The sequence below is a fragment of the Lemur catta genome, chromosome 3, assembly GCF_020740605.2.
Source record: "Lemur catta isolate mLemCat1 chromosome 3, mLemCat1.pri, whole genome shotgun sequence".
NCBI classification, from domain to species: Eukaryota; Metazoa; Chordata; class Mammalia; order Primates; family Lemuridae; genus Lemur; species Lemur catta.
The window spans coordinates 22,339,416-22,406,749 of record NC_059130.1 but is presented as its reverse complement, the minus strand read 5'-3'; the positions used below and the strand labels follow the sequence as shown (position 1 = coordinate 22,406,749).

At 45.5% G+C, this 67,334-nt stretch overlaps 2 protein-coding genes across 4 annotated transcripts; one reads left to right on the top strand and one right to left on the bottom strand.

Annotated features, from left to right (window-relative positions):
- The first annotated feature begins 29,622 nt into the window (after positions 1–29,622).
- Positions 29,623–35,250, top strand: ZNF697 (zinc finger protein 697). Its single transcript, XM_045546939.1, is given in 3 exon segments — positions 29,623–31,927; positions 33,668–34,493; positions 34,495–35,250. Coding segments are annotated over 3 exon segments (1,830 nt in total). The 5' UTR covers positions 29,623–31,524; the 3' UTR covers positions 35,096–35,250.
- A 14,588-nt stretch (positions 35,251–49,838) lies between these two features.
- HSD3B2 (hydroxy-delta-5-steroid dehydrogenase, 3 beta- and steroid delta-isomerase 2) lies at positions 49,839–57,904 on the bottom strand. 3 transcript variants are annotated; one of them, XM_045546936.1, is made up of 4 exons: positions 57,794–57,904; positions 57,438–57,668; positions 53,265–53,429; positions 49,839–51,059 (listed from the first exon to the last, which is right to left on the bottom strand). In XM_045546936.1, the coding sequence occupies exons 2-4, from the start codon at positions 57,580–57,582 to the stop codon at positions 50,248–50,250; spliced, it is 1,122 nt and encodes a 373-aa protein (XP_045402892.1). In that variant the 5' UTR covers positions 57,583–57,668; positions 57,794–57,904; the 3' UTR covers positions 49,839–50,247. The 3 variants fall into 3 exon arrangements, with proteins under 3 accessions (XP_045402892.1, XP_045402893.1, XP_045402894.1); XM_045546937.1 differs by having other exon boundaries at positions 57,438–57,658; positions 57,794–57,885; XM_045546938.1 differs by having other exon boundaries at positions 57,438–57,607; positions 57,794–57,882.
- Between the last annotated feature and the right edge of the window lie 9,430 nt (positions 57,905–67,334).

Genomic DNA, 67,334 nt, shown 5'->3' with positions numbered 1-67,334 from the left:
ATTAAAGTTTGTGTTTTAAAAAAAATCTCTTGTTCTCTGTGCTCTGCATTGTTCAGTTTCAGAATTGCAGCTCCCAGCTTCTGATCTTGGGATTGAGACAGGACTCTAATTATACCAAGAAATGTGCATGTATATATCACAGAAAATCTGAACAGAGATGCATCTGCAGCCTTTGGAGTGTTTCTACATTTCTATCCAAAGACACTTCCTTCTTGAGTGGGAGTAGAACCAATTTACATTCATCACTTGTGTTGGGAGTGTTGGGAGAAACCTGAGTTAAATGGCATAGAATCTCTGATTAATTCCAGTTATGTTTTAGTGCCTCTATGAATTGAGGTCTGGGGCAGGTTAGCCAGTCCCTCGTCCGGTCCTTACTTTGTAACCATGAGCTAGTATCACGGAAACTCTCTGCAACTCAGTTTCCTCATCTGTGAAATGGGGATATTGATATCTACAGAGTCTACCTCATAGGGCCACCTGAAGCTCCAATGGGATAATGAATGTGAAAACATTTTTGCACACTGGACAATGTAGGCCATGTGTAGGCTGTTATTTCATAACAGAGGGAGAATATTAGATTATTAAAGAAGTATTCCAGTGAGAATCCTGAGTTACAACACTCCTTGACTTCTTGTCAAACACTTCTTTTGAACATGGCCATGGTTAATAGTTGATGAGGAAGTAGGATGTTCCTGGAAAGATCGATGGGCTACGAGTGTGTGACACCAGAAGACCCCCGCACTGTACTAAATTGAGATGCATGAACTCGGGTGAATCACTTAATGTCTTTAGTTTTTTTATCTGTAAAATTAGATGTTTGGACAAAACCCCTTATATACTCCACAAGCATGAATGCCATGGTTTTCAGACTCAGAAACCCAAGACTTGCTGAAACATGCTCACTGCGAGGTCCAGAACCTGTCTTCTTCCCTGATGTGTCCTCTGGTGTCACACACCAGGCCTGACATACAATAGTGCTCCATGAAAATATATGTTGAACATAAGAATGACAGTTCATCATAGCATTAAGTCATTTATGGGGTAATTTCATATTTCTTTTAATGTAATTTTACTTCTTTCAACAAAGATGAATGACTCACTATCTAACCCCACATAATTAATAAGAAATATTTTTCTAAGACTTGTGATCTAAATAAATCCACAAGTTCAAAATATGATTCTGATTTTGGTTTGGAAAACGGTCATCATGCCTTGAAATGATATAATATCTAAATTCAGGATTTTCTGGAATTTAGTTCTATTGCCTTGTCCTTGCGATTTCTTTTTTTTTTTTTCTTTTTTCTTTTTTTAACACAGCTATCATTGTACACATGATTTCTTCTAGCACTAAAATGTTAGGCTCTAAAATAGCCAACTTTAGTTTTACCCCTTCCTACCCTCACGCCCTCATCCTGGCCTCACTTTGGCCTTGCAAGGTGCTCTGCAGTTCTTCTGAGTGATGACCTGTTTCTAGGCTCCCGGTCTTTGCACATAAGATTCCTTTGACCCAGAACCATCTCCTTCCCTTCCTCTGTCCCTGGCTAACTCATCTTCCTTCTTCCAGGCTCAGCTTGAAACTTTCTCAGAAAATGTTTCCTGACCATTAATACTAGTGTTAGGGTGGAAAGGCTTAGTAGGTGCTCACCAGAGATTAAGTTATAAAAGTGAAAAAAGTTTATTTCATCCTTTAGAAGGACAGAGAGAATGAGAGAGAGAGAGAGAGAGAGAGAGAGAGAGAGAGAGAGAAGGGGGGGAAGGGAGCAGGGAGATGGCGTGGCATCCCAAAGAAAGAGAAGGGGGTGCCAGCAGCTAGGCCAAGTGGCTCACTGATTTTAAGGGAGACAAAGAGAAGAAAAAATAGTGACAGCTGTCAGTTGATAACAAAAGCAGTAGCAAGTGGATAACAAAAACCGCAAGGATGTCAAAGTCCAAGGCTTGGTCTCCTGCCTTTTCTTGGAGAAGGGATTCTCACAGGAGATGTGACTCTGTCCTCAAGGTATGGTTGAGGCTGTAGCTCGGTCTTCAGCTGTTTGCACAGGAACTCTGTAAAAGCAGATTATCAAAAAGGCAATTTTGAAAGAGAGAGGTTTATATCTCTTTTCCGTCCATTCAGCTTTCTTCAGAAGTTGTGCAAAACAGAACTCCTGCAGGGCACCTGTTAGTGAGAGAACTCATAGGATCGATCTTTAACTGTTACTGGGGAAATTGTAGGATTAGGTATTTTCCTGTTATTTTTACAAGGCCGCCCCTTTCACTAGGGTAGGTGCCAGGAGCCCCCTGGACATTTTTCTAATGCAATGTGTTGGTGTCAGGTCATTCATTACATTAGATTATCATTAGGCCATTTGGGTGAAAGTGGTCTGAGCCCAGACACTGGAGCTACACTGCTGGGGTTCCCAGCTGACTAGCAGGTGACTTGGGTGAGGATGTTAACAGTGGTACATGGCTAGTAAGGTAGTCGAGGGTACTAAATAACTGAAGGATTCATACACAGAGCACATAAAACAAGGCTTGGCACATAGGATCACACTATATTTACTGATTCTGGTATTAAACATTATTACTGTCACCTCTTTTGTCAACTCAAGCCTACAAGCTCAGGAAGAGTAGGAACCATGTTTTATTCACTGTTGTATTCCTAGCACTGTAAATGCTCCATAAGTATTTATTGAATACATGGATTTATCTTTTCTGCTTCACGGAAGCTGCATCGTTTTACTTGAACAGAGAAAATAACCCTGGTGATGAAGCCAAAATGCTCCCAGTGAAAAGATGGTGGGGATAGGGTGGTACTAGTCAAGTCAGCTAGATGCTAAAGCAATTTTATTCAGAATAGGACAAAGTTTTGATAACACCATTTAAAAAGCTGTGAGTAGTGGTAAACGACAGGGAAATTAGCATCCCAATGGAAGGGATAATTGACATCACTGAGTATAGGGACAGCAAAAGAAAACAAGGCAGTTTACTACTCATTCAGCCTGCAGGGACCAAGGCGTTTACTTTTCAGGCTGTCTACTGGACAGATGTCTGTGTCTCATATCCCCTGTGCTGGGTCTACTGTTCACACTCCTTAGCTTGGCTCACGATGTCATTCCGGGTCCATACCTTCTTCTCCAATCTCAAACATTGTCATTCTGTACAACCATACTGTCCCAGCCTCTCCCCTAAAGCACTGCAGATCTTTGCCTTTATCTGATCCACACAGGCACCCAGCTCCTCCTTCAGATAACCCGCCCAGCTTAGGTGTCCCCACTGGAGGAGCTATCTCTGATACTTCCAATTTTTTCCATGCTCCCATGGCCTGCTATGCAAGCTCAGTGATGGGCACTGTCTCCTCATGCAGTTATCAGTCTTCTGCCAGATTGCTCTCAGGGCCTGCGTCTTCATGTTGGTGTCCCTAGCACCAAGCACTGTGCAGGGAAGAGAGCAGGCTACACTAACACAGTAAGTGGTCAACTACTGGCTGAATGGATGGATGGATAAAGGGATGGATGGATGGGGCTTCCTGGCTTTCCCCTTCGCACTCTCACTCTGAATGTTCCTGTTTTTTCTTCTTTTCTCACGGACTTAAATTCACCCTCTGGTGCCTACTACTGAACAATCTTGGGTAAATGTAGCCTCTCAGAGCCTCATTTTCTTTATTTGTGAAATAAATATTATTTGTGGATATTAAATAAATGAGATGGTTCTTGTTTTACAATAAGTTTCACGTCGATGTTCATATTATCTACAAATAGCAGTTTTGTTTCTTCATTTCTAAACTATATACCTTTGATTGTCTTCTCTTGTTGGGTTGGCATGGATTTCCAGTACCAAGGTGGAGAATAGCACTGATATTGGGCATCCTTTTCCTGCATCTAACCTTAGCGAGAGGGCATCTAACATTTCTCCATTATATCAGATACAGATTTGTTTTAAAAACTTAGTGAACTAAATATCGTTCTAGTCTTTGGAGTGCGGAGGTGAGTGAATTCCTAACCTATATTACCTATTTTTCCTGTGACTCACAACTGATTTTCCTCCTCTCCCCATCCTTGAGGGTTTAGAGGCTTCAGGCATATGAAGCCCAGCAAGGAAACAAAGTCTTGGGCTTCTGCTAGGGGAAACATCTGTAGGAGGCAGGCTATTTTAGAGCCAGCCAGCCCTCAACCCAGTTAATCCTAGTGCTAACATCCCTTCCTCCTCCCTCCACTTCCTTTGATCAGATGGGAAATACTTTCACTTTCCTCTTCCCCAAATTCTCCTCTGGGGAATAAGACACATGTCAAAATCTGAACATATTAATGAAATATTCATTTTTATACATTACACTTTAATAAAAAGTTTACTTTGAAAAAGCATACCTAAGAGAAGTTGCCCACAAAGGAACATTGCTGTCCCTCATAGCTGCTTCAAAAATATTCATTAAGTGTCTTCGACAAATATTCTTGTGAGTTCCTACTATAAAAGCTGAGCACAGTGTGGGACTCTTGGGAGAAAGCTACGAATAAGACAGACATCATCCCTACTCTCATGGAGTTTCCCTACTAGCTGCAGGAGAGAAACAAAAAGCTGGTAAACAAAGGTTTTAAGCATTTATAATATGAAGAAAACGAAGGACTAGCAGAAAATAAGGGGAGTCTACTTCAGACAGAGTGCTCAGAGAAGATCTCTACAAGGAGGGGACATTTAGGCTCAGGATGAAAAGGAGCTACCCACAGAAAGGGACATGAAGCGGTGACTACGCAGAGGAGGGCCAAAGGCCAAAGGCCCTGACGGGAGTGGGAATACAAGTCTTAGGACGTAAGGAGCAGCAGCTAAATGCCATCAGTAGACAAAGCAAAACATAAGACCATAAAACCAAACTATATGTTACCTCTTAATAAACCAACCAGACTGAACAATAAGGGTTGAAAATCTTTTTTTAAAGCAAAAGAACCAATGCAAGGATGAAAACGTGGCTGAGTTCTCCCAACAGTCAGGCATGGACTGATCAATGCGTCCCTCATCATTTACATCCTAGAAGGTGGTTAGTTTAGCACACGCGGTGGTAACCCTCCTGCCTGAGTTATGGAGTCGAGAGCTGACCCTGGAAACCATAGCGCGTCTACTGAGAAAAAGAACATTTCATAGATAGCTAGTGTTCATGTAAGGTCTCCTCTACGCCCCGTTCTCCCCTTCTTTCCTGAGTAATTTACCATGAAAAACACTGAAAAACATTCAAATTCGCACAGTGTACTCACAACTATTTCTGTTGAAATAGGCAAAACTCCAATTCAAATTAGATGAATAAACAAAATGGTGGGGGAGGGGAATTAAACTAAAAAGTACAAGGATAGATTAGGAATGGCTGAATGGGACAGCTCCAACAAATTTCTTTCTCTTCCTCTGTCTCTTCCTCGCTCTGCTCTTCCTTTCTTTGTATTGACTCCACATTCAGGCTACACCTTCCAGCACGTTCAGATTGATGTTATCTCTTTGATTAGCAGTTCCAACAGAAAGAGGGCTCTTTGACTTTAGCTTCTGGGTCATCTGCCCCTCCTTACCCAATTACTGGTCTGTGGGGTATGGGAAGCGCTGATTGGCCAGGCCTGGGTGACAGCCCCAGCCCCAGAACTGGCGATGAAGAGGTAGAGGTGGGGATGATAGCACCCTCTTCCAGATAACACCGAAGTTGAAGGAGGGGTGGTTCCTCAGAAGGAAAATTAGGGCGTTGTTACAAGGAAGAGTAGGAAGTGGATGCTGAGCCATTAAAAAACAGTAGCTGCACGCTGTATGTAGTCCATCTCTTGCCTTCCCTTCTTCCATACATAGGGTTTTAAAAATGTCCCCACTTAATAGCATGTAATTATTGTGCACATGCATGAAAATGCATTTACCCACACTCTGATGCATTTTCTTATGTCTAATTCATCTCACTGGGTCTTGTTTTTTTTCTTCTCATCCAGCTTCTAGTCCATGACCTTTAAGCAATTCTTATTCTCTCTTGCTGACAGCCTGTGGCTAAACTACAAATCTAATCACTTCCCACACAGTCAGCATAAAATGGTGGACGGAAAAATAGGGGAACTCTTATATCAAAGCAAAGGAAAGGGTAAATAATAAGTAGGGAGACTGTCCCGTAGGATGTATTAAATTCTGCTAATTAGAAAGAGCAAGAATTACTTGCCCTACAGGGAATTGAATTTTTTTGGTGGAGGAGATTGAATTTTTTTGCCAATTTAGCTACCTTTGGTTTTATTCTCAGGAAGGATTCTTATTGACTATTTTCCTCCATGACCATAACTGTGATGGGAGTTGGGGAGGGTTCCCTTTCTTGGGACTGAATTGCTTCAGCTGCCTGCTGATCTTACATTTCAGAGTATGGAGTCCTTCTACACTCAAGACCCTCATCTGAGGGTTTCTGTCTTTTAAGGAAAGGGCTTAGGGCTGATTCATTTTAACAGTCTTCAGTTTAACAGCTGCCATCTTGGCCTCTGCCCAGAGGCGATTTGAAATAACTATCTGAAGGTAAGGAGGGCTAATGGATTGGCCTTTTGAGGCAAGGTCGTGTCCTAGTGGATAGCTCTTTTAATTAGGGTGACCTGCTTTAGAGCTGTCATCTAGGTATAATTAGTAATAGCACCCATACTCACACTCAGAATTGTCCCATTTTGGATAAGAAATTATATGGTCACCCTACTTAAAATGGGGTTAATTCTTCTCTTCTTCAGGCAGAGACAGCACAGCAGGAGGAGTCTGATGCAGATCCAGGAGACAGTCTTTCCATTATCAGTTTTTACCTTGATGCTTTCGCTGTCACTGTGCAAAGGGCAAAAAAATGTCAGTTTTTCAACCTGCCATCGCTCAGTCTATCTGACTTGACCATTTGGGTTTTCTGGCTATAGGCAGAAAAACATCTTTTAGTCAGGCTGTAACTTTTTTCTCTCTGCTACTACATTCGTTAGTTTCAACATTAGCATGTCTTTTTCTTTAGAATACTTATAAAAACTGTAAATAGCCCAAATCCCCTAAAACTCTGACTTTCGTCAATCCACCCTTGAAACGCTGGGGTCTGAGACCTTTCATTCAGTTTTTTGGCTAGCATATCACAAGGATTTCCAATTCCTTAAGCCCAGGGGGATCTTTCCTATTCTCACTGCTCCTCAACTCAGCCAATTGCACATTTAAAGATTGGTGTGCAACATCCCACTTCCAGCTGCATAGAACTCTTTTGGCTGCAAGAGATAGAACTTAACTCAAAATAGCCTAAGCCCAAAAGGGAATGTTTTGGCTCATGTAACTAAAAAGTCTAGGGGTATCTTGGCTTCAGGCATGATCAAAGAATATCACAAAAATTTGCTTATGTATACTCTCTCTCTCTCTCTCTCTCTCTCTCTCTCTCTCTCCCACACACACACACACACATCTTTTCTCAGCTCTGCTTCCTTGAATAGCTTATCCCTCCTACAGCCCTGAATTGGCTCATTGGTAGGTCTTGTTCATGTACCCTCCATGTGGCAGTGAAGATATGCTGTGCTGCTCTCTAAACCACAAGGATTGAGGGTAGAAAGGGGTTATTTCCCAAAGGTTCTGTTACCAAAAAAAAAAAAAAAAAAAGAGAGAGAGAGAGAGATGAATGCTTGCTAGGTTAAGGAAAACAACAGATGTCCATCTTATACTTGAATGCTTAAAAAATGCAAGCAAATCTGTCCAGGCTCAAGTCTCCTTTTGAAAGGTGAGAATGAGAATAGTTATTTACTCTACCTCAAAGTGGTAAAGAAGAAAAAAAGAAGGCAAGGGTAAAATGTTTGTTTAATTTAAAAATCAAATCAAACCAAATAAAAATCCATAGGTTTGAAAATTCAGACTTTTCTGAACTTGCTGTATGCCTTTGGAACCTATTGTCGAGCTAGAAAAACACTCTGTCCTCCAACAGAGGAGGAAGCCTGGATTCCCTCCTTTCACTCACTGTCCATTACCTTCCCCCAGGACATGAAGGGTGGGGAGGGCGCATGACGAGGGAGAAAGGAATGTCATTTCTGTCTGGTCTCAGACTCTGCATATCTCAGCTGGGAATGTGCAGTTTATTCATTTCAATCTCAACTTCTTCAACAATGATACATTGCAGGAATTAGTTAATTCAGCAAGTATTTGTTGAATGTTAATCCCTTATCCTTTCTCTCTCCTCTGTCTTTCCCCTCTGCCTCTCTCCCAGCCCTTTCCCATCAGCATTGAAACATCCCCAAGGAACTCCCATCTTTAAAACCAAACAAATAAAAAGCCCCACAAACAGAAAATCTTCCTTTGATCCCACTTCCTTCCCAGCGACCACTCCTTTCCAACCAAATTTCACACACCAAGTGTCCCTCTTTATTGTCTGCACTTCCTCCCTTCCAATCCCTCCTCCAGCTCCTGTGCACTCCTGCCCCTTATGGGAACAGAAGGTTTATAAGAGCACCACTTTCTGAGAACACACCCCTGGTATAAGCCTGTTACAGCGCTTAAATACTGTGCAGTAATGGTCTGTGCTGCGTCTGTCTTTTCAACTGGAGTGTGGGCTCCTTGAAGGTAAGACATAGCTTGTAGTTACTCAGCAAATATCTTTCTGTTGAATGTTAGATATCTACTGCCTGCATGGGTGCTGGCATGAATGAGTGTTAAATAAATCTCTGTTAAAGTAATGAATTAACTGGGATTGCAATCAAAAGAGAAGGGATGGGTTTGGAATGGGGTGGGGATAATGAGTGAAATTTTAAGTATCCTGAGCTGAAGTTAGAAATGTAGGGGAAGAGTGTATATTGTATTAGAAGGCAGAAAATATAATAGCTTCAATGGGGCCATGGTAGACAATGTTAAATGCTACAGGCAACTGAATCGTCTTTTTAAATTGAACACTATTAGAGGCTACTTGATTTGCCAAACAACAATCATCAATTCTTTTGAGGCGAGGAGGACGCAATTTCACTGGAATATTACCGGGCTGCAAATATGAAGCCTTACACCAGCAATTTGTAGAGTCCAGAAAATGCAAGGATCAAGCACAATTAACTTAGGGGGACAGTCAACAGAGTGACATGCAACAGGAACTTTTGGGAGGTGGACAATCCCATCTGCATGCTTATCATCAATTCTACTCTTTAAATTTACCCAGCCCATCTTATCCCTGTGGTTAAGGATCTCTAGAGAAAGAGAACTACAGCAATTCTATGAGTGGATAAACCTTTCTGAAATGTAAGCTAACCCCTCACCCAAATGTTCTAATTCATATGGATTCAAAATATGAGATGACAAGTGGAGCAGACAGGTAATTATGATTTTCTATCTAATTGCTTTTCAAACACATTCGCATCCTAGAATTTGTCCTTTCCTAGCTGGTTTATTACAGTCTGCTCAGCTCCTTAAGATAACAGTTTTCATTCTCTTAGTCTCTATGTAGCCCTTCCTTGATTTTCCCACAAGAGTCCAGAGAATGTAGTCTCAGAAACAGACAAAAACTTGTGGAGGACATTATAGTCTCTTGCTAGGCTGGAAGTGGAGTTCCTCTCTTGCAGCCAACGTTCTCTTCCCTGCACATCCCCACTTCCCAAAACACACTATACAGTGGCCACGACGTCTGTACTACAGGACCAAGGACGCTGAATCCTAAAGGTGACTGAGGGAAAGATACGTAGAAAGTCCAGCACGTTCCTAATTCAGCAGCACACGGGTTTTTACATGTCTAATATTTAATATATGTAATTTATTTTCAATCTCTTAATTGCGATTCTTGAAAAGATGCCTGGGACGAGGCCAACATTGGAGAAAGGAATGTCACCGGGTCAGGATCTGGAAACAATCAGCTCTGTATGGTTTTAAGGATGAAACGCCAAGATCTTAAGGAACCTGAATTCCTGGTGAGCAGTCAAGTTCTTTAATCCGCCCCCAGCAGGATTCCGACGGCTTAAAAATCTATTAAAAAAACAAGTCAACTCCAAGCGAACCCACCACAAACTTCCTTCTTTCGAAAGAAAAGGCCGCTCCCGCGGCAGAGCCCTCCCGCACACTGCGACCGCTCAGCCGCAGTGTCCTATCCTGCAACCGCAACCGGAGCCCGCAGCGCTGAGCGCGGCGCGGGGACCGCCCGTCCTCCCGGGCGGCGGGCGGGGCGGGGCGGGGCCGGGGCACGACCCGCCGGTCTCTCTCTTCCCCCAGGCGCTTAGAGAAGGAGCGGGCGCCTCTCCCGGAGTCCTAGCCTGGCCGGAGCTACCTCCCGGGTGCCCGCTGCTGCGGTGGCAGGAAGTCCCCGGGAACTACAAATCGAGGCATGCTGGGAACATTCCCCTGCTCCTCCCAGGAAATGTCCTTTGTCCAGCCCTACAGGAAGCCCCAGTGAGGAGTCAGCCGGGCGGCCAGCCAGTCGGCCAGCGAGCCAGCCAGCCAAGCCAGTCAACGAGCCAGCCAGCCAGCCAGCCAGCCAGCGGCCGCTGCAGCCGCCGCCGCAGCACAGGGGCAGACGCGCCGCGGTGCGGGGCTCGGGCCGGGGCGCTCGGTGCCCTCGCTCCTAGCCGCGCCCGCCGCCGCGCAGGTAGGAGCGTGGCTGGGGCTGGGCTCACCCGCAGCCTGGGGACCGGGGCTGATCGGGACCCTACCGGACCGCTGCGGGGATGAGGAACGAGTGCGGTGGCGGATCGGCTGGGCGAAGTTGTGCCTCGTATACTGGACCGTTGTCCGCTCCTCCGGGACGCAGGGGCCCCGGGCGCATGGGGTGTTCTCGCGCCCCCAAAGCCGGGGCTCAGCTCTCGCCGGGGTCTGTGGCGAGGGGCGGGGAGGAAGAGGCGCTGCAGGAGGGAGTCGGACCGTCCCGCCGACCACCGAAGGGGGCATCAGAGACCCTCAGAAAAACGAAGCCCAGGGAGGAGCTTGGAAGGCTAGGAGAAGGTGAAGGGCTTTGTGTGCCACTGTGGACTGGGAAGGACTGCGCTCCCTTTGCCTTGTCTATCCGCGTCCTCACACCCACCGGGGGCTAACAGCGTGAGGGTGGGGGGGCTCCGAGGAGGCGGAGGAGAGAGGCAGCAGGTCATCTTGGGTCCTGGCTAAATTTGTTCTTCCCTTTTCCTCTCCCCTCCATTCTAGCCGACTCAGATTAGCGGCTGGGGCTGCCATCAGACTGGGCGAATGGCACAATAGACGGTGGGTGGAGGGGTGGGCAGCAGCTCGCCGTCCAGGAGGGGTCACCGTCTAGCCCGCGTAGACTTCCCAACCCCAAATGTCCTTGTCGGCCGGTGGGCGGTGGGGGTGCAGAGCTGGAACCTGCACCCGGAGAGCATGCCGGGGCTCGGGATTGTGAGTGGAGGCTCAGGTAAGGCGCGTGTTGGGAGGACAGGGCGAGTAAGCAGCGACACAGGGTGCCGAATGTACCTTCTGGCCAGCGTACGTTGTGGCCAAGCCAATCGATTACCGCTTCCTCGGGGACTTTCCACGATTTTCCTTTTTCGTAACCGCCCCGCTACCCCCAGAAGTGAATCACCCACCCCTCCCTACATGGGCGCTAGGCTGAATTCAATTTGATGTTGTATCCCTGCCCTGGTAGCGGCCCGTTTATCCTTAACCTATAGGGTGACACGAATATTCCGCATCCCCCACGGAGTATCCACCTCCTGCAAGACCGAGTGGTGGCAAACGCGAGTGGATAATGGCTAGCAAGCTGGTGGTCTTTGAGGAGCTGTGGTAGATGAGTGGGTAGCTTTGACACAGCCTGAGTGTGACTGTTGTGACTGAACTCACCTCGCCCAAGGAGCTTGTCTCTCCTCTTCCACGTTTTTTTTTTTTTATGTTGTTGCTGTCTCCAACTGTCTACCTCCTTCTCTTAACAAGCCAACATACAGATATTATTTAATGCGGAATACTTTTTTTTTTGAGACAGGATCTCACTCTGTCACCCAGGCTCCAGTGCCATGGCACCATCATAGCTCACTGCAGCCTTGAACTCTTGGGCTCCAGCCATCCTTCTGCCTCAGCCTCCTGAGTAGCTGGTACTACAGGCGTCACCACACCCGGCTAATTTTTAAATTTTTTGTAGAGACGGTTGTCTAGCCATGTTGCCCAGGCTGGTCTTGAACTCCTGGGCTTAAGCAATTCTCCTGCCTTGACTCTTCAAAGTGCTGGGATTACAGACCTTAATGTGCATACATTTTAAGAGCCAAATGAGCCTTTAGAAATGCCACTTGGGTGGCAAGGCTTATGGTAAGAAGAATGCCACAGGGCACAGAGAGAGCCCGTGCCCTATATAAATGGCATGTAGAGGGAAACAAAACATTTTTCACTGACGTCTTTGGGAGAGATGAGGCCTTTGAACTGAGATAAGAATGGAATGGAGAAAAAACCCAGTTGTCCAGGATGTGGGCATGTCAAAGTGAAGGGAGAAGGCTCTGTGAATTCAGATTTCCACTTAGAATGTCTTGGCTGAGTGTGGGTGTTGGAGGTGTGAGGGAGGGGGGTTGTTGGGGGAAAGTTAATGTCAGAATTCAAGAGAGAATAAGATGGCACCAGATTGAACCAAGATAATAAATGGGGAGTCAGGCTGCCCATTACATTACACAAAGGAAAACATAGATGGTCTTCAAAAATGACTGGGATTGAGGGGTAAATAGATGCAAATGAGACAGAAAGGCCAGCTGATGCAGCTGGATTGAAGTGGTAACCAGTGATCTCACCGAAGGCGGCATGACTAAGTCTGGTGGGGTTGCATCACATTTCCTCTTCCTCCCCCCAAAAGCTCTTTGGATTTCCTCAGAATCTACATGTTTGCCTAATTATTAGTGTCCAGGGAAGGGAAGGAGAAAGGGTAAAGGTTGGTTACAAAGATGATAAACTAAGGCAAGAGCGAGCTTAACTGCTCATGTAGAAAGAAAAAAAAAATGGCTGCAACACCATTAAGAAATCTGGAGCCTGAACCTCCTTGTAGATCAGTGCCACTTGGGCTTTTCTTTGTATCTAAGATCCTTATTCTCTTGCCCCCTTCCCAACCTTTAGCAGGTTTCTTAGCACCACACGTTATGCAGTGTTAATGTAATCAACAAAGGTAACTCTTTACATTGGCATTTAAAATTTTTCCCTTACCTACCTACTTTTGTCCTCCATTCCACCTGGGCTACCCTAATTTACCTACCCAACCTTGCAGCAAACAGCTCCCCATTCACAGAAGAGGCAGCAGACATTGTTTTACCTCCATGACTCTATCAGGTTAAACCCCGTGCCTGTTGGACATCCCTGCACTGCCCCTAATTATTTTTGTCCAAATCCTAGCCCAACTGATTTGCTCCCTTATAAATGTCTTCCCAGACTTCCTAGTCAGAATTAATTTTACCCCATGGTGCTTTGTATTATGTGGATGACAACTATTTCGGTCTGTTTTGTGATATTCATTTCTTTTTCTCCTTCATACTGTAAACCCCTTGAGGTCAGTGCTCTGCCCAGCACTTTATACCTAATAGGTGCACAAAGGATGTTTGATTTGAAAAACATGAATAAATGAAGGAATGAGTGACAGAATGCATGCATCTTAATTCTCTTATGTAAAAAAGGGAATAGAGCCTGTGAGGATTCATTGCAATTGTGAAAGTGAAGTGTCTAGTACACGGTAGACCAAAGCTTTCACTTTTGCTCCTGGATTAAGAGACCTAAAAGGACTAAGAACAGTGTCTAATACAAAGACATTCACGAGAAGCACGTTGAATAGGTTCTTAGCCAGCCTAAATTTCAAACTCTATAGGCAGTGTATGGAGTGGATTAATCCCAAGTGAATAATCAACAATTTTTGTCATTCTCCTAAAGAATGTAACTGTTTCCTTTCAATTGTGAAGGTGTGATGTGCTCATTAGAAAGCAGCACCACAAAGACTGTCCTACTATTTGCAGCTAAGCCAGACATTTACCATGTTGCTTTTACTTTTATAGCCCAGGCAATCTACCAGGATTAAAATGTAGCATTTTAAAGACACATCAGACTTTCATCTTTCCCCAAAGACGTTGCAATTTAGTAGTCCCTCACTGATCTCTAACTGGGCAATTTTTCATGCTTCCTTTATATATGATTATAACAACAATCACCATTTATCGAACATCTATATATCAGCTCTTAAACTAGATAATTTATGTGTATTCCTTTTAATCTGATGAGTTACATATTATTATCTTCATCCTAAAAATGAGGAAGCCAGAGCTCAGAGCAAATTTAAGAAACTTGTCTAGAGTCCCAGATTCTGAACTAGAGATAGATTGGAATTTAGGTCTGTTGATTGCCAAGCCTGTTCAGAATTTGCTTTCCATGGGAAAAAAACTGCCAGATCTCTATTCCTTCTTCCTCTGAAGTCCTCTACTTTCCAGATTTCCTACCAGGATCACTGTTGGGCTTCTAAAATCATCCTAATGGATCTTATTCTGAGAAGCACTGTTTTTTTTTTGTGTGTGTGTAAATTTGTTATTTTTATGTCTTTAAACTCCTATCGCCATCAGTTAGAAAGACCAGGTTCAGAATCCCTAATAAGAGCTTTGAGTACAGAAAAGTCTTATTTGTGTGTTTGGAATTCTTTTCTTTTTTCTCCCAGTTTATCTGAATTCTTCCTATTCCTCTTCCTAGGCCAAGTCTCACCTCTCTGGGTGGCTTTCCCTGACTATACCAGGCCACTCTCAGCCTCTCCTCTAATCTCTTGCATTGTTAGAAATACCTGGGGTTCAATATCTCCTTAATGAAAGTAGACTTGAGTGTGGCCTTACACATGACAGGGACTATATCTCTAGAACACAAGCTGGCATAGGGTGGACTTTCAGAAATTGTGAGTTAATGATGAATTGGTAGTGACTAAAATGCAGAAATGTAGGCATGAAATATTATTTGTATGTTGACAGTTTGGTCCTGTTGTAGAAGAGGGATCAGCAGAGAAGATAATGATCTTCTTAGTTAATTTTCACCCTTTGCACGTGACTGCCAAAAGAGGTAAGCACCCTTTGGGAATATAGCAGAGCAGATCTGTGTAATACTAAGTTTTGAGCTCAATTAGCACCATCTCTGAATAATTGTAGAGTTTTAATAATTTTAGGAAGCATGGGTGGGTCTGTTTAGGACCTTCCCTCTTGCTGTCATGCCCACCTTCCACCAAATCTTCTAGGAAAGGCGTTTTTGCTGCACATCTGAGAAAATCGGAGAGGGTTTTCCTGACTTTGCAAGTCATGGGGGAAAAAAGTCTTTAAGTGAGGAGGGAAGATAATTCATTTTGTTTTTACCAGAGTAGCAAGATTTGCGTGGGATATAGGTTTGGGCTTTATTGCATCATGTATTGATGGGGGATGGTAAAAGACAGCCTCTCCTCTTTGGGTTGAAGAGGGCTTGGCCTATCACAAAATTGAATCCATCTCCTGAGGCTGATTAAACCTTCTTTTTCTTTGACTCAAGGCTGCACAGAACTTTGAAAGCCTTGGTATAAACACAGTGTGCTATGGGTTGTTATAAGCACATGAATCATTTTAAAGGAGAGTAGGACAGTTCTTGGGATCCCTATACCTATTCAGCAAGTCATGTTCTGTGCATCCATAGGCTAGCAATAGTGTCCCAACTAGGTGTGCAGGAGGGCCACATGCAATACTTCAGGTTTCTCCTTCCTGCACCAGAGTGGTACATTTGTTACAACTGATGAGCCTATATCAGTAAGTCATTATCACCCAAAGTCCATAGTTCACATTTAGGGTTCACTATTGGTGTTGTATGTTCTGTGGGTTTTGACAAATGTATAATGATACGTATCTACCAGTATAGGACGGAGTGGAATAGTTTCACTGACCTAAACGTCCTCCCAGCTTCATTTATTCGTGCCTTCCTCCCCTAACTCCTGGCAACCACTGATGCTTTCAATGTCTTCATAGTTTTCCCTTTTACAAAGTGTCACTTAGTCGGAATCATATAGTATGTAGCCTTTTTATATTGGCTTCTTTCACTTACTTATATATGTTTTAAGGTTCCTCTATTTTTTTTTTTTATGGCTTGATAGGTCATTTGGTGTTGTCAGTGTTTTGGATTTGGGCCATTCTAATAGATGGTATCTCGTTGTTTTAATTTGCATCTCCCTGATGATATAATGATGTTGGATATCTTTTCATGTTGCCAATTTGCATCTGTATATCTTCTTTGGTGAGGTGTCTGTTCAGATCTTTTGCCCATTTTTAAATCAGGTTTTTTTCTTATTGTTGAAGTTTCAAGAGTTCTTTGTATATTTTGGATAATAGTCCTTTATCAGATAAGTCTTTTGCAAATATTTTTTCCCAGTCCATGGCTAATCTCATGCTCTTGATATATATTTTATATATATATATAAACTTTCCCCATCTTTTCCTTTTTGGGGGGGGTGTGTTTGTGCCAGATCTGTTTTAATATAAAACCAGTTTACCCCAGAAATGAGAAACCGAAGTGTGAAATAAACTTGAAGAAACACCTGCCTTACCCTTTGTTGGTTTTTTTTTTTAAATAACATAAATGTCAATCGAATTTAACTAGACAGCAGCCACAACCTGACCTAACCCGGGATAACCATGGGAATTTCTTTATTTCTGCTTCCCCACTCCCTAATAGGTCTTGTGTTTGTTGATTGAATTGGTGGTTTGGTAAATATGTCTGGTCACCATTTCCCATAAGGCATGTAATCTTTACAGCCTTCTTGGAGAGCGTATGTTTGTTTCACAGCTTAATTCTAGACCCTTAGGAAAAGGGTTTTCTAGGCTGATGATTGTATATAGGTGAGAAGAGAAATCAAGAAATCCATGCCTTTCTTGCTGTAGTAAGAAAAGCAAAACAAAACCTTTGCAAGCTGCCAGGGAATAAACTTCAGTCTGAATAGATCCTCTTAGTGTTAAATGCAGATTTCTCCTGTGTTTGAACGGGCTCCCTGTCCTATACCCACCCCAGCAACTTCTTATTTAGACTCATATAATTTCTTTACAAAGGTGGAGTATTGGTCTTTTCTCATTCATCATTTAATTTCTCTTATTGCTAGTCCCATCTTTCCTTGGGTGGGAGAGAAGCAGTTGTCCTGCTGGAGTAGGAGGGTCTGGTAGCATTTACCACCATGAACCCAAACAGCTGTGCCCCACCTCTGTTCTCTGCACAGCTGAACTGAGGGTTAAAAGCTTGGAGTGGAGGGAGGACCGCTACACAGGGCCATTTGTTACAAACAAGGGGTGCTGACATTTGGCCAAGGGACGTGGAATTCCTTTTTGAGAACGGCCTAACTCTTGAAGCTAATTGCCACTTTCTGTCATGACTACTGTTTAGCAGGATAATTAAGCACGTTTGGCTACTGAAGCTGGCAAGTTATTGGATCCAGTGACAAGAGCTAGGTTGTTTCCACAGCTCTGCCCTACCTGATGTGATCTTACCAGATCACTGGATTTCCTAGTCTTTTTAGTTCTTCCTTTTGAGATACAGGGAGAGAAATAATCACACCTAATTTTATCCATTTCAAGAAATTTTTGAGGGGCCATTGTGTGGGGGAATCACCAAAGTGAATAAAACAAAACTTGTTTCCATAAGGAGTTTACAGATAGGAGGAGGTAGGGGAGAGGGAGAGCCAACAAACAATAAGATATGGATTCTTATAAGTATGATTATATTTGAAAAACTAATATTAGGCAGAATAAGGTAAGGAAAAGTATACTAAAGAGTATACAAAGTGACATAATAATTCCATCTGAGCACTTAACAGTAAGTGCTATAAGGGAGGTTCAGTTGTTTCCCCCATTTTATAGATGGAAAAACTGAGGTTCAAGGAGGTTGAGCAAGTTGCCCCAGGCTAACAGGTAGAGACGGGATGGGCACAGGTGGTCTGGCTCTGGAATTTGGGCTCTTAGCCACTGCAGGTGCTGCTGCCCTCCAGGAAAGGACTGGATCACTTTTCTTGAGGAGGAACAGCAGGTCAAAGGAGCGAACATCGGTGCCTTCCGGGGACTTAGGGCAACACTTTGTGGCTGGGGTAGCGACAGAGGTTAAGGCAAAGTAAGAGAGCTTGGGCTGCATTGTCGAGGACTTGGGAGTTTGTGCTTTTATAGTAGAATCAATTAGAGGTTTCTGAGCAAGAGGATAAATGAAGTGGCAACTGTTTTCAGATTGATTCAGCAGTGACAGGTAAGTGTAGGTAGCTAGTAAGGGTGTCTCCTGCAGTGATAGTGGCAACGGGAGAAAGGGGAGAAAAGGACGGGGAAGGCTATGACACCTGATTTGATTGAAAGGGGTGAGGGATAGGTCAAAGTTGACTCCAGGGTTTTCAGCCTGTGAGGAAGAACAAAGAAGGCTTTAACAGAAATGGATGCTGTCGAGAGAGGCCGATTTGTCGCATTCAGAAAGAGAACTAATACTTGTTTTTTAATTTAACTCTGGCCAGATACATTACAAATGGAAATTTATTTAGTCTTTACAACAACTTTTCAAGGAAGTTTGTTTTCCCGCATTGTATAGACAAGGAAATTAAGATTCAAAGAGTTGAGAAAATTGTCCCGTAGCATACCATGTATAAGTGCAAACGTCTTTTTGAACCCAGGTCTGTTGACTCCTTAGCCTGTGCTTTCCTCCCTGTGGTGCCTGCATCCTGTCCCTTGTCCCACAGGACATGTGGGTAGCACTTTAAGGACTGGAAGGGGCATTCAGGCTCTTCAGTTGTGGTGCTCAGGGCATCATGAGAAAAGTGAATCTGGAGTGCAGGTTAGAGGTTGAGTGAGGTTCAAAACGGTGAGGCCTCTGGACAGACGAGATGTTTATTTAAAACTAGGGGAACAGGCAAAACGATTCAGGGAGAGGGAGAAGACAATGTCAAAAAGACTTTTGAAGGTGGACTTATTTTAGGAGTTAAGAAGAGGAGACAAAGCTGGACGCAGTGGCTCATGCCTGTAATCCCAACACTTTAGGAGGCCAAGGCAGGAGGATCACTTGAGGCCAGGAGTTCGAGATCAGCCTGGTCAACATAGTGGGACCCCATCTCTAATAAAAAGGAAGAAAAAAAGAAGAGACAGGGTGGTGAGTGAAGTGTGAAAAGGACTAGGGCAGTACAATATCATGGATGTCAAGCAAGGAGAGAATTTCCAAGGAGAGCATCTCAACAGAAATTCCAAGGTCATGTACTGAATTCCTATTTTATGCCAAGCACTTTACAGTGTTGGTGGTGAGATCAAAAGAGAAGAAGAGACCACTGGATTTGGAAGATAGAAAAATGTTGCTGATATTGATATGGGCCTGGCTCCTTAACTAAATGTGAGCGATTAATCCTGTCTGCTGAGGGGGCTCATATCTAGAAGCTTCACCGGGAAACTGGCACACTCCTGTGGTGGTGGTGTTGGCTTTTACCTGGACTCGCTGACACCTAGTCCTCCTTTTTCCAATAGCTTTGTAAGATTTGTTTGGCCATAAAAGAGGGCACTGCAGGAAGAAATATAATGTAGTTTGATAACTGGCTTTAGGCATTTAAAAAATGGTACTGCAGGATGACAAATCTCTTCTTTTAATGAGAGGGTTTCATAGTTTGAATGGAAAAATTCCTCTAAAGATTCTTTGAAAATGGCATAACAAGTACTATTGAGGCTTCATGGATTTTCTTTTTTCTCCTTGTCCCCATGACTTTTCTTTCAAATACTATACAAAGGACTTAAGTTTACCATAACACTCCATTAAGTCAGTGTTAATTCAAACAACTGCCTTTTCCTAGCCAGTAAGATGTTCTGTTTTTCTCTAGGAAAAACAGTAGATTATCCAAAATCTGTTAAGTCAGAGATCATTTTTTAAGGATCACGTGAAGTTAGTTTGAAGAACAATTTTCTATGTTTTTTTAGAGGAAAAATAATTAAAATCACAATAGGAAAAAAATTAACAGGAGTCTGAAAGAGAAGAAGAAAAATAGGAAGAAAGAAGACAGCGTTAGTGTAATGCTGTCACTGGAGCCAGAGCGGTAAACGCAACTATGACCGGGTGTCCTGGGAGGGAATCTGGTGCAGGGGACGTTATACTTAATCGGAATCCAGTAACCGGAATGGTAGTCCCAGTTCTGCACTAACTCGCTACTTTTGTGAATTGAAACAAGGCACTTCTCTTCTTTGGGCCTCATTTTCCTTATCTGTAAAATGAAGAATCCTTTAAAGGCATTTTCAGAAAAGTTGTGAGATTTTTCTCATCATCTGTGGATATATTTATTCTCCTCAGCCGAATTTACTTGTGGTTGTGCCGGCCCACTTCTACACCACCTCCCACACTGGGACAGCAAAGCTATTACAGCAGGATCAAAAAAATGCAATAGAAAAGAGGGTGAAGCTGAGAAACTGTTTGTAGTAAAGGGTCATGTTGGGGGAGCCAGCTCCTCGATCCCGTGGTGCGCTTTTTTAGCTCGCTGGCCAGTGTGACCTGGGCCTCCCTATATTGCAGTTTTGTGTAACTCCCAGAACCCCCTTCTTTACCTGGGTATTTCCATGTTATTATTTGCAGGCAAGATGACTTTGTTAACACTTTGAAGATTTGTTAGGACTGAGTTGATGACTTTGGTCAGATTTAAATTCTTTTTCCTTTGAGAACAGAAGGATTAACTAATAAAGCAATTTGTGTACTGGGTAGGTTAGGGCTTGATTAATGTGATTTGACTCACTGCCCAAGTAAGCAGCTGATAGGAGTCATAAACCTGGGGTCAAACTTATAAACAGAGATACATCCCAGAGAGACTGCGTGTTAGAGCTTGAACAACTTACCTCCCTCTGAGTCCACCTGCTGTAAAACACACAAGTGACTAGGATGTGAAAAGCAGGTGAATTAATGATCTTGGGAGGCCCAAATTGCTGGTATGAATTAACCAAGCACCATAGGCTATTTTTGGTTGAATAGTAAGGAGAGATTGTAACAGAAATTGAAATGCCACTGACTGAGGCTCATTTCTTCCCTTAACTGGTGTGTTCATGGGTAATTCATTTAAGTTTTCTGGGTCTCTGTTGCCTGACTCGTCTGGAAAATATGGCCAGGTGAGATCACCAGACTGGATCAGGCAGGTTGCATTTGCTAGGTCCCTCATTCTCCATCCCTGCTTGAAATCTACTGATACTTTGTCTGTGCTACTGCCTGCTTTTGGATTTACTGCCATTATCCTCTCTACCAGCCCTCCAGAAGATCTTGTGGCACAAAGTGGTGAATTCTGTCTTGTCCCCATTCCTCAAAACCACTCTGGATGATTTCTGGAATGTTATGATAAGGAATGTATCATTAGTCCTTTGTAGTAGTCGTTTAATAACAGTGTTTTTGTTTGTTTTGATTGTGTTCCATGGATTCCTTTCAGAGTCCAAGGAAAAGCTATGGGCCTTCTCATCAAAAGAGTGTCTACAGACTCATTTACATAAAGTTTCAGGGGGTTCATGGACTCTGAAGGCCCTCAGGCTAAGAACTCATGCTCAAGAAAAATATCATTATTCCATTTACAAGCTTGTGTAATGCTGTTGTTCTCTCCCAGAAATGCTAGGATCTAGAGGTAAGGAACCCAAACAGACTGAGCCTGATGAGTGACTTAGTAAGAAGATGCCCTGGTCGCGTGCACCCTCCTCTTGAGACAGATGCATCACTTCCTGGAGGAAACCTGTCCTGTCACTGACTCTGTGCACCATAGGCTTACTGTGTCCCATTGGCTGGAATGGAAAATAGCCATGAGCTTTTGGTTTCTAACATAAAGTGGGAACATGATATCTTCTAGCTGTGCTCTTCGTAGTGTGCTGTGAATAAATTTGGATGGCATCCTCAGAGTTTCTCACTATCTGAGAACACTATCTAAATTTAAAAGTTCTCAGTTTGGGCTAGTAAAGTAATTCTGTTCCTGCCAGAGTTCATCTCATGGAGATCACCATAAGTCACTATTATATTATCTTCCTTTTCATCTATACACTCTTATGTTTTTTATCCCCTTAGAAGACAATTCTGGAGAGGACTAATTATTGATGTACTTAATCTGTTGGACACTCACATCATTTCATCAGTTCGATTGTCCTCAGGATAAAACGTTCCCCTTGCTGGGTAGTCACAACTAGGACCCCTAACCCAGTTTATTTCTTCTTGGTTTTGAGTGTAGAGTTGGTGAATTAATGGTAGAAATAAACAAGCTCTAGTGAGCAGCATCCTTTTTTTAGTCCTTTGGAAATATAAAAGTAGGTGGAAGTGGAAACAGGATTCTGATTCTATTTTGGACATAACAGCTATTCCTCTATCTCATAAAAAGAAAAAAAAAAGACTAAAAGCACCAAACTTAAGTTTCTTTCCTTTAGTCTCTTTACTAAACTGTCCCTTACCCCAATTCCCATGCACTCAGTTCAGTATTAAGTATAGTAACCACTCCAGATTTGGCATGATTTGTAAAAAACATTTCCTTTTATGGAAATCATTGATATTTTATTATGTTCTGCTCAGAATTTAAATGAATATATCAATCGCAAATTTCAGAAAAAAATTAGTTTTCCATTTTAAAACTTTTTATTAGTAAGTTTCCTAGTAAATATAAAAGTAGATAGAGTAGTATGATAAACCTAGATATACCACCACCCAAGTTCAACAGTAATTAATATATGACCAATTCTGTTTCATTTGCACCCCTGCCCATTTTCCCTTGCCCTGGAATTATGTTGAAGCAAATTCCAGACATATCACTTCACCTGTAAATATTTCATTATGTATCTCCTAAAGGTATAATAATTTTTTTAATACTTAATACAAACACTTAAAAATTAACAGTTCCTTAATATCAAATATCTAATCAGCATTCACAATTCTCCAATTGCCTTATAATTTGTTTCTGTAGTTTGTCAATTTGAGTGGGGATTCAAATAAGGTCTACACATCGAGGTTGGCTGAAACATTGGTGAAGTGTTTTGCCATGTAGGTTTTCCTCTTTTCTGTTTTTTGCTTGGCATTTTTTGTCATCGTGTCATCGTTGAAACTGGATCATGTATCTTATATTGTTTCTGATGATCTGGGTTTTGCTGATAACCTGTTATTTTTAAGAGTAACACAAGTATGTAATTTTTTAAAAAGCGTTTTTAAGTGTATGCAAATGTTTTACTTTATGCTGAAAACAATCTAGCTGTGGAGTTTAAAGCTTAATTAGGCAGGAAAATTCAGGCATCCAGTGACTTCTTCACATTTTTATTCCTGCTTTTTCTTTGTTGAAAGATATCTTGGCAGATTACATGCAGAGGTGTCACTTACCCACTGCTGAAATGTACTGGGCTGGAACACGCCAGTCATTCTTCATCAACAACACCAAACAGTTATTTTGGGCAGAGAATTGGAAGAGCAGTTTTTCCTGTTGAATCTGCGCTGGGAAGCTGAGACGACTGTATGTATGCCTCAGATCTTTTGGCCCCAACACCCTTCTCTCCTTATTTGCTATGAGGAACATTCTCTTGAGGACTGTTCATTCCAATGGAAATATGATCACAGAATCATCTGGGTTGGAAAAGACTTCCTGAGGTCACCTGGCCCCATCTGGCAACCTTAGCACAAGATTCCAGCATCAATTCTCCCAGAACAAGCCTGTTAACAACTCCCATCTCTCACATAAACCCCTTGTGCAGTCTCAGTCTGTTTTCTCTTTTGTCCTTCAGTGAAATAGATTATTAAATTGCATCTCTTTCTGCTGTAAGGGTGTGTGCCCATGCACACGTGTGTGTATGTATTATAGATCTTTAATTGAAATTAATCTTGATTCTTCCCTGCTGTCCTCTGTAGCACGTATACCCTAAGACTTCATTCAACTATCTGTGGATAGTAATAGTTTTCATAAAAAGTAAGTTGTTTTTATGGGCAAATTTTGAAGCATGATGGAATTATTGCAGACTGTGTTTTGAGCTACAGCATTTATGGTGATTAATTTTATGTGTCAACTTGGCTGGGCCACATAAGGCCAAGATGTGCAGTCAAACACTGGTCTGGGTGTTTCTGTGAGGGTGTTTTGAGATGAGGTTAACATTTAAATCAGTACACTTTGAGTGGATTGCCCTTCATAACATGGGTGGGCCTCATCCAATCAGTTGAAGGTCTCAACAGAACAAAAATAGATTTCCGGAGCAAGGAGGAATTTTCTAGCAGATAGCTTTTAGCCAAGAACTGCATCTGCTCTCCTGTTGGCCTTTGTACCAGAACCTCAGCATTGGCTCTCCTGGGTCTCCAGCTTGTCAGCCCACCCTGTAGATTTTAGACTGGCCAGTCTGCATAATTGCATGAGCCAATTCTTTATGATGAATGTCTTTCTATATATAGACACATCCTGTTGGTTCTGTTTCTCTGGAGAACCCTCATTAATACAGTGTGCATAAAAGACAAGTAAGTATACGTCCTAGATTTATCTGGCTGTCTGTTTTTGAAGTGGTGCTTTATATTAAAGAGAAAGGTCAATGGAGAGGCCTTTAGACAATTGAGATTCTGGCCACAACTCTTTTAGCAACTACCTTCCTAACCTGGTCACTCTTCTTCTCTCAGCCTCAGTTTCTTCTCTGTAAAAGGAGTTTGAACTAAGGACTCTCCAAGGTCTATGATTCCATGACATACATGTTGAACATTTGAGCCAGCTGCTGAGAAGGTATCTAAAGATACTTCTTCTGAGGACTGCCCAGGGTTAACTGAGGGCGTATAAATGTAGTAGTGGTGGTACAATGCCAAGCACAGGAGACAAAAAAATCACAAACAGAAGGATTTCCTGTGTATCAGGTAGAATATTCTAATATGTTAAATATAAAACATGGATGAGTAAATGCCTGCATGAAAACCTTTAGCTTTTGTGACTTCTCATCTGAGGGCAGATAGTCTGACTTTGAGGGCCCTTCGCACCTGTCGCTACACTGCACTAGTTCTTGGCATTGTGAGGAGCTGAGGCCCTTGGGCCTCACTGGGGGGCCCAATCGATGGACAGGGAATGCCTGACTCCAGGGGTATTTGTGCTGTTCTTGACCACAGAGACTAGAGGGAATCTTGGATCAGCACTGACCCATGGGGTTGTAGATTGATTTCTCTATTGCCTTAGTTTTGAGTCTTCCTTTTTTTTCAACTTGTGCTTCCCTCTCCAGGTAAAAAAAAAAAAAAAGGCAGTAACCACAAGGCAGAAACCGTATTATTTTAGCTTCTCCTGTCTGGAGAATGGTCAACACTTAGCCGCAGAAATCTTTTGGCTTTCCCTGTCTGGAATTAATGTGCCCCTCATGCAGCAGTCTGCCACTTCCTTGAGCAGCTGGCATTTTGGGTTGGACAGTCTGGGTTTGTGATTGGGAAAGCCAGCTGAGAGGAACGACTCATTCTGTGTAAGGTGCTTGTTCCTTGCTCACTAGAGGCATGCCCTGAAGATATGGGGCAGTGGCTTTCTTCCCCCTTTGGGTTCTTTCTGACCATAGACTCACCAGTGAGGAGGCAGGATCCTGGTCGGCCACATCCCCTAGAGGCTAGTTGACTGTTTACCCCGGTTGGTGCTCAAGTCAGACAAATGATTAACCCCTGGAATCCCTGGTTAGACCCCAGTTGCGGTCATGAGTTCAGCCTTTTGAACCGCAGGCTGAAATTGTTTTTCCAGCATTCTACCCAATCGGGTGTCCCTGCCTGGACTCTGCTATGGAAACTCTCCCTTGGGAGAGAGTGGTGGGCAGTGGGGCGTGGGAAGAAGCCTCCATCTGTTGCTGGCTGGCCCGGCATCCCCTGTGAGGGGGGTAAGGAAGGGCCCCGCGAGATGAGTGGGAGACAGGAAGGGCGCTGCAGTCTGGAGGAGGCAGAGTGGGAGCCCCTCCTGGCCCGCCGCCCGCCCGGCTGCTTCCTTCCCCTGACATGACAGCCCTGCCGGCCTGGCCGCCCGCCACCTGGCAGTGGCCGCGGCACATGACTGCCCCCGCCCGCCTGGCCCGGGGCGGCGCGGGGCGGGCCGGGGTGGGGGGCAGAGGTGTGCCCTCAGGCCGGCCCTCTCCCCGCGCCCGGGGCGCCAGGTGCGCCCGCGTCCCCTCCCTTCGGGTCTGCAGCCAAACGCTCTTCCCAGTCCAAACGCTCTCGCCAGCCCCCCCCTCCCAGCCGCCCCCCAGGAGTCAGGCCCGGGATCGGGGTTGGGGGGGGAAGCGATGGCGTGGACTCCGTCCTCACTCTACGCCCCCTGGGGCTCAGCTTTGCTGAGTCTCAGTGTTCTTCCCACGTACAATGGGTCACCCCAGTTTACCTCGCAGAGCGACTGGGGTCAAAGGAGAGAGACCTGCTGAAGTGCAGCGTAAGCCGTGCGGGTTCCAGCCCGCCAGGAGGCTGGCAGCGGGGGTCCCGCGCAGGGCTCAGCCACTGCTTTGTCTTTTGGAGGCTGGGAGACTTGGTACTACTTCTGGCTTCCGCTTCCCCGTGACATCCAGGAAGGTAGGGGAACGGTGTGCGCTCCTCTGCTGCAACCCCTTCATGGGACGTTAGGTTAAATCCGTACAGCGGTTGACCTCTTGTTCAAAAGGGACAGGTTTTGCAGGGAGCCCCCAGAGGGGTCACCGGGAGAGTGTACCCTTAAACCCAGGGTAAATTCTAACTCTGGCTCTGCTACTAGCTTCACTTGCCCTTCCCCCACCTCATTCCCTCCCTACCCCGATTCTTTCTTTCCATTTTTTTTTAAGGATACTTTATCACATTTATTAATGCCTCCACTGTGTAGCAGTGTCCTCAAAGTGATCTGATTAGTCTTTGAAACGGAGTTGAGTTTGTCTAGAAGGCACATGAGCATTTTCCTAGTGACTTTATAGGGTAATAAACATTATTAGTATTATTTGAGTTGGGGCTATGGGGTAGGAGGAAGGAACTTGAAAATACTGCAAATTCTAGAAATGGATTTGAGCAGCCTTGGTGAAGTTGCTCAATCCCGTCCTGAAGCGATCTGCATCCAAGAGGAAGGTTTTTCGCTGCTGGTGGTGCGGTGCTTTGGCATTAAGAGTTTGTATGCGAGTTAAAACTAGCTCCAGCTGAAAATGTCTAATGACACTGAGAGTGGTGCCCCCCCTGGATTAACTCACCTGCAGAAGTGTCATATGAGTGCTAGAAGAGGACTCAGGCACATTCAAACCCAAACTTCTCACTGAACAGAAGGTCAGAGGGGGCAAATACTTACTAAAAGTCACACAGCACAGTGGTTGTGCTGGCCAAAAACCAGGCCTGCCTCTCATTACTACTTATTGCTCTTTTGTTTTCTTCTGTGATTAGAACTAGATGTGGAATTAATTTTGTCTGCCTGACTGCTCCCACTACTCTGTTGTTTTTTTCCCTTTAACTTCTATCCCTTCTTACTGGGGGAAGAGAGCTCCCTTACAGATGGTCTAAGTCAGGGTGTATTGAAGAACGCACCTTCACCTCATTTAGCTTTAGACCTCTACTCTGTATACATCATGGGCTATCAGCAGCTGCAAACTAATATGGAATTGAACCTTTCTCCCTCTAACAAGCTGCCCTAAGCAACTAGCCCCTCCCTGGTTCTTGTCTCCACATGGTGGGTTGTTCATTAATAGAGCCTTTAACAGCAAGGCCTGGGGAAGCTCTGGTTTGCTCGTACTTGCCAAAGGCCACTTTCCGTGAATATGGCTGTGAACAGGTGACCCCCAATTTGTGTTATGTGTGTAATTTTTTTTTTTTAAGGGATGGAGTCTTGCTCTGTCACCCAGGCAGGAGCGTAGTAGCCCGATCAGAGCTCACTGAAACTTTGAACTTCTGGCCTTAAGTGATCCTCCTGCCTTGGCCTCCCAAGTGCTGAGATTAGAGGTTCGAGCCAATGAGTCTGGCCTGTGTGTAATTTCTTAAATCGAAAAGTTGGCTGAGGTTTCATAATAGTTATAACTACCATTTATTGCATCTCTAACATGTTAGCAGCTTTTACAAACATTAATCTTACATGGTTCTCAGAACAACGTGGCAAGGTAGGTGGTAGCATGCTTGTTTTTATGGATGTGGAATCAAGGCTAAGTACTTTGCTCACGGTAAAGTAGCTGATAATGGCTGAGGATTCAAATCCAGGTCAGTCTGGCCACAGAGCGATCACACTGCCCTGCTGCTCACTCATTGTCCAACCCTGGCCTTGCCTAAGAAAACACTGCTAGTTTTTATTTTGCGAATGAGTGGGAAAGGAGTTGGAACAAAACATGCCTGAATATCTACTGACACTGTAGCTATACCACCGTGTCTCAGTAACGTTTCTGAAAATTATGTATCTAGATTGAGGTTATCACAACTCCTGCTCCTGTCTTCTTTTTGTTGCTTCTAGAATAATTATAGATTTTCCTTGAACATATTTTATCACGTTAAAGCCAAAGCTGCTTGCCTGATAAAAATACATGTTTATTGTAGAAAATGTAGATGTACACAAAAAGGACACATTTTTCCAAACTGCACACCAGCTTTGGTTAAGAATGTGGGCAAAGGAGCTGGACTGCAGGGGTATGAATCCCTGCTATGCAACTTATAATTTGCAGGACCTTGGGCCAGTCACTTCTGTGCCTGTTTCCTGTCTATGAAGTTGGAAATAATATCCTTCTTCACTGCGTTTTTGTTAAGATTAAATGAGTTAATTAGCTGCAAAGCCCCCAAAGTGAACAAGAGATGTTTAACATTTTAATAACTTCCTCTCTGAACCTGTGTATATACATGTGTAAATATATATGCTAGTGTGCATATAGTAATAAACCACAATGACATATTTTTCAAACCAGCCACTTTTCATCTAATAACAATTATGAACCACCTTTCCTTACCTCTAAATAGCCTTCCCCATTATTTGACAGCTGCCTACAACTTCACCACGTGCTGGTGTGAGTGGAACTGAATCCATATTGTTGGGCATGCAGATTTCCACTTTTGTACTAACATAACACATTTTTAAGCAAATTTGAGTAGTTGTTGTGCCTTGAATGGTGTCTGTCTGGGTGAGAGGAGCTTCCAGTCTTTTCAGAGCATGCCTAATCCTTCCTGCCCTGGTGTGAATGAGGATCAGGAAGTACTCCCTTTGGAGTTCCGAAGCTGCCTTAATTCTGACGCAGCTCTGTGAATTTTCCATATGCCAGCCCTAAGTGGGGAACTCAGACTCCCCCCCTCACCCTTTAAATCTAGGAAAACCATGTTTCCATATTTAATATTTCTGATATGAATTATCTCTTTGGTCCCCAAGAAATCGGAAGTCCTCTTGTTCCATTCTTGCTATGTCTGAGGTGCTCTCTAAGCAGCCTGTCCTTAAAAGGGCTTGGAGGTGAAGCCCTGCCCCCTGCATCCTTGGTTGGATCCTCAAATCCTGCCCTTCAGGGTGGACAGCTGCAGTCACTTGTGTACCATGCCGGGTACCATGCCATGCCACTTTAGTTTTCAGTTTCTGGTGACATGCTTACTTGATTTTTTTATTTTTCAATAAAAATTTTTAATTAAAAAAAGCCACAAAATGTCATTTCAGATGTTAAGTATAGCATAAACCAAGCAGTGAAACTTAGATGAGGTCCAAGATCAAGTTTCAGAAGACTTAGTTCCGTAAAATTTTTTTGTGTGTGTTTATTGTCATTTTCACTTTTTTTTTTAATTTCAGAGTATTATGGGGTACAAATGCTTTAGTTACAGGGATTGCTTTTGTACTGCTTGAGTCAAAGTTATTAGTGTGCCCATCATCCATATAGTGTACATTATACCCATTAGGTATGATTTATTTTATTGATGTAGACTCCTTCCTGCTGGTCTCAGATTGGCAGAAACCATCGATTAGCTCCCCCTCTCCCTTCCCCCCATCTCTCCACTGCCTTTCATCACTAGCAAACCAAAAGGTCATGTTTGAAGATCCTACTCTTGCCTGTCCACCCCCGACCTTCAGGTGCGTTATATCTGCAGGGATGTACTTGTCCTTGGGTCTGAGCCCCAGGAGGCAACACAGTGATGGGCAGAAGGAATTGGAGTCAGTAGTCTCTTGTGGGATACACCTCTTAAAAGGTATATGGCTTTAATGAGATTTTTCTCCTCCAGTCTGAGAAGAAATCTCCAAGTGTTGGAAACCTGGCATTTCAAATAGTATACATTCCAAAGGAACTCAGCTGCGTTTCAGGACACGCTGACTGGCCCACCTTAGATGCAGCCATTTTCCTGAGACATTTAAGAGAAAGGCTCAATTTTTCACTCTAATCTAGGGAGTATGTCATCCCTCAGAAAGAATCTAATATGCTATTTACGGTGATGTTGTCTGCCAAAATTACAGAGGGGTGGGTGTGTCTTTGAGGTGTGCTAGAATGACATCAGGACTTAAAAAAGAGGAATAATGTGTATATTCCACATTTGTTTGTAAAACTCAAAGCATCAATTACTCTCTGCAGTGTTTTCCAAAGTGCTTTTTAATTAGTTTCCTTCTGACACCCTACCTGTGAGAAAGGTTAAGTAGCATTACCCTCCTTCCACAGATGGGGATGTGGAAACCATGAGGTTAATTGACTTGCCTTGGGCTCTACAGTGAGGCCAACCCAGCCGGAAATTCCGCTGCTTGTCACTCCTGCTTTCCACTCCCCAGCTTGGCAGAGCCAGGGCTGCCTCGGGGAAGGCCTCAACAGGGCAGGAAAAGCTCCCAGCCAAGGAAAGGGCATTTTGCTCAGCCATATTCTTGCAGTCCTCTCTGGGGACTGCTGAGGCAGAGAGGGAACTGGTCTCTTCAAAGTCATAGTCCAAAATCCTCCACCTAGAAACTGTTTCGCTGCCTTGAGCTAAGCTGTAGGAGTGATGGATGGCAGAAATAAATTATTTTTGGCTCAACTGCTCAGTCTTGGCAGGGGGCCCTTTAAATTTGAGATCTAAACCTGACACCTACAAAAGATTTAGGAATCTGATGTCATTTTCTCCCCACAGTTCACATGTTGGCCTTTTCTGTAGAGGGGTTTATCAGTTATCCCTGGTGCACATATCCGTGTTCTGTACAATTCAGATACTGTAAAACATGTAATTAGGACCACAAAGATGGCTTCTACTATAGAAGGTCCCTGCATCTCATCTTCCTGCCCCCAACAGACCTACTAAAGCTTGAATCTTGGCTCACTGTTCCCAGCAAGGCAGCAGATCCTCACTACGAAGCCAGGTTGGTGGTGCCATTGGGGTCCTGGTCTTAGATGTTACCATACTTAATGCTTCTGTTATTCCTGTGTCTTAAATGTACTTTGTACTTTTTCCTCTGGCTCTTTAAAGGCCTGCACAAAATTAGCCAAAATACTTGCAAGACTGCTGTGGGTTCAAGGAAAGCAAGCATAAGAGTAAGGAAAACATGGATCTTTGAGGCAGCACAACTGGTTTAAGCCCCACTCTATACAGCTTCCGAGCTATGTAGCCTTAGGCTAGTGGGGTCCAGTTTTTTCAGCTGTAATAATGGGAATAGCTACCTCAGTGTTAAACTATAAAACCACACAATATAGACCATTGCTTCCTAGACAGAAGCAGATCAAGTTTTGGTCCAATGAGAGCTGGCATCAGAATGAGGTTGTCACTGCTCTTCTGCCACCAAGACCACTCTCCTTTGCATTCTGCTGTTTACCTTAAAACGAGGGTATGGGGATTGGGAGGGTGGAGTGGAGATTTGCCATCTGGGGCTTGGAATTCTACACATTTTCCCGGGAAATCAAGGCTAGACATGGTGAGGGGATAAGGCTTGACTGCCATGACCTTTCTCTTGTGTTTTGTCTGAGCAGGGATCCCCAGTCACCTCCCTTGCCCTTTCCTTCCCGGATGGAACAAGATTATCATCGGGGTGTGTGTGAACACCAGGACTCAGAAGACAAAGGGATGGGCTCCGATTTTGAGAACTCTGAGGACAGGGAAGGGGACCCAGAAGAAAGAGAAATGGGCTTTAATCCACAGGACACAGACAAGAAAGAAGGCCACCCAGAGCTGGAGATGGGCTCCAACCCACAGGACTCCAGGGAGAGAGAAGTAGTGCCCGATGTTTGCACAGGTGAGGAGAGAGCTAGAATTTCTACAGAAGTTGCCCCACTCACATTAACCTCTAGCACCTCTAGAATCATAACCAGGGGCAGCACTGTCTGGGGGGAGCTCTCTAGAGAAGACCATAAAGCAGATTCTGTACTAGCTCAGCTTTTCGAGTGTTAGTCCCAAGGAGCATCCTCTTCTCCACTACAGTTTGAGGGGGGCTGTGTTAGTAAACATGGGTGAAGAGCCTCACTCGCTGGCGCTGCACTTTACAGCATAGAGAATACTGCTGTAAATTAATACCTGTAACAACACTACAGTGGAATTACCCAGGTAGAACCTACCCCATAGCGTTGTTGGGAGAGTTAACTGAGTTGCTGCATAGAAAGAGTTACTTACGTTGGGTGCAGTGGCTCACACCTGTGTGGCTCCCACCTGTAATCCCAAAGCTTTGGGAGGCTGAGGTGGACCACTGAGGCCAGGAGTTGAGACCAGCCTAGTCAACGTGGTGAGACCCCTGTCTCTACAAAAAGTTTTTAAAAATTAGCTGGGTATAGTGTGTAGTGACACATACCTGTCATCTCAGCTACTCCGAAGTCTGAGGCAGGAGGATCTCTTGAGTCCAGGAGTTGGAGGCCACATGAACTATGATTGCACCACTGCATGCCAGCCTGGGCGATAGAGCAAGACCCTGTCTCAGATTTAAAAAAAAAAATAGTACTTAGTACACTGCTAGGCAAATAGAAAATACCCAGATGTTTACAGTTCCAGTCCTCATCTCTCTTTGCAGGTAAGTAAACTCGGTAAGTGACCTGCCTAGGTTCATGTGTGTGGCTAATTCCCAAAGTGCCCAAGGCCTCTGCTAAATCCCTTGCTATCCTAACCTGAAAGAGCAAATGCTGGGCCTCCACCCACCTCCTTGTTTCTTTGGGCATTCGTTGCTTTACCCTGCTCAGTGCATGCTCTGGGGACAGAAATGAGCTGAAATACTTTATGGCCAGGACTGTGAGGTTACATTCCTTCCCCCACCACCCCCATATCGTCCCAGCCTCCCTGCTGCCTTCCCCCACAGTGCTTGACCTTTCACATCTCAGCCACTTCCTGGAGTGGGGTAAACAACCAGAGGCCAACAGGTATGCCCCTGGGCCGGCTCTAACCTGGGCTCACCAGCTCTAGGCTCTGTGCTCCCTTCCCCCCTTCCCACTACCAGCATCCCCTTCCCCCATCTACAGGAAAGGCCGTAAGGTGAGTTCAGTTTGTTGTTCCACCTTAAGCAGTTCCAGACTGACCAAACATATTTTAAAAAATCAGTCCAGGGCCTGGTTAGGCCACACGGGCCTTGTCTTTTGAGGCAGGAGCCTTAAAAGGCATTGGAAGCTCTTGGAGTGAGCAAACCTTTTCTCCTGAGATCCACCCCACGGAGTCCCACCCAGCACAGACGTGACCATCTCAAGCACACACTGTCAGGCCTTCAGATGGCTCTGCTAGGCAGTGGCTCGGGTACAATGAGTGGGCCCAGGGCCCCAGGCAGCTGCCTGAAGGGACTGGTGGACAAAGGCGGCCAGTGAGTGCACACCCTCCTTTTGGCCTTTCCCTGGTGAGCCAGGTGGGAGGGAGGCTGGAATCTGGGGGATTTGAAGGGGTGGAAGTTGAGTGTGCCTGGGGGATGAGGATGACTCCTTGGCCCACACTCTTACTGGCTTCCTCTGGGCTCACTTACCTTTTGAGTGCCTAGTAACCTTCACTTCCGCCTTTTCTGTTGCAGAGGGGCTGCTAAGTGAGGAAGAAGGGGTTGCTCTCCGGGAGGAAGAGGATGACCAAGCTGGTGTAGCTGACATGGGGATGTTCCCAGGACTGTCCGAGTCAGACAGCATATCCCGGAGCCCCCGGGAAGAGGAGGAGGAGGAGGAGGAGGAGAGTGCTGGGGAGAACAGGCTAGAGGAGGAAGAGGAGCAGCCGCCCCCTCCAGTACTGCCCTGGAGGCGACACCTCTCCCTGGGCGGTCGGCACCACCGGGGTGACAAGACTGCCCACCGCCGCCTCCACCGGCTCCACCACCCCGTGGCCGTGGACCTCGGGGAGCTTGACAGCCTGGTGGCCAGCATCATGGACGCGCCCACCATCTGCCCGGACTGCGGGGAGAGCTTCAGCCCGGGCGCCGCGTTCCTGCAGCACCAGCGCATGCACCGCCTGGCGGAGGCCGCCGCCGCGGCCAGCCTGGAACCCTTCGGCTTCGCGGGCGAGTGCGGCGCCATGGTGGGGATGATGGGGGTGGGCGTGGCGGGTGGCTTCGGCTCGGGGCCCGCGCTGGCCCGGCCGCCGCGGGAGAAGCCCTTCCGCTGCGGGGAGTGCGGCAAGGGCTTCAGCCGCAACACGTACCTGACCAACCACCTGCGCCTGCACACGGGCGAGCGGCCCAACCTGTGCGCCGACTGCGGCAAGAGCTTCAGCTGGCGCGCCGACCTGCTCAAGCACCGGCGCCTGCACACGGGCGAGAAGCCCTACCCGTGCCCCGAGTGCGGCGAGGCCTTCAGCCTCAGCTCGCACCTGCTCAGCCACCGGCGCGCGCACGCGGCGGCCAGCGGCGCGGGGGGCGGCGGCGCTGCGGCCCTTCGCCTGCGGGGAGTGCGGCAAGGGCTTCGTGCGCCGCTCGCACCTGGCCAACCACCAGCGCATCCACACGGGCGAGAAGCCGCACGGCTGCGGCGAGTGCGGCAAGCGCTTCAGCTGGCGCTCGGACCTGGTGAAGCACCAGCGGGTGCACACGGGCGAGAAGCCCTACATGTGCTCCGAGTGCGGCGAGACCTTCAGCGTCAGCTCGCACCTCTTCACGCACAAGCGCACGCACTCGGGCGAGCGGCCCTACGTGTGCCGCGAGTGCGGCAAGGGCTTCGGGCGCAACTCGCACCTGGTCAACCACCTGCGCGTGCACACGGGCGAGAAGCCCTTCCGCTGCGGCCAGTGCGAGAAGCGCTTCAGCGACTTCTCCACGCTCACGCAGCACCAGCGCACGCACACGGGCGAGAAGCCCTACACGTGCCTCGAGTGCGGCAAGAGCTTCATCCAGAGCTCGCACCTGATCCGCCACCGCCGCATCCACACCGGCAACAAGCCGCACAAGTGCGCCGGCTGCGGCAAAGGCTTCCGCTACAAAACGCACCTTGCGCAGCACCAGAAGCTGCACCTGTGCTAGGGCTGGGTCCGCGGGAGCTTGCCCTCCGGGAGCGCGTGGGCAGTAGGTGTCCCGGGACAGACCCTGGGGAAGGGGCGGGGGGACCATTCTGGGCGTGGCTGGAGAGCCTACTGGTGTTAGGGGGTCCTGAAGGGGAGGGTTAAGAGTTCTTTCCGGGTGCTATGTCTTGCCCACCTTCTCTCCATGGTGGGGGGGGGGACGTTTGGGAGATGTGCTTGAGGTGATGACTTCCTGAAGCACATGCCATAGGGGGTGAAGAACGGGGAGGAGCAGGAGCGTTAGGACCTTGAGGAAGGGAGTTGGGGGTGGGGTGGGAACAGGTGGCAGGGAACAGAATAGGGTGGGCTGTGATGGTCTGTGGGAATCAGGGGAGAGGGTGTGGTTGGAGTGAGGGTTATGGGGTAAAATAAAACGCGGGTATAAGTAATTCTATCCTGGTCCCGCCAGGTGGTAAGCCAGTGTTTGCCCCGTGCCCCCACATCAGCTATAGTCCCACGAGAAGTAGGGGAACCTTGTCGATCCCATAGGAGAGGATATGTAGAATTCTCTTCCCTTCCTTTCTCTGAGCCACAGTTAGCTGCTATTTTGAGGCATCCAGGGGAAACTGAGCAGAAAGCTACACGCCCTCATTTCAAGGGGCAATCTCTAGCACTTAGAAATTCATTTATAACTGGTTCTCATTCATATCTCCTGGGAAATCTTGGTCCTGCTCCTGGTTCTTTGCTACTTCCTTGAAAATACTCTAGCTTCGTGCTGGGTCAAGGTTGTCTACCTGGATGGTCAGCCTCCTGCCCCCTCCCCTTCATCCCAGGTATGTGTCACACCCTGTATTTCTTTCAGGTCTCACCTGTGATCTTTTAAGTGCAGGGAAAAGGAACAATCCCAGCTATGTGTGACTTTCCGAGGTCAGCTTGGTGCATGTGTTTCAAATGAACTTCAGGCCATCAACAGTTGTCCTAGTGACCTGCTACAAAAGGTAGCAAGCTCAGAGTTTTGCTGGCCTTTATGTGAGAAATGCAGGAAAGCCAAGCGTTCACACGTTGGGGTGCAAGGCTCCTCTGTGTCATTTGCCTTCACTTTGCATCTGTGTACCCCATCCCCCGCTAACCCCCACCTCCATCCATACCGATGAGAGATTTAGTCAAAGTAGGAAAGTCTTCTTCCTACGTGTGGAGGCACAGTAGAAATCTCAAGGCTTTACATAAAGAGGGCACAGTCAGGGAGAGGTGTAAATGCAAAATTGCCAAATAGCACAAGCAATGAATGTTCTCTGGTGATTATATAGATGCCAAAATTGCACTTTGGTATTTGCAAAGTGCTTTATGCTTTTTAATGATTGTTAGTTGTTTCTCACAGCATTGTGAGGTAGATCAGTATTATGACCCGTGTCTTAGGAAAGGCCTGGGGACAGGAGTGTGGCAAGCTGTCCTGAAGAGAGCAGGCTGATGACAGTGTGAATAGTTGTGGTCTGACCTTTTGCGTTCTCCAGCTCAGCTGCTAGGAACACTTACCTGTCAGTCATGATTTATATAATAAAATAAGGACACTGAAAATTGTTACGCTTGATGGAAAACTTAAGGCTAGCCTAGAAGGGCCAAAGATGTCCTTAATTGACAAAGCTGGTCTTTGTCACCTAATTAAGGTATCCTAGCTATGTTCCCTTTCTAGTAGGGGGCTGTAGTTAGATGACTCTTGTATAGACTTCAGTTATCTATGCTGAAAGTTCCTCCCTTAGGTTAGCCTTTAGAAGTTAGAGTTGTGGAAAGCAGTATTGTTTTCTTCACTAGCAATTGTTACCCTATACCTTTCATGGAAGCATCTTCACAAACTGTTGGATACAGTTGAAGGGGGAAAAAAAAAACCCTAAAAATTGTTTTTACAGTTTTAGCAAAATTTCTGTGGATGCTAGTAATTTATACGTGATCAGTTGTATTCTAGTAAAGAACCTCTTTGGGGATTGTAGGAAAGCATGTTTTTGTCATAATAAAAACACTTTTTAAAAAATCCTGATAATTCTGGGCTTGTATAATGCCTGTTAATCTTGCCCTCTTAATCAGTTTATTGTTATTCACAAATGCAAATAGATTTTCAAACTATGGACAGTTTTGAAAGACATTACTTCTTCTTTCATTTTCTTTTAGTCAAGAGTAATACAAGCAAAGCAAGTGTCCATTGTTAATTCTGACTCTTGCAGTCCGAATACTAAGTGTATAAGACCCATTGGAAAATAATATAGCCAATTTGTAGGTGATCTTACTCTTTTGTGGGTTTTTTCCATGCACATCTACCTCTTCCAGCTGTTTTAAGTTCTCTCAAGTCTGTGCCTATGAACTCTCATACAATTTCTGATTATTCATGGGTTGATTATCCACTTTCTAGGTTAGTAGGTCTTTCGCTGCCATCGTCATGTACAGTCTCATCTGCATCAATATGCTACATATCAAGGGTTCAACAGGGAGTGGAGATTGAAGCTAATGTAAAATAATTTAGTGGCCATGGAAATCTTTGGACTTCATTTACCTCTTGTTTTTCCTGTTACCACGGATAAGAGAGTCAGCCACTATGTTTTTATTCCTGCTATGAGCAAATCCCTTATCAGAAGAAAACAGTTCAACCACCAACACCCCACTCTATTGGTGCATTTAAAATGTGATTCCATTTTTCTTACACCTTTTCAGGGAACATATCTGCATTAAGTGAGGTTAAATGCATTCAGGAAGTTGTTTCTTGTATCTAGTTTTAGAAGAATAGTACATCTTCGGCAAACTCTGTTACCTGTGGTTCACCCTTGAAAATGTTAATCTGAAGACTCCTTCCACCAACTCATTGATGATGGTGGAGGCAAGTGTATTATTTGTTTCCTGGAGAGTTTGGTCAAGAGCAGTCTTCCTCTGCTGCCCTTTACTAAGCAAAACCTGGAGCAGTTTGAATAGGCTAAATGGTTTTGATTAAATCTTGAGCTCTGAGTTGGAAGGAGATGAGACATTAACCCCTTGAGCCATGTCGTCTCTTTACAAGTAAGAGGCTGTACATATGTGAAAAAGTACAAATTAAGAACCTGTGTTCATAGACAATCTGAACTGTTTCTGAAGTTTGTGCACATTTTCCTTCATTGTAATGTTATTTTACAGCTGTTTGTTAAAATAGTGAATAATTTAATGCTCCTAAAAGTAACAGGTTTTGTGTGAGTGTGTGCTTGTGTACGTGAGAATTGCCTTATTTTCAGGTTGTTTTATTTAATTATGGTTCCTTGGACAGAATTCTGGTGTTCAGCAACCAATATGGAATATTTGTCATTAAATCCATATCACTCTTTTACCATGTCATTCTTCCTTATTTGTCACCCATTAAATGTCAGCTTGATCTGTGGAAGCTATGTTCCGGTACAACAAGGGTTGGCAAATTACCAGATTTGGTCTGCTTTCTTTTTGCTCATAAAATTTTATTGAGCTGGGCGTAGTAGCACGTGCTTGCAGTCCCAGCTACTTGGGAGGCTGGGGTGGGAGGATCGGTTAAGCCCAGGAGTTCGAGATCAGCCTGGCAACATAGCCAGACCCTGTCTCAAAAAAATAATTAATTTATTTTTTAAAAAGTTAAAAAAAAAACCCACTTTTATTGGAATGCAGTCATACCCATACAACCATGTTTACATATTTTTTATGGCTACTTTCACACTACGGTGGCAAAGCTGAGTAGTTATGACAGAGGCTATGTGGCCCACATCCTAAGATATTCACTGTCTGGACCTTTACAGAAAAAGTTTGCTGACTCCTGCACAAGAATGTTCAGGTGGGTCTTAGATGATCCTGAAATTGGCTGATGGCTGATGTCTCAGTGGTTTCCCATTCTAACCAGTAACTGAGTGCATGCTAACGTGGCTTCGGGATATTGGGAATGTGTGAATGTCATCCCTGGTCTCCACTGGTATCAGTTTCCAATTCCTTACCAATCTGTGGGGGACTTTGGGAGGTGGTCAGGGACAGGTAGTTATGGAGAAGGGAGACAGTCTCATCTCTAATCTACAAAAAATGTATTCCTGAATCACATAACAAAGCATTTTCTTCCCCCATTCTCAGAAATGTAACTTACTGGTTACTGATAATACTGAGTGGGACTTACCAGCTAGACTGGCCTTTTGCTCAAAATATTTTTGTCTTGCCCAACCTTATAGAAATAGTCCGCAGTTTCTATGTCTTATCAAGACATAGAAAAGAGGAAGCACTTTATTTTCCTTTAGTGATCCCAACTACCTTTTTTTTTTTTTGAGACAGAGTCTCACTTTGTTGCCCGGCCTAGAGTGAGTGCCGTGGCGTCAGCCTAGCTCACAGCAACCTCAAACTCCTGGGTTTAAGCGATCCTACTGCCTCAGCCTCCCGAGTAGCTGGGACTACAGGCATGGGCCACCATGCCCGGCTAATTTTTTCTATATATACTTTTAGCTGTCCAGATAATTTATTTCTATTTTTAGTAGAGACGGGGTCTCGCACTCCCGATCTCGAGCGATCCACCCACCTCGGCCTCCCAGAGGGCTAGGATTACAGGCGTGAGCCACCGCACCCGGCCCCAACTAACTACCTTTTTGTTTGAATGCCTACAAGCCCTTTCCCTGCCTAGCAGAGCCATACAAATGCTTGGTCCTAGTCTTGCAGGGAGGCACTAATGATGTGATTATGACATTCCTCCCCTAGCCTGACTATTCTAGCTCGAAGCATCGACTAGACTAGCTCCTGGTCCCACGGCAGCTTTTGAGAAAGCTGTATCAAACCAGGTACTTTAATATATGTAAACTTTTATTAAGTAAGTACAGCAGTAAATCTGGTCCTCTGGGCTATACCTTGATGGGTTGCCCAGCCTGAATTTGCTATTAGAGTGGGCCTTTGCCCACATTCCACTTAGAGAAACTGTGTTCAACTTGGAATTCTTGGAGTTTGATTAGTGTAACCTAGAGATTTTCTTAACCCTACAGGTTAAGGTTTGTTTTTTAAAAAATTTAGAGATTGATTAATTGGAATGAGGCCCATGTACTTTAATTTTATAAAAGCCCCCCAGGCAATTTTGATGGGCAGACAGGGTTGAGAACTCTGTAGGACCAATAAGGCACCTCCTTTCTTTCTTGGAGATTCCAGTAAGTATAATGTATAAAAGCCTCAACTCCTCTCCTCTCCCAAGGGGTACAGAGGCAGAGAGCATTGTGACGTGCCACAGGCTTTGCTGCCTGTCTGCTCTTGGCAGCCCTACCTTTCACACACAGCTTCTCCAAATATTAAATAGTCATGATAACATAACAAGCAAGGGCCGGAACAGTGCCTGTCTTAGCTGCTGATTGAATAATGCCTCATTGCATGTCTTCTTCCCTTCTCTCTGACCATCTTCCTGCACTCAGCTCACTTAAAGCAAAGTTCCACGTGCTGCTCGTTTTCTCAGCTGCCCTTGGCAGCTGTGTAGTTTCCTTAGGCTTTGCCCCTGCTAGGAGAGGGCCGGAGACACCTGGCCAGCCTCCAGCATGAACTGCCTGGTGCTTGGCTCTTCTGTGTTCCCTGTCGAGCCCTGAGTGCCCTGCAGATTGCAGTTCCCTGCTGCCAGCCTGTGTTTTCAAGGTCATCTCTGCTAACCCAAAGTACATTCCAATGGTTTTCAATTTCCAGCTGCTCCTGTGGGATCCAGGCCACTGTCCCTAGCACTCTGCATCCATCGGTGCCCTGCTTTGCCACAGCAGCAGCAAATGCTCAGCTTCGGCAAGCAAGGAGGTGGGTGGCAAGGTGTTTCGTATACCATGTTGCCTTGTGTTTAAGAAGTTTGGAAAAGGTGTCAGTGTATATGCAGTATTCAAGCTGGCTTCCTCACACACATTAATATATTTAGAGGATTTTCAACCTAAGTGAAAGGACTGACAGGCTGCATTTACTGAAGACCAGGGATTCACGGGAAGTGCAGTCATTTTATTCACAGAAGACACACCACCGGGATGCCTTTCCTGACCTAGTGCTGAAGTGGTTCTGCATAGGTGTTCTAATAATGCCCTGTACACATTATCTGTGTATGGTTGGACTCCCCAGACCCCAAGACTGTGTGTCACTGGGAACAGAGCCCCTGAGAGGTTCACTCCATGATATATGAGTATCTAGTATCTCAGTATGCTAGGCGTGATGCTCAACGCTGGGGAGACAGGTGCGAGAGGTGGAGAAGCTTGCACATTCCAGCACTGTGTAAGAGTGAAGATGAAGGCCGGGCTCGGTGGCTCACGCCTGTAATCCTAGCACTCTGGGAGGCCTAGGCGGGCGGATTGTTTGAGCTTAGGAGTTCGAGACCAGCCTGAGCAAGAGCGAGACCCTGTCTTTACTAAAAATAGAAAGAAATTATATGGACAGCTAAAATATATATAGAAAAATTAGCTGGGCACAGTGGCGCATGCCTGTAGTCCCAGCTACTCGAGAGGCTGAGGCAGAAGGATCGCTTGAGCCCAGGAGTTTGAGGTTGCTGTGAGCTAGGCTGACACCACGGCACTCTAGCCCGGGCACCAGAGTGAGACTCTGTCTCAAAAAAAAAAAAAAAAAAGGAGTGAAGATGAAGCGTGATATTTTTCCCTGCCTAGCATCAGACCCAGCCTACTTGTGGTGAATGATTTTGCAAACTGTAAGTATGACTTTTGGGATTTGGCCCTGGGGCTACTGAAGGGGAGGGGTGGGGGAAGTGGACAGGAGGAACTTCCTAATACTAAGGCTTCACATACTGTGCATGGTCAAGATGGTACCTTCAGCAAAGGCTCAGGGTGAAGCAGATAACCCTGCTGAGGACTTTGCAGCTGTAACTCAGGGTCACCACCATTGCTGCAAATCAGGCCATGTCCACTTTATCTGGCTTTGTGCAGGGGAGAGGGGCAGTGTGTGACCTTGGAGAGGCTAGTGAAGCAAGGAGCTTGAAAAGGATCTGGCTAGATATTTCTCTTGTCAGGTATAGCGTTAGCAAATGTCTGCGTAAAACTGAAACAGGGAACGTCTCAAGGTTTCGGCAGAAGTAGCTCTACTGCTTTGCAACTGGGTTGAAGTTAGTCGATATAGCAGGAGCCCGGATATGCTTCACAGCCAGAGGGGCACTGGACTGAGGGAGCCACTGTTCGATGTTGCAGCCAAGGCTGAGCACTGCAGGCAGACTTGATCTTGGCATCACCTGTGCAGTGGAAAGATGCAGGTGTGAGGTGTGGGGAGAAGATCAAACAAAATAACAAACATGAAGGCTCTTGGAAGTTTCAGGGGCCTTGCGAATGTTGGGAGGCAAGGTGGTTGCAGGGTGGCTGTGCCCAGTGCAGCAGGGAAGGGGCTGCCTAGGGGCATCCTGAAGTCTTGCAGCAGCTCCTGGGAGCCTAGGAGGAGAGAGAGGCAGTTACTGTGCATGTGGACTGCCTCCTCTGGGATGTCCAGCTCCTGGGGGTGAGGGAATGGGAGGGCATGGCCTTCCCTTTCCTGAGGACAGAGGAAGAAAGGAGGAAGCAGTTTTGCTGTCTCTTTGAGGGTGCTGGGGAGTGTGCAATTCAGAGCTTTGGCATTAACTGGCAGTGGTCTTGAGCAAGGCACTGACTTTTCTGGGTTTCTGTTTCCTCTTCGGTAGGCACTACCTCTGTTGGCTCTGCCCACTCTAATGTCTAGTGATTGTCAAAGAGCTTAAAACCTACTTGGCAAACAATCCATAGGTCGATTGCAAGAATGACAAGAGGCTGGGTTTAAGTCAGCAGAAAGTTCTGCAGTTCAGCGATCATCAAATACCAGGGAGGGAGGGGATTGATACTTGGTAAACTCCTTTTTGGCCCCAGGGGTAGGATGCCCCTTTACAGATGAGGTGCCAGGTGCCACTAGAGCCAGAGAAGGGATAGGAAACCACTTTCTCCAATACCTTTGGCTTCACACAAACAAAATAATCAAACGGAGGATTGTGTTATCATGACACTTAGCTGCAGAAGTGTGGAGGTGCCAGAGGATGCAAAACCATTTTACAGTTGTACACACCTTTGAAATGGGCCACACCTTCATTTGGCAGGTAAGGAAACAGACCCAGGAAGGTGAAGAGATTTGCTTAACTTGGATAGCAAAATTGAAATAACTCAGGATTTTCACTTTTACGTGCAGAAATAGTCTGCTTCTAAAACGAGAATACTCTTCCTTTTTCTGCCGTCCTCTCCTCCTCTCCTCGGTCCCCCTTCTCCCCTAGCTACTTTTGTTCCTGTACCATGCAGCGCCTGCCTGGCTCCATTCACGCAGGGCCCTCATCCCCCAAGCTGAAGTTCGGGTGGAAGGTTGGGCTGTCGGGCCCGACAGACAGCTCGGGCAGCTGGCGTGCTAGTTAAACCTGCCCTCTTTCCAGCTGTTCTCTCATTCCTTTTTTTTCCCTTAACAAATATGTTGGTAGGGCAGCCTCCTGCTCTGTGCCTTCATGGGCCCAGGAGGCTATGCCTCCTCCCTTCCCTTTCCAGCTTAGGGTTAGCAAATACTGGGTCACCTTACGGGTGGGTATGGAGTCCCGCTCTGTCCTGCTTAGGAAACACTCGTACTTGAACAACCTCCAATCCACTTCCTAAATCCTGTTCCTTCTGGTCCAGGGTCATTTTCTTTGAGGGTCAAGCCTTCCATCCTTCCTTCCTTCTTCCCTCCCTTCCTTCCTTCTTTCCCATTCTGGGCCACACGTGGGGTACAGCTGTGTGCAGATTATCAGTACAGGGTCCCATGGTGGCCTCCCAGAGCCACAGTCTGGTGGAGGAGACGCCCCGTTAGCGAGTGCCGCTCTGCACTGTGGGAGGTGCCTGGCGGAAGGATGCTTCACCCCTCCCTGGAGGCTGGAGACCTCCTGGGGAGCTGCGGCCTGAGGCACAAGGACTTGGCTGAGGAAAGGGTGACAAGGGAAGGGGATGTGTCACCCCCGTGGGAGTGGCCACAGCAGAGCTGACAGGCTGGAGTGAGCCGGATGTGGTGGATGCTGTGAGGCCGCCCCCCCCACCCCAGGCTGCATTGTGTTCTCCTCAGAAATATGTTAGTCTCTGGCCCCAGGGCCCTGCTACAAACTCTCTCCTCTCTCTCTCTTTCTCTCTCTCTGAGACAGGGTCTCGCTCTGTTGCCCAGGCTGGTGTACAGTGGCACGATCATAGCTCACTGTGACCTCAAACTCCTGGACTCAAGTGATCCTCCCACCTCGGCCTCCCAAGAGTGCTGGGACTACAGGCGTGAGCCACCACACCTGGCCTCCTTTCTTTACCACAGGGATTCCAGCATGTTCCTGCGCACCAGAGTGGAGAGACGTGGGTCAGCTGATGGTGTGGGTGATCTTGGGAAAGCCACCTCACTCCCCAGGCCTTAGTTTCCTCAATGGCAAAAAATAGGAGAGGGGAAGGATCCCACGGCTGAAAGCTGGAGTAAAGGTCTCTGGAGCCTTCTTTAGCTCCAAAATCTGAGCTCCACACAAAACTGATCTCCCTGGAGGAGCCAGGGAGCATTCCCATTTATCCAGGATTGATTAGGTGAGGGTTGTGCCTGCTGCTGAAAGAAATTCTCCTACTCAGCACCGGCTGCAGATTTAGCGAGGCTTAGTGCACAATGAAATGCGGGGCCCCGACCCTAAACCAAGCACAGGCTCCGCGTGGCTACACTGGCTGCCCTGCTCATACGTCCATGTCCAGGAGGAATTTAGGGCTGGGCTCATGAGAAGGGCATTCCCACCTGAATGGCCAGGGTCCATGCTGGGATGACAACAGTCCTGCAGCTCCCCTCAGCCCACCCCTCTGCCGCCAGCACCTATTTTGGAGGAAGGGCTGACTTTGCTGGTGCTTGTTCTTCTGTGTCTTGAGGAAATATTGCACTCTGCAAGAGGGAGCATCAGGTTTCCAGAACAGATTAATGACTGTTTCAGAGTTTGCAACTGACCCCAGTGCCCCTGCCCTTGGGGACAGAGTGGCCAAGCCACTTTCTGTTCATCCTCCCCCCACTCCCTCATAATGGAGCTCTTTCATGCCTCACAACACTGACTCCCTTCCCTGCTCAGTAAGTATCCTTGTGTGGGTGGGATCTGGGCCATGATAAAGGAAGAGAACTCCCCCACATTTCCCCGGAGGCCCCTGGTGTCTTAAGAAGCACTTGCAGACAGAGAGGTTGTGCTCACCTTGAGTCACCTAAGGGAGTGGGAGATTTTCTTCTGGATTCAGTTTTGAAAAACAGAATTTCCTCATTTTTGTAGTATAAAAACTCTCTGGGCATTGCACTGTTTCAGGTTCATATCTAATTTCCACCCCCCTTGCAATCTTGGCAGCCAGGCTTCGCCTCCATCAAAGTCATTTCCCTTTTCCTCTCACTGCCCCACTGCCTCCTTCGCTCTTCGTACAGCGCAGACGAATTCATTCTCTGCCCCACATGCCAGTGCTGCTGCTCTTTTTGCTGATCCTCATCACGATGATGCAATCTCTTCAGGTTTGTTGACACCTTGAAGTCATCTGTGAATTCCATTGAAAGCATTCTGAATGCCATTCAAAGCATTCTGCCTCTCTGCCTCCCTCCCCATCCTGCCCTATCCTAGCAGTTCTGTTTGTTTGTGTTTATTCATCCATCCATCATCTCATGCACCCACTTTGTGCTAGGCACTGGGGACACAGAGATGACATGGTGAGTTCCTGCCCTCAGGACATGGCAGTGTAGGGGGTGGAGACAGAATACATAAATAAATGATTAATTACAGTGCAGTTAGATATGCACAAAGCATGGACGCAGTAAAATGAGAAGCTTTGGATGGTGAATAAGGAGTTGGGAAGGATGTGGTGGCAGGAGAGGTTGGCACACTCTAAGCAGAAGGAACCCCGTGCACAAGCATGGGTGTATGTGCAAGCACCACACACGGGCCAGGTGTAGTGGCTCACACCCCTGTAACACCAGCAATCTGGGAGGCTGAGGCAGGAGGACTGGTTGAGCCCAGGGGGTTAGGTTGCAGTGAGCTATGATGACACCACTGCCCTCTAGCCCAGGTGACAGTGGGAGGCCCTGTCTCAAAAAAAAAAAAAAAAAAAATCACATATGGTGGAAGCTCTGAGTCTCGGTAAATTGTTTGAGCACAAAGTTAGAGAATCTGGGAACAGGGCAGAGATTGGTGAGAATTTAGTCTGGAGTGGCAGGCAGAGGCTAGGTTAGCCTAAGACACTCAGGCTTCTCCTAACGGTCCTAGGGCTCCACCGAGTGGTTGGTTTTAAGGAAGGGCGTGATATGGTCAGATTTTATTTTGGAAAGACAACTCTGGCAACACTGCTGAGAATGGATTTCATGAGTGACGATCCACGGCAAGGAGGTCTTTGTGGGGGATAAGGAAAGGAATGATAGGGCCTGAACCGAGGCTGTAGCACCAGGAAGGAAGAGGACATTCAACAGGTATTTTGGAGGTAAAATTGGTAGGGCGGAATGACAGGTTGGAGGAGTAGGGGATGACATCCGGGTTTCTGGCTTGAGAAAGTGGGTGCATGGAAGTCCTTTCCACACTCAGTCCTTTCCTATACCAGTGTCCATTCTGCCTCAGGCCTGTCTCAGTTGCCCCCTGCATTCCATTTCGTTAACAATACATATACCAGGCTTTCATTTCTTGCCTAGATTCTTGAAGTATCCCGTAATCTCTTTTAATCCCTCCTACATAGTGCTGCCAAAGTGATCTTCCAGAAACAGCTGAACAAGAATCTCTGATGGTTTCCTATTGCATATTGAATGAGATCCAGGTTTTTCGCATCACTATCAATATTCGTTGCTAGAGGAGACACACTCTTTTCCCTCAGCGTTCAATTTTTAAGAGAAGATGAGGCATATTAAATGTGAAGTAATTGAATGTTAAATGGTCTGTAGAAGGGGCATGGAATTTCTACCTTGAGGTGAAAGAAGGAAGGAGGGCAGGTATCTCCCAGGGGTGACTCAGGGTGATCTCAGTCTGTTCCCATCCTGCCTTTCCAGGTGTATCTTCCACTTCTCGCCTGCACCTGTGTTCTCTGGTCTGTCCAGACTGGTCTCATTGTTGCCTGAAAATGATCCCTTTCCCACCTGGGTCTTCGCAGACTCTATTGCCTCTGCCTGGAATACTGTCCCTCATATTTCTGCCTGTTGAAATCCTACCCATCTTTTGATATCCAGCCCAAACGCAAGGACCCCACAAATCCCCTATCCAGAAGAGACCCCCCCCCCGAAGCACTTTGTCTTTCTTAGGGCACTTTGCACATCTTTATGTACAACACCCAACATGTCTCATATTTTACTTCCCTCACTAGACCGTTGGACTGGGGGCAGAAATGGAAAACTAGTGGCTTTAGGCCTGGGTCCAGCTTGCTGATTTGTTTTGTGAGTTGGCACATTTTTTTCCACACGAAAATTAATTTATTAAAAAAATATATAACCTACGTTAAACATACAGAAAAGTTTAGAATATGATATAATAATATATATTTGGGACCTACCACCAAGAATGAACAGATGTGCCGCTGACACCTCACCACCCACTTTTTAAGAAACAAAATATTACACATACAGTTTGAGCACTAGCCCACGCAGCCCTTTCCCGGAGCTGGTCTTCACACTGTTTTTTAAAATTTAGAATTAGTTGGCGATATTTAGAAATCGAGAGATTTCACATAAAAATTGTCCCTCTGCCACTTTTTCTGCCAGGTCTTCAGAGGGCCATGGCCCACTTGGCGGCTAGCTCAGTCTGGCACCTGCGCTCCCGAACCTCACTCACCCTCTCCTGCTCACACTCGTCCTCATCCTCACCTCTGCCCAAGCTGCTTCCCTGCCTGGACTGACCGCCCTGGCTCTCAGACCCAGGACCCACGAATCGTTCAAGGGCAAGTTCAAGTCCCTCTCTCTGCTCCGTGAAGCTTTTCCCGATAACTTCAGCTCCCCTCCGTTCTCCGTGGTCACATGCACACAGCACGCAGCGCAGGCCTGCCTTCCTTTCCCCCACGCCCCGCAGTCACCCCGGCGGAGGGCGGGGACGGAACGCGCCGGAGCGGTCGGGCTGGGCCGGGCTTCCCTCTTCCCTCCGCGCGCGGCTGCCCCCGTGCGGCGCATCGCGTGCGGTGCACCCGCGAGCTCGGACCGCCAGCTCCGCGTCCCTGTCGGCAGGGGTGGGACTTGGTGGCCCAAAACATTGCGGGGCCTTTATGCTTATTCAGTTGAGACCCCAATGCGATCCCCTGTTCTCTTTCTTCTCCGTGCACCCCTCGCTGCCCGCAGGAGACAAAGCCCCTGCCCTTCCCTGCGAGAACTGCCCTGGCGGGATTTCACTAGGGTCACGACGAGGGTGAAGCGCCCTTGTCCCAGCCTCCACCGCCCTCCTGTCCTTCCTGCGCTTTGGCGTGAACGTATGGAAGGGGGCCCACCATTGCAGGGGGGAAGGAAGGGAGTGTTGCGTTCTCACCTCACCCCCCCGGCCTCCGGCCACGCTGCCTGAAGCCCTGCGCTGAACATCTGTCCCTGGGCTCCGAAGGTGCTGGAAACCTGCTCACCTGGGCCAGAGTGCTTCTTCCCTTTCTCCTTCAGAGTGAATGCTTAAACTATCTTCTTTGTAGTAATCAAATTCAACTGATTAAGGATCTGCAAATTCCCTGGGTGAGCAAAGCCATCTTGATGCTGTTGTGACTCTCGTGGTGGCTGTGACACACACAGACAGCAGGGCAACTCCCAGGACCAGGGGAGGCGGCTTTCCCCTCCCCACTCCCCCCCACAGCGACCTCCTCTGCTGCTCTAGCTCCCCGCTGTCCCTGTTGCCCACAACGGTGCTTCCACTGTTGGTTCTCTGGCTGGCAAATGCCTGTGTCATCATTTAAGTCCCCAAACTTGTCTTTGTTGGCCTTCTCTCCTTGGGGAAATTGAGAAGAATGGGAGGGCCAGTGATTAAAACGGAGAGGAAGGAAAGAGGCTAAGGAAATAGAAGAATAAAGGAGGAGCAGGTGCAACTTAAGGGAGAGGGAAGAGGGATGGAGGAGGGAGAGGGAGTTAAATATGGAGGGGTGGGAGAGGATACTTCTACTTTTTGAGCTGAGTAGAAGGTAAATTTTGGGGAGCATTAACACCTGTTCCCTTTACTTCCTAGAAACCCATGGTGTTGGCTCCATAGTGTGATTTGAAAGGTTGAAATACGGGGTATGAATTACCAGAATGGCCAACATACGTATATACAGGTGTGTTCTAGAGACCTTCAAGGAAACTGGTGCTGAAGGTGGAGGCTGGATGCACCTCTGCTTCTCTCTGCTCTGCCCAGGGCCACTTGCCAAGGCAGGCAAACCCTCCAGACACCTGTCAGGGATTCTCTAGGTTCTAGAGAGTACCCTGCACAGGACTGGGCAAGAAGGAGGTACCCCAAGGGAGCTGGGGCTCTCCAGGGATCACCAGCCCACGCTCCAGTCCTCTGCTGTACCACTGACACACCCAGTCCAGGCCACATGATTCAGTGGAAAGACAAGCGCTTTCAAGTCAGTCTCCCTGGTTAACTGGCCTAGTCACTAACCAGTTAGTGTGACTGTGAACAAGTTTCCTCATCCACAAAATGGGAATAGTGATCCCCACCTGACAGGTTGCTGGTGAGGGTTAAATGCCAGTCATGGAGCACACGACCGAAACGGTAGTGGTGCTCCGTCTTCATCCTCCGTCCCTGACCCTTCCTCCCAGCTCCCACCACTCCATGCTGCTTTTCTAAATTGAGGATGGTGATGCCTGGTGATGGAAAGGAAACCACACCTCCCTCCAGGTTAAACATTAAAACATTTATTGTTAGTTTCATTGAACAACGTGAGGGAATGGGTTTTTTTTTTAAAAGAACAGAAATGCTTTAGCATTTAAGAGGGGAGATGGAACTAACAGGCAAAACTCTCAGTGAAAAGAGGCCCTGAATTCTTCGGAACCAGCAAACTGAGATTCAGTAACAGCAAATCACCTTGTCTGTCCTCTAGTGGATGATTGGGACAGAAAGCTTCTGATCGGGCCAGTGTCTGGGAAGGTTTCTGATGGTGCGAGAGAGACAGTAATTTGGCCATTGTGTACAAGGAAGGCAGCAGGACCTGGGCTTGTGCTCTTGTCACCTTCTGTATGAAGCCAGGAGGGGAGAGCTTGACTGACAATCCTAATAGTAACCGTATCCACTTCCCTGTCATCCTCAAATCACTGAGTCTTTGACTTCAGGGTCTCCTTGTGCTGGTCCAGCAGGGAACCAATCCACTCCACGGTTTTCTGCTTGGCTTCCTCCCAGCTGAAGAGCGGCTCATACCCCAGATCTCGCTGAGCTTTCTTGTAGGAGAAGGTGAACACACTATTTGATAATGTCACTAAGTGGCGGTTGCAGGGCGGTTGATATCTGTAAATTGGACTCAGCAGGAAGCTCACGGTTTCCAGCAGGAAGGCAATCCAGTACTGCAGACATACAGGAAGGCTCAGGTTGGAATCCAGGCGGAAGCCCCATTCTTTGCTCAGGGCATAATTGAGGTCATCATAGCTCTGGTGAGGCGTGTCGTCTGAGATGTAGTAGAACTGTCCTTGGATGCTTGGGGCCTTCTTGGGGTCCCGCAGGGCCCTCAAGGCCAGAATATGGGCCCAGGCCACATTGCCAACATAGACTGGGTTGGCTACAGAGAACTTGTTGTAATTTTTCAGGGTCCGGTTGTTCTTCAGGGCCTTAGTCATAGTGTCAAAAAGGAACGGGCTCCCGTCCCCATAGATATACATAGGCCTTAAGGCACAAGTGTACAAAGTGCCACCATTTTTCAGAGTCCACCCATTAGCTGCAAGCACAGCCTTCTCTGCAAGCTTTTTGCTGTACGGGTATGGAGCAGACCATGTATTTTCGAGGTGCTCTTCTTCATGGGCATTCTGGATGATCTCCTTGTAGGAGTTGGGCCCAGCTACCTCTATCGTGCTGGTATGAATGAAGATTGGCACACTAGCTTGGACACAGGCCTCCAACAGGAGCTGGGTACCTGCCCAAGGAGAGCATGCTGTCAGTGTCAGGAAGGAACCTGAAGGGCCAACCACGTCTACAGATTCATGTCCACTCCCCACTCCCCACTCCCCATACGATGGTTATTACAGATTTGAAGTACATTCTTCTGTGTCTCTGACTGAGATCTGGCCATGCTACAGGCATAGGAAAAACACAGAAGTGAAAAGATAGTGACATTTAGGTTCTAGAGAGCAAGAATTTCTAGAAATTTGGGTTCATGGACGTGTGTGTGTGTGTGTGTGTGTACCTTAATTTTGGAAAAGGACATAGGGTTGCCACTTTATATTTTTATAAGTAAGGACATTAAAAAATTGTCATTATCATCTCTACCATTTCATTAAAGACAGGTCATTTTAAATGCAAAAAACTAGGAGGCCATACTTAGAGAATATAGACAGTCCTAGTCCTTAGCCAAACCGGAACAGTTGAAGAAGGCATGTCACACAGATGTATATAGGCAATATGCACTCAAATATGCATTGAATTGCTCATATTTTTCTCATTTTGCTGATGACCAATAAAAAGTTTGTCCCAAGGGCCATTCTTTGTGTCATTGAGCAACAGTGAATTGTGGGGAGACGCTGGAGACCTGGACTCTGTTCCCGATTGTGCATTCCCTGTGAAGACCACTCCCAATTCGGGCTGTGACTTTGTTTACCCAGTTATGAAAAGTAAGGGTCACAAACCTTCTACTCAGCATTCCGGACCCTGCACTGGCCTTTCAGGTTGAGCCTGGTGGAGACCTGGGAAGAAGAGTGTGCCCTCTGCTGGTGATAGCTATAATGGGAGGATCTTGCAGAACCCCTTCAGTTAGGTAGAATTGAAGCCCACGGAGGCAATCCACAGGGCCTTCCTTTGAAGAAGGAAACACTTTCCTGGGCAAAGGACAATTCTTATTTATTTATTTTTGTATCTTTTGCCCCCTTTTTAAGTATTTGTGCAATTTGTTTTTCTGGAGAGACGGCCTCACTTTTTTTTTTTTTTTTTTTTTAATCTAGTGGCAGAGAAAATTCGGGGTGAGTTTACCTGTGGGAGGGGGAAATGGCCATCATTGTGAAGTATTTTTTAAACCTGGGGGTGATAATGGTTTTAGTAAACTGATGCCTCTAACACTTCCCCTTTCATTTCACATCCCCTGTTGTTGGGAGCTGTGGAGAGCAGGAATTATGAGAGAGGGACTAAAAACTAAGAACTAGTTACTCTTGGCACCCTCCTTACAGTGTAGGGGTAGTTAGGGGTGTGGCTAAGTAGAAACTAGAAAGGGTCTTTGTAGAGATGGTGCTGGAGACCCAAAAGCAGTTAGTTGCTTTAGAAAAGGAGTCTGTAAGGAGATTAAATTTGGAAGGCCAGGCATGGAGGACAGATGGGCTGGGGGCTGGGGTGCTGTGGTGCTAGAGAGACTGGCCTCCAGGGATCAGAGGGATTATATTACAGGGCACGATTCCTTAAGCTCATGTGTCTGGATTTAAGGTAGATTGGAAAGGCACAATTCAGAAAGAGCCACCAAGCATGTAAGGGATTCGGATCTAATGAGGGTGTACTTTGGGCATCTGGCTAGAGACTACTCTTTAATACTAGACCCAGTGGTGAGCTGAAGAGATGGTATTTTGGGCAATGGGAAGCTATTACTGTTAAAATATTATGGGAAGGCAAGTGCTGGATAAGTTTGTCCTAGCAGACTTCTGTGAACCAGCCTGGCTAGTTCGTTTGAGAGGAATCCTTCTTTGAGTGGGCAGGAAGGTTCTGGATGTTCTCATTCGCCTACACACAAGGTTTAAAATGATAACTAAGGAAGCACCTGTAAGGTCTGGTTTTGGCCCAGGAGAGGCAGGGGGTATCTAGCTATCGAGAGCTTGAAGTCAGAGTTGGTTGACTGTGGAGTGGAGCAGCAGTAGCAAGTGCTTCCGTGGTGTTTGGAGTCACACAGGTGTGAGTGGAAATGCCATCTCTCCCGCTTACCATCTGTGGGGCCTTGGACAAATTGCTCGCCCTCTCTCAGCCCTAGTTTCCTCATCTAAAACATTGAGGCTAACAGTCTGAACCCCTCGGTTGGTAGTGGGACGTGGGGCACTGGGTGCAGAGCACAGCTGGTGTTCAGTGCGGGGGCTTCTCTTCCCTTCCTGCCCTTTTCTCCCATCCTCGTTTTCCCACCTTGCTTCCTGTCCTCCCTGGGCTGCTGTACCTTTGAAATTGACGTTTATGATGGCCTCTCTAGGATGGATACCCACGACGTCGATGATAGAGGCAGTGTGGATGACGACCGAGATGTCTTGGCAGGCTTTCTTCAGGCACAGCTCATCCAGGATGTCTCCCTCCAGCACTGTCAGCTTGGTCTTGCTCTGGAGCTCTGTGTGAACATAAGTCATGCCACGGGGCGGCTTTCTGGATCAGGCTGGGAAGTTTCCTGATCAAGATGGCATTTGCTTAGCTCTTCAAGGACAGTGAGAGCAGGGGTATGCTGGGGAGGCAGTACCTTCCATGGGTGGAACAAGTAAGCAAAGGCACAGTAATCAGAACGTGTAGCATTTTTTGGGAAAGAGCAAACGTCTGTTTCTACCTCATCTCGTACTAGAAAAGGAATTTGAGCAATGAGGTATCAGGTGAGCCTGGAACATAAAAATTGTCAAAGAGAGTCAGGGGAAGTTCATCAAATTCATTAAGAAGAGTAGGGTGATTGTGGAGAGTCACATATAGGAGGAAAGACTTTGAACTTATCTCTGTAGGGGATGAGAATCATGTATGGATTTGGAATAAGAAAAGAAACAGAAGCAGAATTGTGGTGTAGGGAGCTAACCTTGGCTTTAAGATATAGATGGGCTGGTATGAGGGATGTGAGAGAAAGCAAAGTGACCAAGAGATTAAGCAGAATGTCTGTGTCAGAGTTCAGATGAGGAGGACTGGAACCAGGGTCCAGCAGTAGGCAGAGGAGGGAGAGATACACAGGGTTTGAATTCAGATGTTATCTTGGCAGATCCTGGTTCTTATTAGATCTAGACTGAGAGCAAAAGAAGAAGTCAAAGTTGGCCCCAGTGTTTCCTGCTTGCACAATGAGGGGGAGAGAGAAGCCATCAACAGGCAATTTAGGATAGGCTCAAATGATGAATTTAATTGAAAAACTCTTTTCAGATGTCAAATATTACCAAAAGTCGATATCAATGCTGAAAATGAATCAGGCACCAAGGGACTAACATTCCAGCCGTCTAGCCAAGGGCAGTGATATAACTTCAATATTTTCAGGCTCCTCTGAAATCCACAGGAAGTGACAGTGCCAGTAACATTGTTACCTCAAATTCATCCCCAAAATGAACACCGTGCTACATAAATTTGGATAAATACCCTGCATTTGTGCTTTATAATTGGCACACAACTTTCACAGCTAGCTCATGAAATAGCTATTCTGATTCCCACTTTATAGATGAGGAAACTGAGGCTCAGAGACGTTAAGGGACAGATCTAAGGTCATACTTCTAGTGAAGGCTCAAACCTGCCTGCCTGCCTCCAAGCCTTGTTCTCTTTCCCCTGTACCCCAAGTATAGGACTGGCTATTTGGAATCAACTTTTCTGAGACAGAGTAAGGATAAGTCAAAGTCCAAGGAACAGTGAGAGAAAAATTCAAGAGTGAAAAATTCAGGGCCAGGGAAATTGCTTCCTGGGGTACAAACAGAACCATTTGCCCTCCTTAAGCCTCTGCCAAACTTGTGTGCTCCCAGCCCCTTCCCGTCGTCCAGGAACTCCAAGAAGACCCTGGAGCAGGCGGACGGTGGGAGAGGCTGCAGGGAAGGGGTGCATAACAGCCTGAGAGTGGAATTTTCTCTGATTGTGTTCCCATTGCTGCCTTCCCTCCTCCCCTGCCCTGCTCTCCTTCACTGCTGACTTCAGATAGACTGGCTCAAAGGAATTGCTCTGTCGAAGTGGGAGAAGTCCAAAGCCAGGGGAGAAAAGGACTCTTACCTCATTAGTTCCCAGGGATCTAGAGAGACTGGGAGAGAGCACTTTGGATGTTTTCGTGATAGAACCATAGCTCCCTCCTTCTCCAAGGCACTGTGGACTTGGCAAATGTTTGATGCAGAACGAACATGCAGTTGCTTTTATGGTCTGAGCTGGGTTAGAGGAAAGCCCAGAGAAGTTAGAAGACAAACTACCAGTTAAGAGCACAGATGTTGCAGCTAGACTGCCCGAGTTCAAATCCAGCTGTGCCATATTCTAGCTGTGGGACCTTGGACAAGTTAATAAACCTCTCTGTTCCTGTTTCTTCATCTGTGTAAAAGGAAGATAATAATATTACCTATCCCATAGGACTGTTACAAGAAGCAAATGAGTTGACTCACGTAAAACATTCAGCACAATACCTGGCACAGCAGAAACATGGTGAGGATTCTCTGTTATTATCTTTATATAGGCCCTGGCCCATTCATGACACCCCCTGAATTTTCACCATAGGGGAACTATTTCTCTAGGTTGAACATTGCCCTTTTCTGATATCAGATGTTAGGTTGCAAATATTGCTGAGACATGAGGATTACAGTTAATATCGATCGTCTGTTAATATTTGTTTAAAACAGGAGGTGGAGGATATCAGACATTTGGAGAGGTCAGAGAACAGCGAAAGAAGAGTAGAGTGTTGGGTGCAGTCCTGGAACGCTGTCAGGCAGGTCCTCTGTGTGTGCAGGGCAGGATCCTCTGGGCAGCCAGGGCCTGCCTGTGGATACTCAGTCCCCTCCTGGTTAGGAGGGCGAGCAGGGAACTGGCTTGGGACACGCAGGGAGGAGGCAGTGGTACAGACTGAAGATTCTCTTTGCCAAGCTTCAGCCCTAGGGCCAAGTGATGGGCTTTGGGGATGGAGCTCTGGTCTGAGCTTAGCCACCCATGAATTGGATGGCTTAGGGCAAGTTGCTTGACTTTTCTGGCCCCTGAGGTGCTCATTTTCACATGGGTGTGATGCCTTTCCTGCTTTCCTCACAGGGTTATTTTGAGGATCTGGGGATGAAGCAGGTTGGAAAATACACTATTAATCCAGCTTTTGCTTTTGTACCAGGGGCAGCAATTTGGGAAAAGAATAATGAGCTGCTACAGCAAATTCTACTGTCGCTTTCTTTGTGGTGACGAGGAACAGAGACAAATGGTAAAAAAGGGGATGTACTAGTAGCTCAGCTGGGACCTGTCCAGGCTCATGTCGCCTCTCGGTCTCTGGATCTGTGCTGTGCACTTGCATGCCCTCTCTCACTCTCTATTGTTCTCTCTCTCTCTCTCTCACACATACTCATCTTTACCTTCACTTCCTTTTATTTCACCCTCACCGAAGATGTTAAGTAGATAGTGAGGGATTCTGGGTCTCCTAGGGACGAAAGTGGGTGCTGTTGCCTCCATCTTGGTCATGCCCCTCCCTAATTCTCCATACCTGGGGGAGGAGGGAATACCCTATGAATCTGCTGATCAGAACTTGGCGCGCCAGCTGCAAAAGAATGCAGAGGACTCTAGCCCATGGGCCAAGCCACATGGGTACCATAAAGTCCGGAAAGTGACCTAGAACCCACATGCATAGTTAAGGCTCAGGTCATGTGACTCCCAACTGTCTAATCAAAGTGGTTCCATGGTGACCTCTGAACCACAGAGAAGGTCCCTATTCAGACACTATAAAATAGGATGCAGACCATAGCCAAGGGCTCTCTCTCTCTCTTTGCCCTTCCTTTTGCTTGCCCAGCTGCGACAATGGGTCCGGCTGTCATCCATGGCGTATGTACCATGTTTTATCAACCTATATCTTGCTCTTGCCCTATAGTCCTATCTTTCTCTCCTCAATAAACCTCATTTTCATGCTTGCCTAACTTTGGCATGTCTGGTCATTCTTCCGCCATGAGCCCACCAAGAACCAACAGTTTCAGACTGAAACCTAACAAAGGTGCTAAGTGAGCCACAAAACACAACACAACACAACAAAACCTAGGGCAATTAAGAGAAGCAGAGACCCACTGGTGAGGCCTCCAGGTAAATGGTCTTTTGCAGATGTTTTGCAGCAATTGCCAAGACAAAAATCAGCAGAACATTAAAGAGTTGTAGATAAGAAGAGAACTGATGTGTGATTTTTCTAGATGAGACAAAAGGAGTCACGGAGGCCAAGGTATCTGGCCTGCCACCACCCTCTCTAGTTCTGGGTCAGAGCCAGAATCTAGTCTCCCAACCCCCAGTCCAATATCTTTTGCACTGTGCCATCCGTAATTCCTTTCTGATGACTCTCCATACGGGATTAGTCTCGATTTGGCTACAGCTTTCTGTAATTTGCTAGACAAGGACCCCCTCCACACACCCATGCAGGGTTAAAGATGGAGCCACACACCCATGACTCCAGTTCACTTACTAGAAAATTCCTCCTTCAATTCGGGTCTGAAGAACTTGTCCAGAGCCTTGATCTCCTGCAGATCCTTCTCCTTCACCAACAAGTGGATGATCCTCTGACCCAGGAACCCTCCAGCTCCTGTCACAAGGCAGCTCCACCCCGCCATCACCGATCCAAGGTACCAAGAAACACTGGTCAGGAACCAGAAGATACCGGAGAGAAGATCTGATTATAGGGTGACCCTGCAGAGGGCTAGAAAGAGGTCAAATGTGAATAGGCTCACAAAAACACCTGTGGTTCCCTCCACTCTACTTTTGCAAAAACTGCGTGCCCTCCCACCCCCAGGAGCAGTTGAAAGAAAATGAGAAATCTCTAACCTGTTAGATTGTTGAGAGCCAGACAAAAGAGAGTGGGAGCTTGTTGCCTTATATCCCCAAAGGCAGAACTGGGACTTTATGTGCTGTGGTCATGGGCTCAGGCTTATAACCTTGAGCTCCTGTTACTTATTTATCAGTCGCTCCTCCTCCAGGATCTCTTCTCCCAAGAGAATTGTGACCTTTAAGTTATATTATAATCGCTCATTCCTCCCAGGCACAGGAAGAGAAAGGCAGCTTCAAGGCCACAGTGTGATTAAACTTGTGGTTTTAGCCTCAACAGGACACCTGTCAGCTCATAGCTGTCCGGGATCCACAATCTGTGAAATTTACAGTAGACTGGCAACAATCCCCAGGTACAATGTGAATTTTGGCCTGTGTGATAAACACTTGTGCAATAAACTTGTCTGGAGGGAAAATCCACTTTAACCCGGTGTCTCCTCTGAGTGTCATTTGAAATGTTGATGCCATCTTGCAACAATTTTACATGAAATGATTTTCTTTCCCACCCAAGATATCCAAAACCTCAATTTTGATTTCTTTTTGGGGAGCTCTGGGTTCCTGGAGGAACAGCATCATTGAAGGGATGCTATCTAGTTATATGTCCTAGATCACATGAGTGGGGATTTGTAGTTGTGAGCGGCAGTGGCCCTTCTCGTGGACATTTGCACCCACCCCATATTTTGGCTGCAAAACCACTCTCAGCACATTTCTGAACTGAAAATGCCCTGGATGCTTCTGAAGCCTGTGCCCCAGAGGTGCCCAAGTGTCCTGCCATAGGCGCAAGACACTTCTTCTACTTTTAAAATTTGAGGTGTAATTTGCATGCGTCAAATTGCCCAAATCTAAAAGTGTTTAGTTCAATCAATTGTCAAGTTAATACTTTACTTAATGTGTCAAATTGCCCAAATCTAAAAGTGTTTAGTTCAATCAATTGTCAAGTTAATACTTTACTTAACAGTTAAGTACACCCGTGTAAGTACCACCTAAAAGAAGATGTAGATCATTTTTGTCACCCCAGAAACTTCTTTCTTGCTGCCAATGGAAAAGAAGCCAAACTCTGTAAGATAATTTTAATAGGTTTATTCTGACCCAAATTTGAGGATCATGACTGGGAGCCACACCCAAGAAGTCTTGAACAAGTGGGCTCACTGTGGCTGGGTTACAGTTTGGTTTTGTACATTTCAGGGAGACAGGGGTTACAGGTAAAGTCATAAATCAATACATGAAAGGCATACATTGGTTTGGCCCGAAAAGGTGGGCCATCTCAAAGCAAGGGAGAGAGGTGCTTACAGGTTATAGGTGGGTTTAAAGATTCTTTGACTTGTAATTGGTTAAAGACATAACGCTTTGTCTAGAGGCTTGGAATGTTTTAAGATAAAGAGGTCTGGTTAATCAGAGACAAGCCACTGGACATAAATTTGCTGTGTAAAATGAAGACCTGCTGGTTTGTCTTGCATAACCTTAGGTCTGTTAATGAGTTGCAAAGAATATCTCCACGAAGGGAGGCGGGCATGATGAGGCATGAGTTTTTGTGCGTGACAAGCAATTTAATTTTAGGATATACCCTTGGCTAGGAGGGGGTCCATTCAGTCAGCAGGTGGTGGGGAGCCTTAAGATTTTATTTTAGTTCACACTGCCTGTTTCCAGTTAATTCCCTGTACCCCTCCCAATCCACCCTAGAGGCACCTACTTACTGATTTTTCATTTCCACAGAATTCTCATTTTATTCCTATAGTCTCTTACTTTTTTCTTCTAAGATCTTTATGATTCTAGATGTTAGTGTGGAAAGCTACTAGGTGTTCATGGCGCGGGTGGAGAAAGATTTCTCACACAGAAATTAAAATATATAAGTAAAATTTATTTTATCCTTTAGAAGAACAGAGGGAATGAGAGAGAGAGAAAGAGGGCGGGGGACGGGGGAAGAGAGCAGAGAGACGGCGTGGCATCCTAAAGAAAGAGAAGGGAGATGCCAGCAGCTAGGCCAGGTGGCTTGCTGCTTTTATGGGGACAAAGAGAAAAATAGTAATTGTTGTGAAATAATTAGCAAGCAGTCAAAAGAGCTCAAGTTGTCCACCTTTCCTGTTTCCTTTCCTGGATACTTGGTTATCTCTGAGATGTAGTTGGGTCTATCACAGGGGATGTGATTCTTGCCCCTGAGATGTAGTTTGGGGCAGGAAACAAAGGCTTGGAGTTTATACACCGCTCCCCCCCCACCCCGCCCTGGCTGTCTGTCTGGGAGCTTCTCTGGAACACCTTGAGGGTGTAAAACAAATTCTGAAGGCTGTGAGCCGGTGAATGTGAAGAGAAAGATTTACATTTTCTTTCTTCTGGTTCTTTCTGGATGTTTGTAAAAACAGAGTCCCAACAGGTTGCCTGCTAGCTTGGAGGAGAAGCAGCCAGACAGTAGGGAGAGCTCAAGATTGATCTTTAGCTGTTATTAGAAAATTGGGAGATTCAAGGCCGCCCTAACACTGGATATAGAGCATATCTAAATACACAATCAAACTGAAATTAAGTTTTGTTCATGGAGTACAGAAAAATTGTTGGTTTTCTCTATTGTTTGTCCCTTTGTCTATTTCATGAGTTTCTTTTGTTTTTGTTATTGGCTTCCATTTATTTATTAATACTTTGGGTTTAATTTACTCTTCTTTTTCAAGGTTCTGATGGTAAAAGATTAGATAATTGATTTTACCCCTTTCCTCATTTTGGCTACAAGCATTTAAAGCTGTAAATTTCTCTCTAAGCACTATGTTAGCTGCATCCCAAAGTTTGATGTATTGAGTTATCATAATTCAAGTGAAGATATTTTTAAGTTTTCCTTGTGATTTTTTCTATGAACCAATTGTTATTCAGAAGAATGTTTATTTCCTAAAATTGGGGATTTTCTGGATATCTAATTGTTATTGATTTCTAATTGAATACTGTTGTGGCCAGAACATATACTCTGTATGTTTTTGATTCTTGGATGTTTATTGAGACTGGTTCTATGGTCCAGCATATGGTCAATATTGGTGAAATGCCATATGCATTTGAAAAAAATGTTTTCTGCAGTTTTTGGGAATAATGCTCTATCAATGATTGGGTTTGACACCCTTTTCTGGGTCCATCCCTTGCCACAGTTGTAGACATTCTCCTGTTCCCACTTGGAACCTGACTACCAGTGAGTCTAACGCACTTGCTTAGGAAAGGCTGACCCTGTGAACCAAGTGTAGCAGCTTGTTTTCTGATGCTATCTGTGCTAGCTACAGGCTCTTGACCTTGCTCAGACTCAGGGAGCACTATCTGAGGCCACCCAGGTGCATCATACCCCTTTGGCTGCTACTGTGAATGCTGGAGTGTACCTTACAGATCCCCCATTGCCTATAGGACTGCAGTACTCATTCCCTCTGCTACTGGGAGTGCTGGAGGCTGGTATATTTCAGCAAGTGTCTTTCCGGGAATTGCCTTCACCAAAGAGCCAATAGAGTCTGGAGTCTCTGAGTGGAAACAATAAATATGAACCCTAAACAAAGTGAGAAATAAAACAAAGGGTAAGGTCAATAAGGGCTACAATATCACCCTTCTTTCATTTTTAAACAGCTTTACTAAGATATGATTTATGTGTCATAACATTCACCTGTTTAAATGTTTAATTATTTTTAGTAAAATCTTGGACTTTCGTAACCATCGTCACAATCCTGTTTTGGAACATTTCTATCACTCCCAAAAGATCCTGCATGCCCTTTATCTGCCACTCCTTATTCCCATGCCTCAGCTCCAGCCAACCCCTGATTGACTTTCTAACTCTACAGAGTTTCCTTTTCTGGACATCATATAAATGTAATCATACAGTATGCGGTATTTGGTATCTGGCTTCTTTCACTTAGCATAATACACTTTCGAGGTTCACCTATGTTGTAGAACGTATCAGTATTTCACCTATCAGTGTAGGTGCCAAATACTATTAAACTATATGGGCATACCACATTTGTTTATTCATCCACCTGTTGGTGGATATTTGGAGTGTTTCCACTTTTTGGACTATTATGGATAAAGCTGTCATAAATATTCATACACAATTGTTTGTGTGGATATGTGTTTTTTTTTTCCCTCTTGGGTAGGTAGCTGGGAATGAAACTATTTGATCATATGGTAAATTTATCTTTAACTTTTTAAGAAACTGCCAAACTATTTTCCTTGATGGCTGCATGTCCCATCAGCAAAGCATTTCAGCTTTTTTACATCACTGTTTCTTCACATCCTGCAATTGTTATTGTCCGTCTCTTTTATTATAGCTGTTCTAGTGGGTAAGAAGTGGTATCTCATTGTGGTTTTGATTTGCATTTCCCTGCTGACTGATGATGTTGAACAAATTTTAATGTGCTTCTTGGCCATTCCTACACCTTTTTGGTGAAATGTCTATTCAAATATTTTTCCCATTTTTAAATTGAGCTATTTATCTTATTTTGTATTGTAGAAACAAGTCCTTTATCAGATATATGATTTGAAAATGTTTTTTCTTAGTCTGTGATTTACCTTTTCATTCTCTTAATTATGTCTGTTGAAGTGCAAACATTTTTAATTTTGATGAAGTTCAATTTTTCATTTTGTTCCCTTTTACCAGAAAAATTTGGGTTTTTGCCTCACCCAAGGTCATGAAGATTTTTATCTATGTTTTCTTCTAAGTGGTGTATTGTTTTAGTCCTTATATTTAGGTCTGTGATCCATTTTGAGGGAATTTTTGCCTATGTCTGAGTTAATGATCTAAATTAATATGGTCAATTTATTTTGATAAACGTAAATTCAGTGGGGGAAAGGACAGTCTTTTAAACATGAGATGCTGGGACAACTGGATTGTCCACATGCTCAGGGAAGGTCAGGGCATGCTGTGTAAGGTGAGGCCCATCTGGGGCACCACCAATTGGCATCAGAGTTTATGAAGAATTCCTCAGTATAGCATAGCGTGGGCCAAATAACATGTTGTGTTAGGAAAACTCACAAAGGCCACTGGTCAACAAAAGAATAGATAACATGATTTCAACATACTCCTATCTCACACTGCGTGTAAGTTGTCAGGAAATGGATGAGCCCACAGTGTGGGACTGCATTCCAGTGTAGGAACACTAGCTTCTTTTATTATATATATATATTTTACCACGTAAGCACAAGAAAGCAGTTTTATCAATGGAAGAGCACACAGGCTGTTGGTGTGAGGCAGTCTGGATTTGGTGTGCATGCTATTCACAAGAGTTGTATGAGAAACCTGGACTCCAGCACCTGGAGTCCTTGGGGCTCAAGGAAAGTGCTTCTCTCTCCTTAGGGGAGAAATCCACCCATTCCACAGGGAGCTATATGGGGCACTGTCCTTCATGCTGGGAAAAGGGGCAGCCCTCTTCCTGGCCAGCTTCTTAAACTCCTGGGCCACTTTAGGATAATTATGCTCTCTCTGCTGCAGTCCTAGAGATGTCAATTTGGGAATGAGAAGCCTATGATAATTTTTAAAGCCACAGGACTAGAAGAAGTAAGCTAGGGTGAAAGTGTTTATGGATAAAAGGAAAAGTCTCAGAATTGTATCCCGGGACAGACACATCATTTGGAGGTTGAACAGAGGAAGAGGAGTCAGCTAAGGAAACTGAGCAGGAGCGGTGACAGGCAGGAGGAAAATTAGGAAGGGATGACATTGTGAAAGTCAAGTGTGTTTAAGAAGGAGAGTGTGGTCAGCTATGTTGGGTGCTGCTCACGCATCAAATGACGAAGAGAACTGACTGTTGGTTGTGGCAACATCAAGTTCATAAGTAACCTGGTAAGAGAAACTAGCATGAAGAGTTGGCTTGAAAGTTCAACTGGAAAGTCCAACACACAATGAATTCATCTATGTGTTGAGGAACAGTTGAAAACAGTGAAGAGAATTAATACAAAAAAACTGTTCAAGAGGTTGTGCCATGAAGATCTCAGTAAAAAGGTGTTATAGCTAGTGGGATCAAGAGTTTGTTGTACTGTTTCAAAAATGGGCTACTCCTTTTATTAATCCTTAGCACCGTGGACAGAGTAGATGTTCAAACACTGCTGAATGTTTAACCATATAAAGTATCTGTGTCTCATGCATCTTTATATCACCATAAGAATTAGTACAATATCTGCCTGCACATAATAGGAGCTTAATAAATAATGAATAGAAGGATGGGTGAACCATCAAGGACTCTAGAATATCTTAATTATTTTGAAAACCTTATGGACTCACACATAAGAGGAAATAGAAGAGAGCAGTGACCACAAAAATGAAAGTACTGGAAGGTTTCCCATACTAATGAAAGGCTGGGACTGTTGTCCAGGCCAAAGCAGTTTGACATGGAAAAGTAATTTTCTTCTTACCTAAGGGATGGATATGAGTAGGTTCCCAGGTATTTGAAGTGTGCTTGGAGAGCTAGTTGTCATAAGTAAAGAAGAATGAATCATACCCTCCACCATACAGGGAGGGTTAGGGCCACATGTTTTTGCTTCTGTGTGCACAACTTGGCTGTTTTCCCCAGCAAGGCCTTGTGATTAAGGAAGGAGAAGGCTATGATGCTAGAGATTTCTTTCCCATCTCCTACCAATTATTCTGCCTGCCAATTTTCTCAGGAGAGAGGTCACATGGATGCCATTCAAGTGTGTGCTCCAGGGGCTGGCAATGATGGTGTGGCAGTCAGCCTCGATGGTAGTTCCAGTGATGTCTACCTCTTGGTATTCACACCTTTGTGTAATCCCCTCCCCTTGAGTGTGGGCTAAACCTAGTAACTTGATTTTTAACCAATATAATATGGCAAAGGTGATAGAATGTCACTTTCACGATTAGGTCAGAAAGGATTGTGATTTCCATCTTGCTAGCGTACTACCTATTTCTTGTTGGGTTTGATGAAGCAAGCTGCTATGCTGGAGAAGACAATACAGCAAGGAACTAAGGGTAGCCTGTAGCGAACAGTCATGGAGGAACTGAGGCTCTTAGTCCATAAGTCCATAAACCTTTGAGGAACTGAATCTTCTGACAACTAATGTAAGTGAGCTTGGAAGCAGGTATTTCCCCAGTTGAGCTTACAGGTGAGATCTCAGCCCTGGGTATCACCTTGATTGCAGCTTTGTGAGAAACCCTAAAACAGAGGACCCAGATAAGCCATGTCTGTGTTCCTGGCACCCAGAGACTGTGAGATAATAAATGTGTGTTGTTTTAAGCTGCTACATTTGGGATAATTTGTTACACAGCAGTAGAAAACTGATATAGGTGGGATCTCAGGCAGTAGTGTAATGTAGATCTGGTGACCGAGCACAAGCACAGCCTAGCATTATGAAAAGGTCACTGTAAAGCCACAGTTGTGTATCCTCTCTCTGGCATAAATGGAGTGAAATCCTATGGGGTGCCAAGTCAGGAGAGATCTGAGCTCAAGTCTTGATTCTATTACTAACTGGTGATATGGTCTTGGGTATATCACTCAACCCCTTTAGGTTTCAGATCCTTCACCTAGAACATGAAGGAATTGGTTTAGAGCTCTGGCAATTTGAGAGAAGCCAGTAGAAAAATGAACTCAGAGTAGATTGTAAGTGGTCTTCATGGGGATTGTCTTTTGGAATAACATTGATAGTTAAACACTGATTTCAGATACCGATCTGTTTCATAACTTGTAATGTCAGTCAGAAGCCATGGCTTTACTTGGTGAACATATTGACCGTAAGCTTTCCTCAGAGCAGGATTTATGTCTCACTTATCTTTTTATCTCCCTAAATTCTTGGCACAAAGGGGTTTAATAGATATTTGTTGTATGAATTAAGAAATGAAGGATGAATAGATGAATGCGAAATGACCACATTCATACCACTACCATGTCATTTTGTGCTGTTACAACAGAGTACCCCAGGCTGGGTAATTTATAATGCACAGAAATGCATTGGTTCACGGTTCTGAAGGTTGGGAAGTTCAAGATCAAGAGGGTGCATTTGGCAAGGGCCTTCTTCCTGCATCATCCCATGGTAAAAGGGCAAAGATAGGGTGAAAGAAAGAGAGAGCAAGAGGGGGCCTGACCTTGCTCTTCAAAGTTTTAAGTCAAAACTGATGAGACCTTAGAACTTTTCAGTTTAACTCTTATGAAAACTGTTCTTTGATAACCAAATTTGCTCAAGACATTGGGTTTATGTAACTGTAGTCATCAATCATCTGAAAGTCGTCAAATTTTATCTTATCTTATTTCTAGGCTACATTTTTATCAGAATAATGATTGTTTCAGCCCTCAGAATCATCTTATTTCTTTCCCTCCTATGAGTGACATTTTTTTCATCCCTGTTTACTCTATTTTGCCATCAAAAATGTATCTGTTGGGCTGTGGTGAGAGAGGAGGTGAGAGGAAATAGAGTGGGCCACAACTCGGACTCCATGATATCTTATTCAATTTAACCCCACTCTGCTGCTTCTTTCCTTGTGTCTGTACTATGAGTGGACCCTGGGATTCCAACTGAGCCTCAAGTCAACCCTAATTAGAAGGAATCAATGATTATAAGGCCTATTTTAAGAAAATAACTAGTGGGCTTTTGAGTGGAAGAAGAATCTCTGGGTCCACACTATCAAATCCCCTCTATCCAGAAACACCCTGGTCTCTGGAGATGAAGGGAGCTCTGGGTTGGGGATGACCCAGGGATTCATAATGAGACACAAAGGGAAAATACCATGTGATGATGGAGGCAGAGACTGGACTTCAGGGTCTACAAGCCATGCAGTGCAAATCATTACTGGCAATCCTCAGAAGCTATAAAGAGGTTGGGAAGGATTCTTCCCTAGAGCTTTGAGAGAAAGCATGGCCCTGCTGACATTTTGATTTTGGACTTTTAGCCTCCAGAACTGTGAGAATAAATTTCTGTTATTTTAAGCCAAAAACAAAAAACTAAAACCCAAACTAACCAACCAAACAAAAAACCATTCATGGGGAATTGGCTTTGTAGCAGGACCTGTGCTAAGGCTTGGGGACATTAAGGCAAATGAGACACAGCCTTTGCCCTTGAAGAGCTGACATTCTAGAATGAAAAACAGATGTGAAGAGGTAACTTCAATACTGGCTGCTGTGGGTTGAGATGGACAGCCAGGGCCATCTACCCCTGAGTCTTGCTCAAGGTTGGGTTGTATTCAGGGATTTGGAGCAGTGTTGGTTGGTAAGTCAAATTTATCCTCTAGTTCTCGTCTTCATTCTCAACTTTCTTTTGATCCTTCTCCCTTTAAAAAGTTTTAAAACTACATTTTACATAAAGCATATATAATTTTTTTTCTTTAAACAGCTTTATTACATAAATTTATATACCATATAACTCACCCATTTAAAGTACACAACTCAAGGGTTTTTAGCATATCCACAGAGTTGTGAAACAATCATCACAACATAATTTTTGAGTATTTCATCACTCCACAGTCATTACCCACTACCTACCTTTACTCCCCTAGCTCTCTGTCTCTATAGATTTGCCTATTCTGGACGTTTCATATAAATGGATTCATGCAATATTTGATCTTTTTTGACTGGCTTCTTTCACTTAGCATAATGTTTTT

Bases quoted from the DNA above. Each gene is read 5' to 3' on its own strand.
- HSD3B2 (XM_045546936.1), bottom strand. From the start codon at position 57,582: ATGGCGGGGTGGAGCTGCCTTGTGACAGGAGCTGGAGGGTTCCTGGGT. The intron at 53,430-57,437 runs GTAAGTGAACTG...ATGTTCACACAG, and splicing joins ATTGAAGGAGGAATTTTCTA to AGCTCCAGAGCAAGACCAAG. The intron at 51,060-53,264 runs GTACAGCAGCCC...CTCCTTGGGCAG, and splicing joins CATAAACGTCAATTTCAAAG to GTACCCAGCTCCTGTTGGAG.